Genomic DNA, 72,089 nt, shown 5'->3' with positions numbered 1-72,089 from the left:
AGTCTTGACCTACTCCACTTTTGGCTTCCTCCACCGACGAGGTCACCGACGTCAACTAGAGGCCTTCCTTCAATAGGCGAAGGCCAATTGCCCTTTTACAGATTCACTCCTTTTGATGGGCTCAGGAGACAACCCTTACAGGACCTTTCTCTCCTCTCTTTACAACTCAAGACTTGAAGAACAGAAAGAGGAGAACTTTAGGACTTTTCACAAATTTGAGCTCTTAGAATCACAGAAAAGATCAAGAATTCGGTGTAGGTCTGTATCTTTTCAGTGTTGAATGGGTGGGGTATTTATAGGCCACAACCCAATTCAAATTTGGAGCTCAAAACGATCAAATCCCGGAATTCCGGGATCAGGCGGTTGCACCTCCTGACTAGAGAGGTTGCACCGCCTGGTAGAGCTCGAAGACTGAGCCCAGGCGGTTGCACCTCTGTGTCAGGGGCGGTTGCACCGCCTCAGTTTGGCTCGGGGACTGAGCCCCAGGCGGTGCCACCTCTTGACTGAGGCGGTTGCACCTCTCTGCCAGAGCTCGAAGACCGAGCTCAGGCGGTGCCACCTCTCTGTCAGGGAGGTTGCACCGCCCAGTCTAGCTCGAAGACTGAGCTCAGGCTGTGCCACCTCCTGGCTGGGGCGGTTGCACCGCCCAATCTCGCTGGGAGGCTTAGCCCAGGCGGTGCCACCTCCTGGCCTAGGCGGTTGCACCTCCTGGTGCAATCAGGGTCCGAATGGTTAGCTCCATTCGGCCCAATTTCAGTCTTTCAGGGGCCCAATTGCCCCAAGATTAAGCTAATGGGATCACCTCCCATTTTCCAACTTAATCAATGTGCTAACTGCTAGTCATAAGTGCCCAGCAAGCCAATCACGTGAGTGATGGCACGTGTGACTTGATACAGAATCTTTTTGCTTATTATATTTTGGTGTATATCACTTTATAACTATTGCATAAATGCATATATATTGTGATGTCCTTGGATTTGTGCAATGGGAATCGGATCGTGATGAGATCACGATAATGAGATCGATTCACCTTTAAACACATATCCTAAATAATCCCGGTCATAGGTTACTCGAGAGGGACATCGTGATAACCGGATAGACTGGTGTGCTGTATACCCGTCCATATGATGGATGCAGCTGGTCTCATAGCTGCTCGTGTAGGGACACTAGGGATACAGTACAGGTGCTCATTGGAGAATGAGTTCACTGATTGATCCGCTTACGGAATGCTGGATGGTTGATGATGCCTTATTGTCAGACAACAATTCCGTAGTCCTAGTGGTGTATCTGGTTCTTAGACTTGAGACACCAAGGATGTCCTGTATGAGTGCTCCACTCTTTGATACCAGACTTATAGGTTTGGCTGTTCCCAGATCTAGTACAGCTGGTCATTGGGAGTGGTAGTCGACCTTACGAGGGCTATTAAGTGTCGATAGAGGATCATCCACTCTCGGTATCATGAGAGGAATATCCCATGTGTTCTTGCTCAGACAAATACCTGGCCAGGGTCATTCGGGTTGAGAGAGAAAGAGTTCTCCGGGAGAATCCGATTAGAGCGAGACTCGAGTAGAAACCGTATGGGTCTGACAGCACCATGCTCGATATACGGTCTCTGGGATATTAGATGGATGAGGGACTATAGGTACATGGTAACTGAGGACAGACAGGTCCAATGGATTGGATTCCCCTGTATCGTCTGGGGACTACGGCGTAGTGGCCTAGTACTTCCGTAGTCGATGAGTCGAGTGAATTATTACAGAGATAATAATTCACTTAGTTAGAAGGAGTTCTGACAGGTATGACTCACGGCCAGCTCGATATTGGGCCTAGAGGGTCACACACATATGGTAGGCATTGCGATGAGTAGAGGTTCGGATATGAGATATCCGACGGAGCCCTTGTCTTATTGGATGCAGATCCAATACCCACTAGGGAAAGGACCCATTAGGGTTTTGACACGGGATCTCTATAAATAGGAGGGATTCACAGCCTTATAGGCTAGAGTCTTTGCTTGCCCTTCCTATTCTCCTCTCCCTCTCCACCTCAGAGTAGGCCTGGAGTTTTGAGGAGCGTCGTCGCAACCCTGCTGTGTGGATCACCGCTAGAGAGGAGGACGCTTGACCTCCTTCACCCTCTCCTAAGGATCTGCAAGGAAACAGGGATATACGATCTCCCTAGGTAACACAATCTCTATACGCAGTTTTTGTGTTTTTTTGCGGATTTTGCGCACCAATCTTCGCACGACGATGAACATCTTTTTGGGAATCTGGGATTTTTGTTTTCTTGTTCTTCCGCTGCGCATATGATGTCGCCCCCCCCCTATGATTTCCCAACAGTGGTATCAGAGCCAGGTTGTTCGTGCGAATGATTGGTTTTTGAACTGCGTGTGTTGTGTTTAGGAAGAATATTGACGTCAAAATCGTTGACGCAAAAGCAAGGAAGGGCAGCAACAGTTGCTGCCCTCGATCTGCATGCCTGCAGCCAGCCGCAGCCGCAGCCAGGCAGCACAGCGCCGGCGCATGCGCAAGCGCTGTGCCTGCAGCAGCCGGCCGGCGGTCTGCTTGCAGCAGGCTTGCGGCCGGCGGGGCTGGGAGCCCGCTCGGTAGAAGCGCCTGCGGCCACTGAGCCCGCGGGCAGAGGTACCGAGCGGGGCAGCAGCGCGGGCTGAGGCACCGCAGGGGCGGCCGCCAGCGAGACAGCACCACCTGCGGGCGCTGACTCGCGGGCAGAACCGCCCACGAAGGCGGCGGCGCCCGCGGGGGCGCCCACCTGCAGCGGCAGCGACCCCAACGGGCGTGCCACCTACAGGCGAGGGCAGTGCCCTCGCCCTCGCCGCACAGGCCGCCGCCAGCAGGGTGGCGGCGGCGGCGGCGCAGCAGCGAAAAGGGGAAAGGGTATTAGGGTTTTCTGCGCAAAAGACAGTTTTGCCCCTCGGAATTTGAGAAATTCCAGTTTCTGTCTTTTATCCAAATTACGAAAATACCCTTAGGAATTGAGAAATTCCCTATATATCCCTGATTTCAGAAAATATTAATTAATTAAAAGGTTTAGTTGATTATTATTTTTATTATTATCTAGTAGTCCTACATGATGATGATTATTTATACATGTGATGTATGATGAGTGGACGGATGATCATGGACCGTGTGATGTGTGTACTTGTGATTATTATTATTGAGGTCTGCGAACCTCCATTATATTTCTCGTTTATTGTCGGGCCTGTGTGCCTATGATTAAGTTGTAATCACATGAGGAGGCGCAGCGGGAGCGTGGAAGCCATAGCGGGACCCACGAAACGGACGATCGTGATGCATGAAGATGCATCAAGATGTCGACGGAACCAACGAGGACGAGATGGACGATCACAAGGCATGGAGATGCACCGTTGCACACATAGATCTTGATGTGAGTGATTAGGCCTACTGGCTCGGGCCTAATCATATTAGGTTGTGGTCCATGATCATCTGGTGTGATTGCTTATACACATACTAGATATGTATATATATTTGCATGCGATGTAGATATATATTAAATATGTATATGTGTGACATGTCATATTAGGAGACCAAATCATAGAAACATCTCTCAATAATATTAAGTCGGTAAACGTGAGGCAATTAGATTGACCCACGTAGCCTTCCATCGTTATGAGTAGGAACCGAATCCCGGTGTAGGTTGAGTTGGTCGAGTCCCTCGAGACTCACCTATATCGCGATTCGCTATCTTGCTTACGACATAGAGATGTCACCGGTGACCTGAGGGCATGATATGCTTGGTCGAGTCCCTCGAGGGTATATCATCAAATCAGACTCATCTTGTAACGAAGGTGTTGACTTAACCGAGCATCATGGTTGGTCGAGTCCCTCGAGGCCATGGTGATTCGGAGGCCGAACAGGACGGGAATCACAAGGAGTTGTGATCGGCAAGAGTTGTCTACCTTTTAGGCTTAGTGTGATTGGTCGAGTCCCTCGAGGTTACACTAAGACGCTGATTGGATCCTGATCCCCACTAGAAGTCTGCCGGAGACTTCCGTTTCACGTGCTGAGGGTGTCGCGTGACTCGTTAGTAAAATAGTGGGAGCATATTAAGATAGAAGTCCATATCTTGATAGTTTATTTCTTGCAAAATCTGCATGTTATTCATTTTTGCTACATCTTTATTTTCAGAAAATGTCGCTTTCAAATCCCTTACGTGGCATACTTGATGTCAACCGCCTCACTGGTCCAAATTATACGGATTGTCTCCGTAACTTGAGAATTGTTCTCACAGCGGAGAAAATCGTGTACGTCCTTGATACAGTGATGCCTACGCCCGAAGAAGGGGCAAGCGAGGATGAGATCGCTTGCTACGTGAAGTACATTGATGACTCCACTCTTGCTCAGTGCTATATGTTGGGCTCTATGACTCCAGAGTTACAGAGACAACATGAAAAGATGGATGCCAGATCCATTCTCCTACATGTCCGTAAATTGTTTGAGGAACAGGGAAGGACTCAACGATATGAGATATCCAAGAGCCTTTTCCGCGCTAGGATGACTGAGGGGATACCGGTTCAGAACCATGTCCTAAAGATGATTGAGTGGATAGAGAAACTCACAGGTCTAGGAATGGTCCTAGAGGATAACTTGTGTGTGGACATTGTGCTTCAGTCCCTACCAGATTCCTTTTCACAGTTCATAATGAACTTTAATATGAACAAGCTTGAGGTGACTCTCCCAGAGCTCCTCAATATGTTGAGGGAGGCAGAGAGTACTATTAAGAAAGAGAAGCCAGTTCTCTACACTGGTGAGACCAGAAAGAAAAGGAAAGCAGAAAGGTCCCTTAAGAAGGGAAAGGGCAAGGGCAAACAAGGTAAAGCAAAGGTTGCTAAGAAAGACCCAACAAAGGACAAAGGCCAGTGCTTCCACTGTGGTAAAGATGGGCACTGGAAGAGAAACTGCAAAGAGTACCTTGCAGAAAGGGCGAAACAAAAGCTTGATGAAGCTTCAGGTACATTCATGATTAGTCTCCATTTGTCAGACTCTTATGATAACACATGGGTATTAGATACCGGTAGTGCTTATCATATATGTAATTCGTTGCAGGTTCTGGCAAGGCCTAGGAGACTAGAGAGAGGCGAGATGGACCTCAAGATGGGTAATGGAGCAAAAGTTGCTGTATTAGCTGTTAGCGAGGTCGCCCTACATCTGCCTAGTGGAGCTTTTATTGCATTAGATGCATGTTATTTTGTTCCTTCTATTATCAAAAACATTATCTCCATTTCATGTTTAATAGTTAGTGGATATAAATTTGTTTTTGAGAACAATAGTTGTTCGATATTATTAGATGATAAGATCATCACGAAAGGAACATTGCATAATGGTTTATTTATGTTAGACACCACTCCACATATCATGAATATAAATGTGTCCAAAAGGAAACGAGATGAGTTGAACAGTGCATACCTGTGGCATTGTAGGCTAGGTCACATCCATGAAAGAAGGATTCAAAAGTTGCTAAATGATGGATATCTAGATCCATTCGACTATGTGTCATATGCAACTTGTGAGCCTTGCATTCGTGGAAAACTGACCAACTCTCCATTTAGTGGAACTGGAGAGAGAGCCACTGAGTTGTTGGAACTCATACATAGTGATGTATGTGGACCCATGTCAACTCATGCCATTGGAGGTTACTCCTACTTCATTACATTTACTGATGATTTCTCAAGGTATGGATATGTGTACTTAATGAAGTACAAGTCCGAGGCCTTTGAGAAATTCAGAGAGTATAAGAATGAGGTGGAGAACTAGACTGGAAAGAGTATCAAAACTCTTCGATCAGATCGAGGAGGTGAGTACTTAAGTACAGAGTTTACTCACTTCCTCAAGGACCATGGGATATTATCCCAATGGACACCTCCTTATACACCTCAGCTCAATAGTGTCTCTGAAAGGAGAAATCGTACATTATTAGATATGGTACGGTCCATGATGAGTTTCGCTGACCTACCCATCTCATTCTGGGGATATGCCCTAGAAACCGCAGCTTACCTTCTGAACAGAGTTCCAACTAAGTCGGTGGTGTCTACACCATATGAGATATGGAAAGGGAAGAAGCCTGATCTTAAAGTAGTTAAGATTTGGGGCTGCTCTGCCCATGTTAAAAGACACAACCCCGATAAGTTAGAATCAAGGACAGGGCGATGTAAATTTGTGGGATACCCCAAGGAAACTTGTGGGTATTACTTCTATCATCTCGAGGACCAAAAGGTCTTTGTAGCTAAGAGAGCAGTGTTCCTTGAGAAGGAACACATTCTTGACGGAGACAGTGGGAGAATGATAGAATTGAGCGAGGTTGGAGAACCAAGCTCAAGCACCACTCTACAGCCCGAGTCTGTTCAGGTATCTAATACACAAGTTTCAACTTTACGCAGGTCTGATAGAGTATCCCATCCTCCTGAGAGATATGTGGGACATATTAGAACAGAGGATGTAGAGGATATTGATCCTCAGACCTACGAGGAGGCTATTATGAGTATGCTAGTCATAAGTGCCCAGCAAGCCAATCACGTGAGTGATGGCACGTGTGACTTGATACAGAATCTTTTTGCTTATTATATTTTGGCGTATATCACTTTATAACTATTGCATAAATGCATATATATTGTGATGTCCTTGGATTTGTGCAATGGGAATCGGATCGTGATGAGATCACGATAATGAGATCGATTCACCTTTAAACACATATCCTAAATAATCCCGGTCATAGGTTACTCGAGAGGGACATCGTGATAACCGGATAGACTGGTGTGCTGTATACCCGTCCATATGATGGATGCAGCTGGTCTCATAGCTGCTCGTGTAGGGACACTAGGGATACAGTACAGGTGCTCATTGGAGAATGAGTTCACTGATTGATCCGCTTACGGAATGCTGGATGGTTGATGATGCCTTATTGTCAGACAACAATTCCGTAGTCCTAGTGGTGTATTTGGTTCTTAGACTTGAGACACCAAGGATGTCCTGTATGAGTGCTCCACTCTTTGATACCAGACTTATAGGTTTGGCTGTTCCCAGATCTAGTACAGCTGGTCATTGGGAGTGGTAGTCGACCTTACGAGGGCTATTGAGTGTCGATAGAGAATCATCCACTCTCGGTATCATGAGAGGAATATCCCATGTGTTCTTGCTCAGACAAATCCCTGGCCAGGGTCATTCGGGTTGAGAGAGAAAGAGTTCTCCGGGAGAATCCGATTAGAGCGAGACTCGAGTAGAAACCGTATGGGTCTGACAGCACCATGCTCGATATACGGTCTCTGGGATATTAGATGGATGAGGGACTATAGGTACATGGTAACTGAGGACAGACAGGTCCAATGGATTGGATTCCCCTGTATCGTCTGGGGACTACGGCGTAGTGGCCTAGTACTTCCGTAGTCGATGAGTCGAGTGAATTATTACAGAGATAATAATTCACTTAGTTAGAAGGAGTTCTGACAGGTATGACTCACGGCCAGCTCGATATTGGGCCTAGAGGGTCACACACATATGGTAGGCATTGCGATGAGTAGAGGTTCGGATATGAGATATCCGACGGAGCCCTTGTCTTATTGGATGCAGATCCAATACCCACTAGGGAAAGGACCCATTAGGGTTTTGACACGGGATCTCTATAAATAGGAGGGATTCACAGCCTCATAGGCTAGAGTCTTTGCTTGCCCTTCCTATTCTCCTCTCCCTCTCCACCTCAGAGTAGGCCTGGAGTTTTGAGGAGCGTCGTCGCAACCCTGCTGTGTGGATCACCGCTAGAGAGGAGGACGCTTGACCTCCTTCACCCTCTCCTAAGGATCTGCAAGGAAACAGGGATATACGATCTCCCTAGGTAACACAATCTCTATACGCAGTTTTGTGTTTTTGCGGATTTTGCGCACCAATCTTCGCACGACAATGAACATCTTTTTGGGAATCGGGGATTTTTGTTTTCTTGTTCTTCCGCTGCGCATATGATGTCGCCCCCCTATGATTTCCCAACAGAGTATAGACTCCGGGAAGTGGAAAGAAGCCATGAATTCTGAGATGGATTCTATGTACTCCAATAAGGTTTGGAACCTAGTTGATGCACCCGAAGGTATTGTACCCATCGGTTGCAAGTGGATCTTTAAGAAAAAGATCGGAGTAGATGGAAAGGTAGAGACCTATAAAGCAAGGCTAGTGGCTAAGGGGTATCGTCAAAGGCAAGGTGTTGACTACGACGAAACTTTCTCACCCGTAGCAATGCTAAAATCCATCAGAATTCTATTGGCTATTGCAGCACACTATGATTATGAGATCTGGCAGATGGATGTGAAAACCGCATTCCTCAACGGGAACCTAGAGGAGGAGGTGTATATGATGCAACCTGAGGGATTCGTGTCCAAGAACTGCCCAGATAAGGTGTGTAGGTTGCTTAGATCCATTTATGGACTAAAGCAAGCTTCCCGAAGTTGGAACATAAGATTTGATGAGGCAATCAGATCTTATGACTTCGTTAAGAACGAAGATGAGCCTTGTGTATACAGAAAGGTAAGTGGGAGCGCTATTAGCTTTTTGGTGTTATATGTGGATGACATCCTCATCATTGGGAATGACATAGGAATGCTATCCACAATAAAGGCTTGGTTATCTAGACACTTCTCCATGAAGGACTTAGGAGAAGCATCTTATATCTTGGGGATTAGAATCTATAGAGATAGATCCAAAAGGATGCTTGGCTTGTCCCAGTCCAGGTACATAGAAACTATTGTCAAAAGGTTTGGCATGGAAAATTCCAAAAGAGGTCTCATACCGATGAGACATGGGATATCGCTTTCTACGAGTATGTCCCCAAAGACTCCAGAAGAAAGGGCGAACATAGATATGATACCTTATGCCTCAACAATAGGGTCTATCATGTATGCCATGCTATGTACTAGGCCTGATATAGCGCATGCTCTGAGTGTCACGAGCAGGTATCAGGCGGATCCAGGCTTGGAGCACTGGAAAGCAGTAAAGTGTATCCTTAAGTACTTGAGAAGGACTAAGGATCTTTTACTAGTATATGGAGGTAATAGCCTTAAGGTTGAAGGCTACACTGACTCAAGTTTTCAGTCTGATGTCGATGATAGCAAGTCGAATTCAGGATATGTGTACACCTTGAATGGAGGAGCAGTGTGCTGGAAGAGTTCCAAGCAAGATACCACTGCTGACTCGACCACAGAGGCGGAGTACATTGCTGCATCAGATGCAGCAAAGGAGGGAGTCTGGTTGAAGAAGTTCATCACAGATTTGGGAGTCGTGCCGGATAGTGAGGAGCCGATTTCCCTATATTGCGACAACAACGGGGCAATTGCTCAAGCGAAGGAACCTAGGTCTCATCAGAAATCTAAGCATGTTCTGAGGAGGTTCCACCTTATCAGAGAGATCGTGACCCGAGGAGATGTAGCAGTGGAAAGAGTTCCATCCGAAGATAACATTGCAGATCCACTAACAAAGCCATTGTCTCAGATTGTCTTTGAGCGTCACAGGGGTCTGATGGGGATCAGACACATAGGTGATTGGCTTTAGGTCAAGTGGGAGATTGCTAGTCATAAGTGCCCAGCAAGCCAATCACGTGAGTGATGGCACGTGTGACTTGATACAGAATCTTTTTGCTTATTATATTTTGGCGTATATCACTTTATAACTATTGCATAAATGCATATATATTGTGATGTCCTTGGATTTGTGCAATGGGAATCGGATCGTGATGAGATCACGATAATGAGATCGATTCACCTTTAAACACATATCCTAAATAATCCCGGTCATAGGTTACTCGAGAGGGACATCGTGATAACCGGATAGACTGGTGTGCTGTATACCCGTCCATATGATGGATGCAGCTGGTCTCATAGCTGCTCGTGTAGGGACACTAGGGATACAGTACAGGTGCTCATTGGAGAATGAGTTCACTGATTGATCCGCTTACGGAATGCTGGATGGTTGATGATGCCTTATTGTCAGACAACAATTCCGTAGTCCTAGTGGTGTATCTGGTTCTTAGACTTGAGACACCAAGGATGTCCTGTATGAGTGCTCCACTCTTTGATACCAGACTTATAGGTTTGGCTGTTCCCAGATCTAGTACAGCTGGTCATTGGGAGTGGTAGTCGACCTTACGAGGGCTATTGAGTGTCGATAGAGGATCATCCACTCTCGGTATCATGAGAGGAATATCCCATGTGTTCTTGCTCAGACAAATCCCTGGCCAGGGTCATTCGGGTTGAGAGAGAAAGAGTTCTCCGGGAGAATCCGATTAGAGCGAGACTCGAGTAGAAACCGTATGGGTCTGACAGCACCATGCTCGATATACGGTCTCTGGGATATTAGATGGATGAGGGACTATAGGTACATGGTAACTGAGGACAGACAGGTCCAATGGATTGGATTCCCCTGTATCGTCTGGGGACTACGGCGTAGTGGCCTAGTACTTCCGTAGTCGATGAGTCGAGTGAATTATTACAGAGATAATAATTCACTTAGTTAGAAGGAGTTCTGACAGGTATGACTCACGGCCAGCTCGATATTGGGCCTAGAGGGTCACACACATATGGTAGGCATTGCGATGAGTAGAGGTTCGGATATGAGATATCCGACGGAGCCCTTGTCTTATTGGATGCAGATCCAATACCCACTAGGGAAAGGACCCATTAGGGTTTTGACACGGGATCTCTATAAATAGGAGGGATTCACAGCCTCATAGGCTAGAGTCTTTGCTTGCCCTTCCTATTCTCCTCTCCCTCTCCACCTCAGAGTAGGCCTGGAGTTTTGAGGAGCGTCGTCGCAACCCTGCTGTGTGGATCACCGCTAGAGAGGAGGACACTTGACCTCCTTCACCCTCTCCTAAGGATCTGCAAGGAAACAGGGATATACGATCTCCCTAGGTAACACAATCTCTATACGCAGTTTTTGTGTTTTTTTACGGATTTTGCGCACCAATCTTCGCACGACGATGAACATCTTTTTGGAAATCTGGGATTTTTGTTTTCTTGTTCTTCCGCTGCGCATATGATGTCGCCCCCCCCCTATGATTTCCCAACACTAACTACGATTAGATCTAAGACAATTTCTGCAGCTTTGCTTCGGTGCGTCAATCGCTTCTTCTGGCGAGTTTCCGGCGAACTTCCGTCGATCATCCGATGAACCCTCGGTGATGCTCCTGCGGACTTCCGGCAAACTCCTGGACTTTGCGATGATCCACTTGGTGAGTTTCGACAAGCTTCGCTTGGTAAGCTTCTGGACTTCTCGGATCTGTTCTCGCAGAACCTCCGACGACCGTCCGAACTTCCGTCGAACTCTCGAACTCCCAACGTGATCATGAACTTGACTCCGGCGCAACTCCTGCTGCTTGTCTAACTTTCATCGTAGTTAATCCTGCACACTTATCTCAACACATAGATTAGACAACAAATGACAATTGACTTCATCATCAAAATCCAAGATTCAACAGGACGAGCTCCCCAGCGTGCTGTGGTCGCTGCGCACCACCCCCAAGGCCACTACCGGAGAGTCCCCGTACAGCTTGACATTCGGGACCGAAGCTGTCTTGCCGCCCGAGTTGGCTGTCACCACCCTCCGGACGAGGAGCTACGACGGGGAAGCCTCGGACGAAGGCCTTCGCACCAGCCTCGATATACTCGAGGAGCGACGCGCCGACGCGCACCTAAAGGCCCTCTCTCATCAGAGGGCTGTCATGAGGATATACAACAAAAAGGTGCGACCTTGACCAATCAGGTTAGACGATCTAGTCCTACGAAAGGCCGAGGTCAGTGACCCGACCCGAACGAGGGGGAAGCTGGCCCCCAAGTGGGAGGGACCTTATCGGGTCGCCGGGGTAGTCCGACCGGGAACTTATCGTCTTACGACAATGGACGGCTCCTCTTTGCCGAGGCCATGGAACGTCCAGAACCTTAAAAGGTTTTTTGTCTGAAAGCTCCGCCTAGGCGGAAGTTCTTCGGCCAAGAAAGATGGTTTCTCTTCCGAAGCGGCTTCCAAAACTCGACTAGAATCACGAGGCTCTACTTTGGAGAAGATTTCTTTATTTATGAAGCGCGGAATTACAACTGCGACCAAGACCCAAAGACTACCAAAATTACAGGACGCAAAAGCAGCTCGGCCGAGCCGACCTCAAGATTGCCCTAAACCATCGGGGCCCCCGACGCTGTCGTCGAAAGGAACCTCCTCCGGCATATCTACGTCCAAATCCTCGGGATGCGAGGTAAAAGGATCCACCTCGACCCCCAACCCGGGATGGCTCTTTTGGAACCGGCCTAGGGCAATCCGGTACCCGTACTCGTAGGTAACCTGCCCTGACCGAACCAGCCCGAGCTGGAAGCCAGGGGATTGTTTGTAGGCTTCGATTACTTCCTTCTCTTTCTCTGGCCGCCGCTCCCGCTCAGTCGCCAGGGCTTCCGAAGCCCCCTTCGCGTCAGCCAAGGCCCCCTCCAGCCGCTGGGCCAGGGCGGCCACCTCGTCTCGGGCTCGACAAGCCTCGGACTGCGCCCCCCCCAAGGAGCCCTCGAAGGTTGTCCTTCTCCTCCTCAACCGCCTTCGCCTCGGACTTCAGGCGAAGGACCTCAGCCTCCAGCGCCAACATACGTTGGTCGGTCGCCCCCGCCTCAGTCCGGAGGTGCGTCACCTCTGCTTCGAGCTCCGAGGAGCGCTGCTCGGCTGCCGCGACCGCCTCTGGAGCTGCCCCTGCGCGAACCTCCTCTAGCTGCCTGCGTAGCTCTGCATTGCGGTCGCACAAAATGCCTAGGGCCCGACCTGTGTTGCGAACGCGATCTGCCAACGCCATCGCGTAGTGCTGGCCCTGCGAAAAGAAAGTCAGAACAACCCGCGGACGCGCCATAGGTCGGAAGCCAACAGCGAAAAACTTACCCACAGCAGCGACTTCACGGATCTGCCGAGCAAGGCATCCGATGGCAAGGTATACATTTCGCGAGCCAGGTCAGGGTGCAGCCCCCCTCGGATGAATGCGGTCGCGGTCTCCCCATCGGCCCACACCCGGGTCCCGCGGGTTAGCCCTCCCCAGCGGGCTACCAACCGATCAGAAGGTTGTCCTTCCGAAAGCTCGTCCATCAGGCGCGCTTGGTAGAAATCGTTCGGCGGCCTCGCGGGCAGACGACACAAGTCCCGAGTCGAAGGCTCCTTGGGCGCCTTCCCCGCCGCCTCCTTGCTCGGCCCGGCCTCGCCCCGGCCCCGGTCTCCTCACCGGTCGCGCGAGCCCGACTCCACCGCTCCCACACTCTCCTGAGCCCTCGGGGGAGTTGGCTTCTTCGAAACGACAACCCTGGCCTTCTTCCGAGGACGGTCGTCCTCGAGCTCCACCGGTGCCTCACGTGTGCCAACGCCTGAACCGATCTGACGCTGGGGCGACGCGGCCGACGGAACGCGTCCTCCGCGCACTACAGCAAGGTTCACCATCTCTGCACAAACGCATCGACACTGGTTAGCATTCCGATAGGGAAAAATAAAAAAACAGGAAGACCTACCACCACCCCCTTCTCTCGGCATACCTCGAGGTACCGGGCTCAAGCCCGCCTCGACCAACCACGCCTCGGTCATCTTTCAGATGACACTGGAAGACGGGAGAATCTCCTTCAACCTTCGAAGAGCCCGAAGCTCCCCCTCATCCAAGACCGGGGCGGTATTATCGACCGCGCACGCCGCCCACCGAAGCCCGAAGTTCCAACTCTCCGGATGGCATACGTAGAAAAAACGCTCCTTCCACCCCTTGTTACTAGAAGGAGCCCCGCTGACCCGAAAACCCGATCGAGCAAACAGGTAATAGCCCCCCGACCCTCTGGATAGGCGGAAGCAGGAAAGAAAAAGAGACCGGCTCGGGGTGATTTTTGCATAGTGACATTCCCCAAGGAACGCCACCAGATAGCGCCAGGAGTTCGGCGCCATCTAAGAAGGGGAGATGCGCCACCACGAGACGCAGGAAGTTATGACCAGATGGAATGGAAGGCGTAATTCGGCCTCAAAGGCATCTACGGTTAGGGCAAAGCCCCTAGGTATGGGATCATACGCCCGCTGCCCTGGCTCCGGGGCAATAAGCATGAATTCCGCCGGGATACCGTAACGATCCCGAAGCAGGCCAAGCGACGACTCGCTCACGGTGGAGTCAAGGTCGTGCAGCCACATCAGCGATTCGAGAGCTTTAGTGGCCCTTTCCTCGGACGAGGAGCGGGAGCTCGCCGACACTGCCTCCTCGCCAATGGCACCAGTAAGAGGAGGCGAAGGAGGAGAGAACGAAGGAAGAGAAGCCATTCCTTACCGAGCTTTCAAAAAAGGTAAGACGGCTGAAGAAGTGCGGGGCTAGGTCACCCAAAGAAGGGGTCGAAACTAATGCAGGCACCAGGAGGTGAAAGGGGCCAACGGAGCGCTCCTTATAGCCAGCTTCCCGTCGGAACGGCGACTTTTCCTCTCCTCAGACGCACTACGAAGGCGCAAACGTCGTGTCACCATAACTACGACCGGCGCAGCATTTAATCGCTGCGCAGTGCAAAGCACGGAGTCACCAATCATGTCAACCTTGAAAACCAGCGACTCTCGAAAGGGGGTGGCCCTTTGACCTTCCCCGGGGAAAAAGCGACCCGGCCGCCCGCACCCGCGCACGGTCGAACGACCGATCGCTGGTCAAAGAACCAAGTATCACCCCAGCCGTATCACGCCCGGGGACGCCGCCTTGGACGCCGCCTGCCTGCAACAAGCACCTCGCCCCTCAGCTTTACGTCTCCCGAGATCACACCTGCGCGGTCACCCCGCCTGTGTTGTGCTCCTCGGCCCTCGGCTTTACGCCTCCCAAAGATCACACTTGCGCGGTCACCCCGCCTGCGTTGTGCTCCTCGGCCCTCGGCTTTACGCCTCCCGAGATCACACTTGCGCGGTCACCCCGCCTGTGTTGTGCTCCTCGGCCCTCGGCTTTACGCCTCCCGAGCTCACACCTGCGCGGTCACCCCGCCTGCGTTGTGCTCCTCGGCCCTCGGCTTTACGCCTCCCGAGATCACACCTGCGCGGTCACCCCACCTGCGTTGTGCTCCTCGGCCCTCGGCTTTACGCCTCCCGAGATTACACCTGCGCGGTCACCCCGCCTGCATTGTGCTCCTCGGCCCTCGGCTTTACGCCTCCCAAAGATCACACTTGCGCGGTCACCCCGCCTGCGTTGTGCTCCTCGGCCCTCGGCTTTACGCCTCCCGAGATCACACCTGCGCGGTCACCTCGCCTATGTTGTGCTCCTCGGCCCTCGGCTTTACGCCTCCCGAGCTCACACCTGCGCGATCACCCCGCCTGCGTTGTGCTCCTCGGCCCTCGGCTTTACGCCTCCCGAGATCACACCTGCGCGGTCACCCCGCCTGTGTGTGCTCCTCGGCCCTCGGCTTTACGCCTCCCGAGATCACACTTGCGCGGTCACCACGCTTGCGTTGTGCTCCTCGGCCCTCGGCTTTACGCCTCCCGAGATCACACCTGCGCGGTCACCCCGCCTGCGTTGTGCTCCTCGGCCCTCGGCTTTACGCCTCCCGAGATCACACCTGCGCGGTCACCCCGCCTGCGTTGTGCTCCTCGGCCCTCGGCTTTATGCCTCCCAAAGATCACACTTGCGCGGTCACCCCGCCTGCGTTGTGCTCCTCGGCCCTCGACTTTATGCCTCCCGAGATCACACCTACGCGGTCACCCCGCCTGTGTTGTGCTCCTCGGCCCTCGGCTTTACGCCTCCCGAGCTCACACCTGCGCGGTCACCCCGCCTGCGTTGTGCTCCTCGGCCCTCAGCTTTACGCCTCCCAAAGATCACACTTGCGCGGTCACCCCGCCTGCGTTGTGCTCCTCGGCACTCGGCTTTACATCTCCCAAGATCACACCTGCGCGGTCACCCCGCCTGTGTTGTGCTCCTCGGCCCTCGGCTTTACGCCTCCCGAGCTCACACTTGCGCGGTCACCCCGCCTGCGTTGTGCTCCTCGGCCCTCGGCTTTACGCCTCCTGAGATCACACCTGCGCGGTCACCCCGCCTGTGTTGTGCTCCTCGGCCCTCGACTTTACGCCTCCCGAGCTCACACCTGCGCGGTCACCCCGCCTGCGTTGTGCTCCTCGACCCTCGGCTTTACGCCTCCCGAGATCACACTTGCGCGGTCACCCCGCCTGTGTTGTGCTCCTCGGCCCTCGGCTTTATGCCTCCCGAGCTCACACCTGCGCGGTCACCCCGCCTGCGTTGTGCTCCTCGGCCCTCGGCTTTACGTCTCCTGAGATCACACCTGCGCGGTCACTCCGCCCGTGTTGTGTTCCTCGGCCGTCGGCTTTACGCCTCCCGAGCTCACACCTGCGCGGTCACCCCGCTTGCGTTGTGCTCCTCGGCCCTCAGCTTTACGTCTCCCGAGATCACACCTGCGCAGTCACCCCGCCTGTGTTGTGCTCCTCGGCCCTCGGCTTTACGTCTCCCGAGATCACACCTGCGCGGTCACCCCGCCTGTGTTGTGCTCCTCGGCCCTCGGCTTTACGCCTCCCGAGCTCACACCTGCGCGGTCACCCCGCCTGCGTTGTGCTCCTCGGCACTCGGCTTTACGTCTCCCGAGATCACACCTGCGCGGTCACCCCGCCTGTGTTGTGCTCCTCGGCCCTCGGCTTTACGCCTCCCGAGCTCACACCTGCGCGATCACCCCGCCTGTGTTGCGCTCCTCGGCCCTTGGCTCGACGCCTCCCGAGATCACACCTGCACGGTCACCCCGCCTGCGTGGTGCTCCTCGGCCCTCGGCTCGACACCTCCCGAGAACACATCCGCGCGGTCACCCCGCCTGTGCTGTGCTCCTCCGCCCGCGGCCTTGTGCTGCTCGAGAGGTGTTCGCGCGACCGACCCATCCGCAGCACACCCCTCAGACGCATGAACAACTCGCTTGAGGCAGGAAGCCATGCATCGGACTCCCCACGTGCAAAACCGACGCATAGCTCCTTTCGGGTGGGGCATATGATAGGGGTAAGAAACTGATTTGACATAACACCCCGGATCTGACGTAATACACCCCCACTTCGGACACCCTGCGCGGCACACTGCCCCAGAATGAGTATTAACAACGACGCGACACACACCCACACCCACGGCGTCCGAACGACCTCCAGGGCTGACCCCTCATGGCCGGCCAAGACGGGGGAAGGCGCTGACTGACACCCCCCATACCCTGCGGCAGCTCGGTCTTTCGCGCAACGCTCACGACAACGACAGACGCTATCTGAGGTACGACCCTACCCTACAGACAGCAACGTCAGGTAACATCAAACTTCATCTATAAATACCCCCAAACTCTAAAAAGTAGAGGGGGGGAACTCAAACACAAAACACTCGGAGGTTCTTTCTCTTCCTCATCCACAATCCCCTCCACACCCTTCTCTGACTTGATCGTCGGAGGGGTCGGGCCGAACTACCGACCCGACCTGTGTGCAGGTATTCGGCCGCTATTGGATCCTTCCGGCGTTGCGGAACTTTCCAGCCAGATCTACCACAGCCGCCACAACGCCCCAAGGAGAGCCACATCTGGTCCTCGTCATTCGGAGCCCTGAACCAACCGGGTCGACCCCAAAGTCACGGTTAAAAAAGTTATTTACCATAACAAAGATCATTAAAATCTTTAACAAAGAATCTGATCCCTCTTGAAACTTGATCAATATAGTCCCAAAACATGCAATATATTTTAGACTCCTTCCCAAGAATTATAGTTGGTCGAAGGGAACATATACCCAGCCAATCAACTAAAATTTTTTTCTTATGGAGAGGTCACTGACTGGATCCTCTTTACTTTTTTTTTTTTTTTTTTTTTCACTAGATGTATTCACTCCTTTTAATTAACATATAGTTTTTTGGGGTACGAAAAACAATAGCATATGCTTTTATATCAGTGTTTCATTATAAGCCGTTACAATAGATGGGGGCTTGTCTTATTCTTAACGAAAAACCAATCGCTTCGTTGGAGGCTGTGGCATGCACTTGACAGTCGCTACGATAAGTTATTAAGGAAATCTTGGTCTCATGACGACGACAAAAAAAAATAAAAATCTTGGTCCGATATTTCGTGTCGGTCGTCCATCTGACTCGTTGCGTGCCAAAACTCCGCTCATACGCCTCGATCCCCGTCGTGTTGCGAATTGATCTTCGATTTAGTATGTGGAGAGGCGAAAACACCCATAGGCGCAACGTCGGAACGAACTGCGTTAATTTGCGTTTCAGCTGTTGCGGCTCTCTTTCCGTTTTCGACATCAGATGCGATTTAACCTCCGACGAACACTGTCGGCATAGGGTCCACGGCAACATATCGTGACATTAGTTGTTTCGTAAACACGCTCGTTCAAAATACAATTTCTTTCCCTTTGGGAAAGAGAGGGATGATTGGAAATGGAAAAGGACGGCGACAGCTTCCTGGATTGGGATTGGGACCTTGTTGCTGAGGAAGAGCTCCGAGCCATCGAAGGCGTCTACTACTCCTCCGCCAAGAAGCGACGGATTTCCTCCGATCTTGACGCCGACGACCCTGCCCCCCTCCATTCGCGACCAAGTGGCCGTCGTTTGCCCGACTGGGGCCGGGCCGACGCCACCGAGTCTCAGTGCCATGGCGGGCACGGCGGCGGCGTGGCCACGGCGATCGCCGATCGGCCGCCGTCATCTTGCCCTACAAATGGGGCTTGGAGGGTCTCGCCACTTCGTTGCCCAGGTTGATTTCGTTCGATTAAGTTCATCTTTTCTTCAATTACGAAAGAAGCTTTTGGTGTTTCTTTAAAATCTCGGTTCTTTCTTGGGTATAGAGATTTCGTGTTCTTTTTCTTTTTTCCTTTTCCTTTTGGTTTTTAAGGCAACTTCATTATGCTTTTGGCGTATCCTTTTTGTAGCTTTGGTTTAATAAACGGTGAATCAGCACAGTTGCGAAGCTTATATTTTGCTAAACGTTGAATTCTGAACCCCTGAAAGGTGCATTGTTGTGTATATCTCATATTAATGTTGCAACAAGAAAATGAGATACAATATTGATATTAGCTGATGCATATTTGACTAAGTCTTTTTCTATATTTTGTGTACTTTTCACATATATATATATATGGATGTATGTGCATGATTACCTCTTTGCAAGCAAAATGACATGGGGATATACAACACTCCAAAACTTTATTTCAGAATGACCACTGTGTAATGAAGTGCAGGTTCTTCTCTGCCACCCTAGAGTAAGGTCTTGTTGGAAATTTTTTGTTATTTTCGGATGTATTTTCGCTTCTTTTTTTTAGTGACTATTTCAGATGGAGTTTAGAGTCATATTCTGGGTTGATCTTATCTTTTTGCCTTATTATCGTAATACATAGGTATGAGATATCTTTTGAGTCACTAGGAGTTATATTTGTTCAGTTATGTTTGTGCAAACTCGAGTTACACTTTGGTGAAGTGATGATAACATATTCCCCATGTGCCGATCTGTCACTGATTCATTTTATTTTTCCATGCTGGTCCTTAATGGACTGAACGATATTATGAGGAGGCAAGCCTTTTGCGAGTATGTGTCGTAAGGGTGACGTACAACTTATCATGAGAATAGTTAATGAAAATGATTATCATATATTTATTAGAAAATTATATTAATGTATAATACAAATATAACTATAATAGATAAATATGGTGTGTTATCCACTTGGAATTTTTGAAGATACCGATGGCACCACTGACAAGTCTTTTATAACCATACATGGGAACTGTAGGGTAATGCAAAGACAAATTAAAAACCCTAATTATAATGATGGTCCCTAATAACCATACAAGTGGAGTGCAGGGTGACAAAACAAGATAGAACAAAAAATTATTTTATCATACATAGGATTATTTTTGAATCTTATAATATCCCCTATCTCTTTGAAAGCTTTCCTATTTAAGAGATTAAGGGCTGTCCTCTATCCTCCCTCTTTCTTTCCCTATATTGTTTTCTGTCTGTCTTACATAGTGGAGGATAATAAACAATGATGCTTGATGACACATTGGTTGTAGCAAATATTAAATGGAAGAAAATAGCATGTTGCTCAATTTTATAGTAATGGTCAAAGGTTTCTTGTATTAATCTCAGCTTTCTTCGTCTCCATCCCCTGCTTATGTTATACTCTCTTCTTTCCCTCTTGAAGGTTGTCAAATAGAATTGGCAATTATTAGCCATTATCAGTTGAGTTTGATTGATTCTAGCCAATTCTGGCTGATTATTGGGTTATACCAATATGGAGTGGGCCGATTGTATTAGAATTGGCCAATACCATGAATAAACTCAAAGCCACTTTTTTTAATTAGTAACTTGTATCACTAATTCACTAATCATTTGGGCTATGTGCTTTAGTTCTTGTTTTATTGTCAAGGTCTAATTTTCTTGATTTTGATTACAAAGATTTGAAGAGCTCAAGAGCTATGATTTTAGCTACAATCTCGAATTTTAGAAATAATGTAATTCATCATATGATACCACAATGTAGAAAGTAGACACCAATATAAGCTTGATTTTGTAGCCCTTCACAATATGGTTCGCCTTACCGGTTTGTACCGGTGTACCGACCAATTGTCGGTATGGTATATACCAAGTTGTACCAAGCCATATTGAGCATACTGACACACAGTACATAGGAACATATCGATGTACCATCTGTATCGATCCTCTATGGAACTGGTACATATTGCCCATATTGAGTGGTACATTGTGGTACGATGAACCTTGCTTCACAAATTTTGTCATAAATATCTTATTTGTGTTAGGGTTAAGGTGGTTTAAAAAGCAGGTAAGATGTTAAAAAAATATATTAATTAACATGGCAAATACCATTGACTAAAGAGGTTTGGTTTAGCCTGATCAAAGTGATTCAACCCAAACAACTAAGATTGAAATATTCGCCAAAAGGGATAGGTTATAGTAATTGCTGCTATCCTTGTTTATGTAGATATCCTAGTAGTTAATTTTGTTAGCAACACAAACATAGGGAATCATTCTGGTAAAATTTATCCCTGGTTGAGTCAGATTAGTAAAATATTCTTTAGACATACCTTTTTTCATATCTTTGATTTAGTTCAAAAAGCTATTAGGATTTACCAAACATGTTACAGAAAAAAAGCATAGAGCAGACTAGCGTACAATTTAAAGTAAGAATGGATCACTTTTTTGTTTGTTTCATTTCTTTATAACTATAATTTTCTCTCTGTTGCCACTCTCTTCTTTTTTATCACTGGCTTTGTGTGATTGCATTTTTCTAATTTAGATAACAGCTATGGCAATGAACCAATTTCTTTTTTTAGATTTTTTATATATAAATGAGACCTTAGTTTTATGTTTACCTAATTTTGAAGTTACTTTTCACTAGGTACTTATATTGTGTGCCTTCCTATAATAGGCATGTGGCTTATCTTGCAACTCAAACGTAGTTTCCTATAGACATTGACAATTTAGTGCAACTTGAAATTCAACAAATTTGTTTTAGTTGGAAAACTTATTTTGAAAGAGAGATGTGATAACAGGTATATGATCACTTTACTCCTGGAACTACTCATTTCATCTGTACATGTGCTGGCAGCTTTAAATTAATTATATTTGTTAAAAGTTTGAGGCGGCATTCCATGTGTATTGTAGGTGGCTGTCTGGTTTGTGATAACATGACAATTTTTTTTTCAATGGTATCAAAGATAATTTATTAGAAGCCCTAAATGGACACTTCTTGAGCATATGAGCAGATGAGTTCAAGTTCAGATTTACCTATATATTGCAGTAATGTATACATGGGAACACTTTACTGACTGGATTAATGTTTTTTTAATGGAAGGCATGATTTAGATGATCTTTATTTTGTCTATGTTCTTTTGTTGTAATTTCTGTTTCAACATTATGGAAATTTAATTTCAAATTCAAGTCGTTTTTGGTACCCTAACCTTTTGGTACTTGCATTTGCAATTTCACTTGATTATATTATTCTTATCAACCCTAGTACTGACTCTGCATTTAGGTAAAAAGAAAAAGTTCATCTTTAATCAGGAAATGAAAACATTTTAGTATCTGAAGAACTTGCATATATGCATATTGATAAATCTTGTTGTTTTTTTTAATACTAATGCATTGTAACTCCATCGGGCCTACCAGAATATAAATATCTTTATTAGTCGAACAAGATCCTGGTAAAATTATAAATGGGAGGTCTTGGTACTTTCATTGTGTATCACATCCAGAAAGATCATTATATTGCTAGGTAATGATTGTCCCTTGTTCCTATTCATGGTATGAAGTCATTGGTGTTAAATAAAAAACCTGTTAAATCCATGTTTAACAACTATTAGCATTATTAAAAAGTGTGCCTTTTAATATCTTTTATTTAGTTCCTGTATACACTATACAAAGTTTCATTGTCCTGTTACTCATAATGTTCCAATCATTTTTAACACTCAGATATCACTTTGGCTTCAGGTAATTTCAAAGTGAGATATCCAACAATGGCATATAGGGGGAGCATCATATACTGTAGGACTGCTCCAGAAGTTGAGCAAGCGAGCATGGAACTTTTAAATAAAATTAGATCTATGAAACAATGTATGGATCATGTCTCTCTTGGATTTGACATTGAGTGGAGACCTGTTTTCAAGAGGGGTTGGTTCTTCTACCAGACTGTTTCTTAAGTGACCTTATTTGTTCTCTTAAGCTGTGTTTTCATCCAAAATCTATGGTTGCTTGATTAACTTTCTGTGCTTTCCTAGTCTTAGAAATGAATTTCTTTTGTTTTCTTATTGCTTCTAGCAGGTATCTTTTTTCAACTACATGCCAATTAAGTGTGAATTTGTGGTCTCCAATCTACAGGTGAAGCACCGAGGAAAGCTGCAGTTATGCAAATATGCCTGGAAAATGCCAGGTGTTATGTCATGCATATAATCCATTCTGGAATTCCTCCTGGCTTGAAGTGTCTTTTGGAGGATACTGTATCTGTCAAAGTGAGAATGCTAGTTTGATTTGATAATATATTTTTGAATGACTTTTTTTCTTGAGAAAAATTTCATTTGAATTTCTGAAGGTTGGAGTATGTATAGCCAATGATGCATGGAAGATGACAAATGATTATAATGTTTGTGTTGAACCATTAGAGGACTTATCGAGTCTTGCAAACCTCAAACTTGGTGGAGTGCCTAAGAGATGGAGTTTGGCTTCTCTAACTGAAATGATTACATGCAAGCAGGTTTTGTGAACCACTTGGTTTCTTTATCTACTGGTTTAATAGTTGGTTCATATATGTTCATCTGTTGCTTTTTTAGGTTCATTGCAAGCTAGAGATGTATGATACTATGTTTAATTCTGAGCTATTTGCGACATACAAAACATCACTCCTGCCATCATATAGGCTGAAATGTTCACAATTCTTGCCATCATATAGGTTCATTGCAAGCTAGAGATGTATGATACTATGTTTAATTCTGAGCTATTTGTGACATATAAAACATCACTACTGCCAAAATTTCCTGTCAGAGGTTCAAATCACAGAATGAAATATCGTAGAATAACCAGAGTGCAGCTTGGTATATACCTGTCTGACTAGGTGATAGTATGCCATTTTCCAGTGGCAAAATCCATGTAGAAGATAAACATAACTTTTCCGTCTTCCAAGTGTGGACAAACTGGTAATGATAGTAAGACTGATACACATTGGCACACTTGGGCTCTGATAGAGCTGCCAGTGTTAGTTCTTTGATTTGAATAAGTTGATGAAGTTAAAATAGAATAAGGGAAACCATATGAATACTTATGGTAATTATTAAAAAGAAAGCACATAGTTTACATATTAAGTAGTAGTGTATAGTGATGATTTATACTTTTCTTAAGGAACTTCGTTGAGTGGTGTTAGTGTAAACAACTTTTTAGCCGTGACCTCGGGGCCGACGCGGCTTGGTTCGGGTCCAGATGACGGGTTGCCGGTTCCTTTGCAAGGGGGTTCCTTGCCAACGCGCCCGGAGAGAAGCGCCTCGCCTTCGTTCCTGCACACAGGTTGGGACGGGAGAACTCGACCCGACCCTTCCGACGATCAAGTCAGTCAGCAATCGTAGTGGGGTTGTTTTCTCCCTCTTTTCTTTTGTTCAGAATGCAAGGGTATTTATAAGGGGGGTTCGGTGTTACCTGATGCGCCTGCCCGCAAGGGGTAAGATCGTACCTTCTGATGGCGTCGACATTGCTATCGGCGTAGCGTGTGGAACCGAACCTGAGCGATCGTTAATGGGCCTCGGTTGGCGTTTTGACCCGTGTCAGTTACGCGGTGTCGGACTAACAGGGGAGCGGGACGTCAGCGGGTGTCATGCAAGTCTTATCATAATTATTACCCTCATCAAGTGGGTCCTAGATGATAAAAATCTCTAGTAAAAGTAGTTCAAATCTTTCATTTAAACATTTGAATTTGGACATGCTATGAATCAAGGGACTACAATCTTGTGTCGGTCATAGTCGGACTACAACGTACTGATTGTTACCAGCATATTGTATGTTGGTACATCAGTACGTGTCGACAAATCCAAAAAAATCCCAAAAATACTTAAAAATTAGAAAAAAACCTAAATTAGGGTATTTTAATTAGAACTTAATGTAATATTAGTTTAATTTTAATAAAAAAATCCAAGTAAGGAAGACATAGCGAATTTATCTTTTTTGGACATTGAGTAATAACTTTGCAGTATGTTCCAAATGGTTCTTCTATTGATGGCGAGTCATCTTCAAAGATACGACCTAGATTGTGTGTCAAAACTTTAAGATTTAGACAAATTAAGTAATCATTGGATCGATCGCTAGATATATATATTTCCACCACCAAAATAAATAGTGGTATTCCATAGTTGGTACTGACCGACCGTGTTGGTCTTCAATCCTATGTATTTATATATCGATATGGTATGTCTGTCGGACCTAATCTTGAAATTGCTCCTATGACATAGTATACAAATAAACTATATATCATTAGTGCTTCAATGTGTTGATGGTGGTTGCTTGAGAGTCTTGAACAACACATATCCGAGGAGATTTTTGAGACAAGTATGATTGTGGCATGTATGGGTGGGGAGGTTGGAGAACAGCGAAACTTATGCTATCACCACTAGCCTCCTTATTATAAGAATGATCAACCTTCGAAAAAAAAGACTAACTATCACTAATTAACTATCACCATATTGTTGTTGGCCATAGAATCCTCCACAATATGATGGTTGGGAACAAGGTCCCCAAAACCGTATCGTATCAATGTTTCGAGGCTGGCTCGGTACGGTACGGTACGGTACGGTGTACTGAGAGGTACGCCAAGCGTACCGAGCGGTACACCTAATTTAGGGTGTAAAACCCTCCAAAAATACCTAAAAATAAAAAAAAGTTTGGATAGGGTTTTTAAGTTAGAAATAAATATAGTAATAGTATAAGTTTAGCAAAATCAATGTAAATTAGGTAAGAATAGTTTCACATATCTTTTTTAGGTTTTGAGGAAGTCTTGTTCAAGGTTCGTATTTCAATTCGTTATGGATTGTCCTTCTATAAATATTGAAATATCTACAGAAAAATCATTTAAATTGTTAGACTATTTTGTTACAATATAAACTCTAAAATTCAAATGAATTAAATAATCACATATGTAGATATATCTGATTGTTGATTCTACCACCAAAATGAATGATGGGCCTCCACGGGTGGTGGATCGGGGTCCTCGATCCTATATATCTGCATATCAATATGATATGTTTGTTGGACCCAATCATGAAATTGATCCCATGACAGTGTATTGATACACTGTATGCTATTGATGCATCAATGTGGTGCTGATCGTCATGAATCATATTTGTCCGAGGCAGCTCTTGAGGCATATATTGGTGAATGTCAGAGCTTTTACTTTCGCTACTGATCTGCTGCTCTGTATCATACTATTGCTCAGAGAAGGATGACCAACTATCACCATACTGTTGTTGCCTGTATGATTCTCCATAATACGATGACTGTGAATACGATGAGCTTTTTTCTGTCTATATTATGTAGGCTATGTCGCATCTACTCAAATTCATCTACTTCCTTTCCCTTCCCCTTCTGCGTATAAACTTGACCAGTACCTTGTCGAGTTCCATGATCTGAATCTTAGGTGGCATGTGTAAAATATTGCTCCTCAGTCCATGCACCACCCTCAACTTGTATAGACGAGACCAACGACTGCCTAGCATCACCGCCATCATCTGTCGAGGCACTGCTGTCCGTGTTGCTATCATGTCTTTGGACCGAGCGAGTTGCTGAATGTGATTGTGAAGGTGTCTCGTTGCCCGACTTGATTCTTTCCAACGATGCAACTGATGCTACTGCCTTCCCCTTTGCCTTTGTACGCTGGGCGGACGACTGTGACCGTTGGGTGTCCGTAGTTCCTCGAGCAGTTTGACTCTATGTTGTTCGACTCCTGCCACGTTGTAATTGAGGGGGATTTTTCACCTGTTGGGGTTGTTCTTCTTCTACTTCTATTGCCTCGGTGATAAAACGTGAAGGACGCTGAGGATCTCCCGCCTCATTAAGTAGAGGATCCTCTTGGTTCTCTGCTGCTTCAACCCAATCTAACATTGGCTCTGAATCTTCGTTGTAGAATTGGAGGTCAATGGGATCAATATATGATTCCTCTGGCTCCTTATCCAACTCAGCACATTGCAATCTTAGCCGCATGTTATAATAGACATATACTAGTTTCTCTAATCGTCTATATGAGAGTTTGTTGCGGACCTTCGTATGAATCAATGCAAACGTTGACCAATTACGTTCGCAACCACTAGATGTTGTCTATGAAAGTACACGAACGGTAACCTTCTTTAAATATGGCTTAAATATAGTGCATCCCCTCCAAATTGTAGCCATCACTCGACTGTAAAAAGATATAAATAAGATTTTATTAGGATAACAAATAATTAACATTAAATATAATTGATAATCAATATGTATAACTTTTCCTCATCAGGATCCATAGTGTAACGATATGATACAGCTACAACGTCGGAGAATGAACCAACTGTTTCTCGAAATAATCGACCCTCCATAAGATCATCGGTTGCATTAGTAGTGTTTGGCAAGAGCCAAAATATAACATTTCGTAGTATCGTTAGGAAATCATTTTGCGTTCCGAGAGCATATCGATATTGAATTGCCGGGTTTAGATAATACGCCGCAAGACATAATTTTATTAGTATGATTTTTTTATTATCTAAATAATAATAAATTAAATTATTCTGAATATGAATTTACTTACATTATGGATATCTTGATCCATATGAACTTCGGTTCGACGATCAATGATCCGTACGTATTGGTCGGCCTTAAAATCATCTTTGAATGCTCTCCTGACCTCCTCTCTCGCTGAAATCAGCATATATTTAAGATACGATATCTGTGGACGCTTGTCCATATCGACTTTACGGAGGACAATATAAAGTGGTTCCACACCTTTTATGATTTCTATCGTAGTCTCCCAAAATCTAGAGGAAAGAATGGACTTTTCTATCTTCTTTCCATCGCTCAATTTTGAATATCTAGACTCAGACCACTCTTGTGAGATGACCATTGCCTTCAAGCCATGCCTTTTTTGCTGTAATGACTTTAATATAATAAAATTGGTAGCAAACCGAGTAATTCCAGGTCGAAGTATCTCACCGTTTATATACTTTTGCATTAAAGCGTGGACCCAATGATGATTATATATAAACTTTATAATTGATTGTGCTCGAGCTACATAATTCTTGACTGCATCCAACTCACCAATATCCTTCAGCATTAGATCTATGTAATGAGCTGCACATGGAGTCCAAAACAAAGTTTTTCTTTTTTCCATCAATTGCAAACCGGCTTTTTTGAAATTCGCTCCATTGTCGGTTATTATTTGGACAACATACTATGGTCCAATCTCCTCTACTATAGTGTCCATCAAGCTCTCAATGTAGTTTGCATCTTGGATATTTTCAAAAGCATTACCGGACTTATGAAGCACCACTCTTCTGTTGCAATAAACAAGAAAGTTGATGATACTTAATTCTTGTTGGTCCTATCCAACTGTCACACATAAGTGTCACCCCATATTCGTCTCATTGCCTCTTGAAGGATTTGATCCAATCCTTTAGTTCTGCCACCTCCTCATCTAAGTACACGTCGTAAATCTCCTTCGGTGTTGGAGGTTGGATCCCCGTGCCAGACTTTTGAATAAAAGAGACCATGCTCTGATAATATGGACCTTGGGTTGTATTGGTTGGAATCTTGTGGAAGTTGAACTATTTTGAGATTGCCTTCCCAATATCCCATTTTTTTTCTTTTATGTATGCATCGTCAATCCATGTCTATTTCGCTGTTTGTGGGGGATAGGCTTGCGGATCAATATCAACAATATATGGTGCGGACCTCCTGCCAAGACCTCTCATAAAACCACGGAGTCCACCATATCTAATGCTACTAGTTCGGCCTAACTGAGAAGGAGCAGTTGGTTGCCTTATGCTAGCCGACCTCTGAATTCCACTACCACTCCAATTGTGAGTCAGGTCGTCGATGCCTCATTGCTTCATCAATCGTATACTGATGCTCCAATGATGCACGAATCCCAACTGTGAGATCCGGGTCGATTTGATCGCCGCAATCCTCATATTGATCATAAACTAGTTCCTGTGTAGCCCTATAATATTCTTTCTCAACTCTTGCCTTCTTTTTTAATGTATATTCCTTTGATTGTTGTAGCTTGCTTTGAAATAATTTACGGATCTCCATCGGAACCTTCTTGTATTTTGCAACATCAGGATATTCGCCCGTCAAATACATTTTCACCCAAGTTATTCCTCCACCCTTGCCAATGTAGTCACAATAAATACATTGTCAATGATGATGGTTCCCATCTATCTTTTGGGCATGAACCCATGCATCATCATGTGGCTGTTCCTTTGGTACCATGATCCTACCAAATTTAAATCAAATAAATTATAAAGTATAAATATATTAAATTGACCAAATATCGATAAAAAATGACTAATCGTAGCATTAAATAACTTTAATAAAACCTAATTAAACCTATTTTACCATTATATATATGTTAAACACATAAAAGAAACATTAAATATGTAATTTTGATCCAATATGATTCAAATTATAATAAAATCATCATTAGATATACTAATTACATGATTAACATAGTTAATTTTCTACTAATTACTTCTCTTTCAATACTATAAACATGACAAACACCCTAATAGGTATTAAACACATTGAATTGACATGAAATCGAACAAATTTCGATTAAATCATCATTAAAATGACTAATCGTAGCATTAAATAACTTTAATAAAACCTAATTAAACCTATTTTACCATCATATATATGTCAAACACATAAAAGAAACATTAGATATATAATTTTGATTCAATATGATTCAAATTCTGATAAAATCATCATTAGATACACTAATTACATGATTAACATAGTTAATTTTTCACTAATTACTTCTCTTTGAATACTATAAACATGGCAAACACCCCTATAGGTATTAAACAAATTGAATTGACATAAAATCGAACAAATTTTAATTAATCATCATTAAAATTACTAATTACAGAATTAAATAACTTTAATAAAACCTAATTAAACCTATTTTACCATCATATATATGTTAAACACATAAAAAAAATATTAAATATGTAATTTTGATCTAATATGATTCAAATTATGATAAAATCATCATTAGATACACTAATTACATGATTAACATAGTTAATTTTTCACTAATTACTTCTCTTTCAATACTATAAACATGGCAAACACCCTAATAGGTATTAAACATATTGAATTGACATAAAATCGAATAAATTTTAATTAAATCATCATTAAAATTACTAATCACAGTATTAAATAACTTAAATAAAATCTAATTAAACCTATTTTAGCATCATATATATGTGAAACACATAAAAAAATATTAAATATGTAATTTTGATCCAATATGATTCAAATTATGATAAAATCATCATTAGATATACTAATTACATGATTAATATAATTAATTTTTCACTAATTACTTCTCTTTCAACACTATAAACATAGCAAACATCCTAATAGGTATTAAACACATTGAATTGACAAAAAATCGAACAAATTTCGATTAAATCATCATTAAAATGACTAATTGCAACATCATAAATATTTTTCAATATTTAATATGCATGAAACACAGTAATCATAATATTAAATATTTTAATAACTCTCTAATTAAAGAAAGAGAATACATACCTTTTGATTAGAAAGTTCTTTCTCTTAATCTTCCCAAATTAGTCTCGATTGAATTCACAAATCGTTATTTTATAGAGTTTAGGAGAGAAAAAAGAGTTTAGAAGTGAAATAGGGAAGAATGAGGGTTTAAATACTATGAGAAAGGGCTCCAACGGTCAATTTTACCGTTGGAGCAATGTAGCACTGTTACAGTGCAGTAACGGTTGAAATGGACCGTTACCGAGTTGTGCCGGACGGTAACGGTAGAAATTTCAATAGTTATCGCCCGATATTACCCCGTATCGTCGGATACAGGGCATTTTTAACTGTTCCACCCAGTTGCGGGCAGTCCGCGTACCGGTACGCTGTCGGACCGATACGTACCGCCCGTACCGGGTGGTATCATTCGGTATTGCCTACCTTGGTTGGGAATATGACAAGCTTTGCTCTATGTTTATGTTGTATAGGCTATATTGCATCTACTCGAGTCATCGATTGCCTTCCCCTCCCCTTTCGTATATAAACATTATGACCACCTCCTCAATCTTCATTATATATATCTTGGGTGGCATACGTAAAATGTTGCTCCTTGGTCCATGTATTACCCTAAGGCTGAGTAGACGGAACAATCGACTTCTCGTCATCATTGCCATTATCGGTCGAGACATTATTATTCACATTGCTATCACTACAGACCGAGCGAAGTGCTAAATATGATGGAGGTGTCTCATTGCTCGATTGAAATTATTGCTTCTCAATTCTTTCTAATGGATCGATTGTTGTTATTGTCTTCCCTTTTGCCTTTGTACACTAGGTAGACGATTGTGATTGTTGGGTGTCATGACCTTGACTAGTATGAGTTGAGGTTGTCTGGTTCCTTCCACCATGTATTGACCAATGGGGATCTTCCTCCTAATAGAATGTTGTTCCTTTTCTTTTATCGCTACAATGATAATACGAGAAGGAAGTAGACGATCTCATGCCTCATCAAGTAAAGGATCCTTTTTGTTGCTTCGACCCATTCTAACATCGAATGAGAATCATTATTATTGTATTAGAGGTCTAAGGGATTAATCTCTAGTGCATGTACACAAGGTTCTCTAGCTATCTACATGATTGTTGCGAATCTTTATGTGAAGCGAGGTGAATGTGAGCCAATTACGTTCGTAGCCACTCGATGGAATCAAGGTGAACGTTAGCCAATTACGTTCATAGCCACTCGATGGATTCGTTTATAAAAACACACAAACTACAACATATCTTAAATTGGGTGCGGACCCTCCAAATTATAGCCACCATTCAATTGTAAAAAAAATATACTGGAAAAAATATACTGGAAAAAATATATATAACACTATTAGCATAATAAATCATTAATGTCAATTTCAATTTAAAATTAAAGATGAGTGTGTAACTTTCTTTTAACAGCTACTATACTATAATGACAAGATATGGCTACATTATCGATGAAAGACCCGACATTTTTCTAGAATAGTTGACCATCCATGATAGCCTCGGCTTTATCAACATTTTGTGGCAAGAGTCAGGATATAGCTTTCATTAGTGCTTGCAAGAAATATGGTTCGGTCCAAGATTTTACAAAAATTAAATAGTAGGATTTAGGTAATATGCTACAAGATAAATGATTTTATCAATATTGAATTTTCCATGCAATGAGTATTCATCTTATAAATGACTGAATTTAAATTTACTTGCATTATAAATGTCTTGGTTCATATGGGCTTCAGTCTTGCGTTCGATGATGTGTAAGCAACATATGTCCCAAATAGGTATCTGTGGATGCTTCTTTATATTGACCTTATGAAGGGAAATATATAGTAATTTGACTACTGTTATGATTTCACTTATAGACTCCTAAAATCTAGATGATAGAATTGTCTTCTTTACTTTTTTTCCATCGGATGATTTTGAGTACTAGGAATTCGACCATTCCTATGATGTGACCATTGACTTTAGATCGTGTCTCTTTTGCTGAGTGGACCTTATAAGGTGATGAAGCTTGTTGCGAACTAAGTGATACTAGGTCGGAGTATCTCTCCATTTGTAAACTTTTGCATCAGGGAGTGCACCTAATGATGGTTGTAGATAAACTGTTTATGGCCTATGTGTTTAATCTTGGATTTTAATGATGAAACTAATTAATGAGTTTATCGGACTAAATATATTCTTGAGATAAGTGATGTAGAATATACTTTGATCATGAACTTGGATCACAAAAGGGCCAACTATCGAGGAGGACATTCAGATGTTGCACTGAAAAATTATCGTGTCGAAAATTGGACGTTGAGCTGAAGGATTGGTCGACATATCGAAGATCGGACTTCGTGCTATAGGTTCGGGCATCGTGCTGGAATGATCGAATATTGCGTCGTAAGATTGGATGTCGTAGACAAGTCGACATGTTGGTGGAATAGACGATATACCAAAGGAAAGGACGATGTGCCAGAAGAATGGATGACATACTGGAATAGCGTACAACGTGCCGAAAGCTTTGTTAATGTGCCGTATGCATGTTTGATTTATCATAGTCTTGATCGAGGTCATTATAGGTCAATTTGAGTTGGTTTTCGGTCGAAACTATGCCAACTTATCAAGGAAGCTATTGGGCATAAACTAGGGTTGAATTAGGCCTGTTAGAAGGCCAAATTGGTGGCCTAATCTAGGCCCGGGTGGTGGTACTGTCAGGCCCAGGCGGTAGTATTACTTGAGTCAACTGAAAAGCATTGTTTGTGTTTTTTTGGTGTTTCCGACGATAGTATCGCCCAGGGCAATGGTAGTACTGCCTAGGTCGGTGGTAGTACCGCCAAAGCCAAGATTCGCAGCCTCGTTACGGTGGTAGTATTGTCCGATGCCGGTGGTAGTACCGCTAGTATCCCGAAATTTTGGAGATTTAAATTTTTGACTTCATTTTTAAAGTATTTTGGGGGCTTATAAATACCTCACTCAAGCTTGATTGATGGAGCATCTATTAACGAGCACAAAAGCATTGTAAACTCTAATTTTGAGCATAGCTTGAGTCTCCTCCTCTTGTGTTTGATTATAATTCTAAGTTGTAGGAGGTGAGAGATCTTGTATAAAAAGAGAATGTGAAGGTTATCTTCTCAGCCTTAAAAAGGAGAAAGTTGTAAAAATGATAGTTGATCTTCGCTCATTGAAAAAAAGATTCGTAATAAAAGTTGATAATCTCCAAGGAAGAGGAATTGGGAGTTGTCATAACTCGAGAAGACTAAACCACTACAAATCGGTTCTCATTACTTATACTTGTGATTTAGTTTTATTCTCTTTACTTGAAACTTTAACTTGATCAATCGAGTTTCTAAAATGTATTAATTTATCGATCTAGTTTTAAAATCGATTAAAAATATTATTGCATTAATTCATTCCCCCCCCCCCCCCAACCCAAGATCGTAACAATTGGTATCCGAGCGAGGTTCTTTCATTTAGATTGACACCCGAGAGAATAAATGATATTTTCAAGCAATCAAAAGGGACACTCTATCATACAATCTCCCAAGTTTAATAGGACATATTATACCTATTGGAAAACACGAATAAAAATTTTCTTACTTTCTATGGATTTTGATTTATGGAATATTATTGAGTTTGGTTTTCAAAAATCTTCCAAACCGATGGAAGAATAGAATGACTTTGAAAAGAGAACGTTTTCTTTAAATGCTAAAGCTATAAATGTTTTATTTTGTGTTTTAGATAAAAATGAGCTTAATCGAGTTTTTACTTGTGATCGACACGTGATATATGATATACACTTGAAGTTACTCACGAAGACACGAGTAAAAGAATCCAAAATTAATCTTTTAGTTCATAGTTATGAATTATTAAAATGAAGACATGTGAATCTATTAGTGATATGTACACCCCTTTTATAGATGTTGTCAATGGATTAAAAACTCTTGGTAAAACTTATACTAATCTTGAATTGGTGAGTAAGATCTTAAGATCTTTTCCTAAAAATTGGGATCCAAAGGTAACGGCAATACAAGAAGCTAAAGACTTGAACAATCTTTCTCTTAAAGAACTCATTGGATCTTTAATGACCTATTAAATGATAAATAAAACGAATGATGAAGAAAATGAAAACCTTCAAAGAAAAGGAAGGATATTGCTCTCAAATCTAAAGAAGATTATTTGAGTGAAACCTCAAGTAATAACGATAAAAACATAACACTTCTTACAAAAAGATCAAAAAAGTTAATGAGAAGAAATAGGACAAACCTTGCAAGATGAGAAGGTAAGAATAAAAGCGAGTTCAAGAAAGATACAGTCATATGCTATAAGTGTAAAAAACCGGGACACAAAAAATGAGTGTCCACAATTGAAAAAGAAGTCATCAACCCAAAAAAAGAAGAAAGCACTTAAAGCAATATATGATGAATCAAGTGAGTCGGAAGTAGAAGAGCAAATAAATGATGAAGTGACAAATTATGTCTTAATGGCTTTCAACAATGAGATATTTGACTCTTTCGAAACTTCTTTATCACATGATGAATTACTTGAATCATTTCATAATTTATATGATGAACTTAAAAAAGATTGGTAAAAAATATATTTGGCTAAAAATGGATCATGTTTCACTCGTTAATGAATTTGATGCATTGAAAAATAAATATGACAACTATATATCGACATCTTCTACTTCTTACACTAAATATAAAGATTTAGAATCATCTAGCCTTGAACTTAAAAATGAGTTAGTTCAAAAATTACTAGAATTGCATGCCTTGAAAAATATAAAAAATGACTTACTTGCCATGAATAAAACACTAGAACATTGCTTAAAGGAGTTTATTGATAGTAATGATGTAATAGAATCACTTAAAAAGGAGATGTTACTATAATAAACATTAGAGAAATTTAAAATTAGAAACAAGTCACTTAATATGATTCTTGCTAAATAAGGTTGTGGATTTAGAAAAGAAGGTATTAGTTTCATAAGTAATAGCACACATAAAAAACTACTAAATTTATAAAAGAACCCCACTATATATTCCTTTTAAAGTTAAATGCAACTTCTATGGAAAGTTCGATCACTTTACCTATACATGCCCTCTTAAGAAATATATTCATCACAAATTAGTTTAGGTTCCTACATAAACCATAAATGATTTAAAGCTAAAAGGCAAGAAAGGAAAATCTAACCAAGAAGGACCTAAAGTTAAATGGGTACCTAAAACAAACCTCTCTTCCTTGTAGGTATATATCCAAACAAGAGTTAGGAGTAAAAGATGATATCTTAATAGTGGATGCTCAAGGTATATGATTGGAGATTCTATAAACTTTTCAAAGTTTACTAGCCAAGATGGAGGATATATTACATTCGAAGACAACAATAAAGGAAAAATCATTGGCATTGAAAATATTGGTAATAAATCGAATCTTTTGATTAAATATATGCTTTTGGTGGATGGTTTCAAACACAACTTAATAAGCATTAGCCAACTTTGTGATAAGAGATATAATATTAAATTTGAATCTCATGCTTACATCATAGAAATACCAAATAAGAATAAATCTATGATCGCTTTAAGAATTGATAATTTTCGTGATGCAATTTGTTTTTCGGTTTTGAATAATGATACATAGCTTTGGCATAGGAGACTAGGACATGCTAATATTAAATTAATTTCATAAATTGGAACTAAAGAACTTGTAAGAGGAATCCCTAAAATTAAATTTGTTAAAGATAAAATTTATGATACATGCCAACTAGGAAAATATATAAGGAATAACTTCAAATCCAAAAATCAAGTAAGTACCTCTAGACCATTAGAACTAATTCATATTGATTTCTTTGGATATATTGATATAATAAGTCTAGGAGGTAGCAAATATTAAGGTTTTTAATTTCGAATAATACCGCCCGTACCGTGCGATACATACTGGTCCGTCAGTAGACCGTTCCGCGGATCGTCTACTATCAAGCGGTAGCATCGATTGCGATTGTTTCCGTTCCTAAATCGGTCGGTGACAGAGAAGGAAAAGGTCGATGACGGAGAAGAAAGAAGAGGAAGAAAAAGGAAAACCTAGAGATTCGACGTGGCGACAAAGCCTCGGCGACGTCGTGGGGAGAAGCGACTTCTTCTTCCCAACAGAAGAAACCAAATGAGGTGACACCTTTTTTTTTTTTTCGCCCTGGGAAACCGAGCGATGTCACCTTGGCGACATCGCCTTTCCCTTTTCTTTCTTTTTTGCATGGGGAAACCGAGGCTACGTCGTTTCAGCGATGTCGCCTCTCCCTTTCTTTATTTTTTTGCGTAGGGAAACCAAGCGATGTCGCCTTTCCTCTTTTTTTTTGTTCATGCTGAGAAGGAAGGAACCTCCTTCTCATGCGGGCATTGTCGTTGTTATATATATATATATATATATATATATATATATATATATATATATATATATATATATCGAGCGGTATACCAAAATGTATCGCTTGGTATACTTATACCATACTATACCGAACTGAGCTTGAAACTCTGGTACAATACGAAATTACAAACCTTGGCAAATATGCTTTTATGGTTATTGATGATGATAGTAGATATACTTAGACATACTTCTTGGAACATAAAAATGATTATTTTAAATATTTTATCAAATTTTATAAACAAATTTAAAATAAAAAAGGTTTTATAATTTTTTCTATTCGTAGTGATCATGGTGGTAAATTTAGAAATTATGATTTTAAATAATTTTATGGTTTGAATGAGTATAACTACAATTTCTCGACTCCAAAAAATTCGTAACAAAATGAAGTTGTTGAGAGAAAATAGGAGTTTACAAGAGATGACAAGGGCCATGTATAATGAACATACCCTACCCAAATACTTTTGGGCCGAAGCCGTTAACACGACATGCTATGTTATGAATAAGATTTTTATAAGACCTCATTTATTTAAAACTCCCTATAAATTGTGGAATAATAAAAGACTCAACATCTCGTATTTTAAAATTTTTGGTTATAAATATTTTATTATAAATGACAAGGATACCTTAGGAAAATTTAATACAAAACTCGATAAAGGTATTTTTCTTGAATATTTTTTTATCTCTAAAGCTTATTGAGTTTTCAATAAGAGATCCTTAGTTATTGAAGAATTTATTTATGTTATTTTTGATGAATCTCTCGTAACTAAGAAAAATAATTTTAAATTTGATAAATTGAATTTGAATGAGGATTCTTTTCTTCAAAGCAACTTGGATACATTTACTTTCAAAGAAACCTTATCCAAAGAATAAAAGTACATATATGCATATCCTAAGGAGCTAATTATTTGAGATACATCAAAAGGTGTTTAAACTCGTTCTTTATTAAGAAATATTTATACAAATACAGCTTTTTTTTATCTCAAATTGAACTTAAATGCATTAATGATGTTTTTAAAGATGACTCAGGGGTCTCAGCAATACATGAAGAACTAAATCAATTCAAAAGAAATAAAGTTTGGACGCTTATTCCTAGACCTAGTGATCATCTTGTAATTGACACTAAATGGGTCTTTAGGAATTAAGTAAGATAAACTACATGATATGGTTCGAAATAAGACTAGATTAGGGGCCAAAGGTTTCAACCAAGAAGAAGGTATATACTATGAAGAAACCTTTGCTCCTATAGCTAGACTTGAAGCCATAAGGATACTCCTTGCCTATACATGTTTTTAAAATTTTAAATTATTTTAAATGAATATCAAAACTCAAAAGTGTTTTTCTTAATGGTTTTATTTTTCGAAAAAGTTTATGTTGAGTAATCACTCGGGTTTGAAAATGATTTTTTTTTCAAATCATATTTATAAATCATCTAAGTCTCTCTATGGGTTGAAGCAAGCCCTTAGGGCTTGGTATGAGAATCGTAGCTCTTTTCTTATTCAAAATAATTTTTCAAAATGCAAGGGTTAACACCACATTGTTTATCAAAAATGAATTTCTCACTTTTCAAATTTATGTTGATGATATTATTTTTGATTCTACTAATGAATCTTTATGTGAACCATTCTATAAGAATATAAGCTAAGAATTTGAAATGAGTTTAATGCGTGAATTAATATTTTTCCTATGATTACAAATTAAGCAGCTAAAAGATAATATTTTTATTAGTCAAATCAAGTATACTCTTGATCTATTAAAATGATTTTACATAGATAATGTTAAGGCTATCAACACACCAATAAGTATTTCTACTAAATTAGATATGGATAATAAAAGAGAATGCTTTGATCAAAAAATGTGTAGAGGTATAATAGACAGTTTACTATACCTTACTGCAACTAAACCTGATATAATATTTAGTGTTGGGTTTTGTATAAGATTTTAGTTTAATCCTAAACAATCTCACTTTAAAGAAGTAAAAAGAATTTTTAGGTACTTAAAAAGAACATCATCTCTAGGATTATGGTATCCTAAATCTAATAATTTTGATTTGATTGCTTATGCTGATGTTGACTTTGTAGGATGTAAAATAGATAGAAAAGGTACCTTTGGAACTTACCAATTCCTAGGTTATGAATTGTTTCTTGGTCATCCAAGAAGTAAAACTCTATTGCACTATCTACGGCTGAAGCTAAATATGTTACGACAGGTGTATACTGTGCGCATGTAATTTAGATGAAGAACACTTTAAAAGATTATGAATCTTGCCTGAAAAATATCCATATAAAATATGATAATACTAGTGTAATTTGTTTGACAAAGAATCCTATTCAACACTCTAGGACTAAGCACATTAACATTAGACATTATTTTATTAGGGATCATGATAGCAGATATTTTTACTAAACCATTGAGTGAGGAATAATTCAATTTTATTAGGAGAGAATTAGGCATGTTGAATCTTTTAAATGCATGATTAAAGAGCTTTTGCTATTTGTTCTCATATGATAATTTCTTTTAACTAATGACTAAATAAGAGATTTATCCAAACGAATCATGATCTTTTGCTTGACTTCTTGGTGTTTATAGCTTGAGATTTCTTTTGTATGAACCAAAACCTTTTACTATTTGATCTTCTATGATTCTTTCTTTTTGTTAATGATTAAAGAGGAGATTTATCTAAACGAATCATGATCTTTCACTTGACTTCTCGGTGTTTACGACTTGAGATTTATTTTGTATGAGTCAAGACTTTTTACTATTTATTCTCTTACGATTCCTTCCTTTTGCTAATGAATTCAAAAGACTTTTTACTTTTTACTATTTATTCTCTTACGACTTGAACTTTTGTTAATTACTATTTATCCAAATAAATTATGAGTTTTTGGTATTCACGACTTAAGATTTATTTTGACTCTTTTGAATTCATGACTTTATACTCAATTTTATTGATGACAAAGGAGAAGTAAGTCATATTTTTTGTTGATGATAAAGCGAGAGAAGTAGTGATTCATGCCTAGCTTACGTGTTGAACAAGTAAACTTATAATAACTTTTTATTAGTAGTGACTCATGCTTAACTTTTATTAATTATTTTTCAAAATTTGAAACTTGATTGAATATTTGGGCTTACAATGATAATATCAACAAAATCGAATTTGTCTCAACTTAAATTCAAAAATATCATTAAAAAATTATTATTTTGAATTCAAGTTCATCATATTTTTAAGATGACATATAGATATGGGGAATCTTATTAAGACCCATCATTAATTAACCTCTCGATCTCCATAACTTGAACTTTTCTTCGATGACATAATATTGAGATTCTTCGTATATAATGACACTAAAGTAATTTTTATTTTTACACAATTGGAACATTAATACAAAGGGGGAGAAGTAGTACCATGATATCATTTTATCCAGGGTCTGTCGTACCGAGCCGTATCGCCCGATACGGGCGGTACGTATCGGTCCGACAGGTATGTCGGTACGCGGACTGACTGTTATCGGTCCGAGAACACTATAGCACTGCAGCAGTACACTGTAGCACTGTAGCAGTGCTACAGTACTCGGTATACCCAGGTGTACCGCTCGGTACACCTGGGTGTACCGCTCGGTATACCGTACCATACCGGTACCGAGCCCAGGTCGAAATACCAGTACGGTATGGTATTGCGAACCTTGATTTTATCCCTCTTTTTTTTTTGCTGATAACAAAGGGGGAGAAGTAATAACTTATTTTTTTTTTAACAAAGAGGGAGAAGCATATTTTTTTTGTTAACCAAGGGGGAGAAGGGGTGACTCATGCATGAATTGGAAGAATCATGATGTTGATATTACACATTGATAATTGTTGAAAATTGAAACTTCAAATGATGATAACTTAAAATTTGAAATTTGATTGAATATTGATTTTTGGACTTGAATGATTGAATCATAATATCGATAAGTTAAATTTTTTTTTAAATTGAATTTAGTATTTGCATTTAAAAGGATATATGATCATTTGAGTTCAAGTTTATAATAATATTTTAAAATGATAAATAGACTAGGGAGTCTTATTAAAACCCTATCATTAATTGATTATAATCATCAAAAAGGAAAAGATTGTTGAATCCCAGATTTTGATGATAAAATTAATTGACGAGTTTACTAGACCAAATATATTTTTAAGATAAGTGATGTAGAAAATATTTTGATTATGGACTTGGATCACCAAAGGGTTAATTATCGAGCAAATCAATCGGACGTTGTGTTGAAAAATTATCGTATTGATAATTGGACGTCGTCCGAAGGATTGGTCGACGTGTCGGAGATCGAACTTCGTGCTATAGGTTTAGACATCGTGCTGAAAAGATCAGATATTGCGTCGGAAGATTTGATGTCGTGAGAAAGTCAACATGCCGGTGGAATGGGCGATATGTCGAAAGAAAGGACGATATGTTAAAAGGTTCGGATGAAGTGCTAGAAGAACGAAAGACATGCCAGAATAGTGTACAATGTGTTGAAAGCTTCGTTAATGTGCTATATGCGTGGTTGATTTATCATAATCTTGATCGATGTCATTATGGGTCAATTTAAGTTGATATTGAGCCAAAACCATACCAACCTGTCAAGGAACCCATTAGGCTTGCACAAGGGCCGAATTGGGCCTGTTAGAAGGCCAATCAATGGCCTAAACTAGGTCCAGGCAGTGGTACCGCCAGGCCCAGGCGGTAGTATCGCTTGAGTCAGCCAAAAAGCACTGTTTATGCTATTTCGGCATTTCCAGTGGTAGTACGGTCCATGCCGATGATAGCACCACCCAAGGTGCCGGTAATATCGCTTAGGCTAGTGGTAGTATTGCCAGAGCCAAGATTCACAACCCCGTTACGGTAGTAGTACCCCCCAGTGCCAGTAGTAGTACCACTAGTGCCCCCGAAATTTTGAAGATTTTAATTTTTGACTTCATTCTTGAAGTCTTTAGGGGCCTATAAATACCCCACTCAGGCTTGGTTGATGGGGCATCTATTCCTAAGCACAAAAGTGTTGTAAATTCTCATTTTGAGCATAGTTTGAGTCTCCTCCTTTTGAGTTTGGTTACAATTCTAAGTTGTAGGAGGTGAGAGATCTTATATAAAAAGAGAGTGTGAAGGTTGTCTCCTTAGCCTTAAAAAGGAGAAAGTTGTAACGAGGGTAGTTGATCGTCGCCCATTGGAAAGAAGATCGATAGTGAAAACCGGTAGCCTCGAGGAAAGAGGAATCAGGAGTGGACGTGGGTTGGGAAGACTGAACCACTACAAATTGGTTTCTCTCTTGCATTTTACTTGTGATTTAGTTTTATTCTCTTGTAACTTTAACTTGATCAACCCCCTCCCCCCGTCTTAGTGCCATTAAGATCCTAATACTATGCCCTTCTTTATGTAAGATCTTAGGCTCAAATCCCACTTTCGCTACTTACCTTTTACATTAAAAAAAAGAGATGATATCTAAATTTTTACAACTTAAAACATTGGTCTCGTGGTATACTAGAATCTCTTGTCAAATGTTGATGGTTCTAAACTTCATTCAATATTGCTTGTGCCCTCGCCACACTTCCTTACCATTGTTAACTCATTAATATATTTCATCATTAGGTTCATGCAATGAGTTGCACATGGAGTCCAAAATAGGCTTCCTCTTTGTTCCATTAATCGTAACCTGACCTTCTTAAAATTTGCACCATTATTGGTCATAATCTGTACAAAATACTGTGGCTTGGTCTCCTCTACGAACAATGTTCATGAGGTTCTTTGTGTAGTTTGCATCTTGAATTTTGTCATGAACCAATGGAAGATCACTCTTCTGTTGCCTACTTTAGGGTTGTGCTGACACAGTGAGACGTGTGGTTCAATACTTAGAAAAGGGTTGATGGTTGAAATTGATTTTGATTATTAACAAAAACCTACCAAGACACTACACTCTGAGTTTTGGTCCCCCCCCATTTGACTACTATACTGTAAGATTTGGTGCAAGCAGTACAGGGCGATGATTTATCATGATAGGAGACCTTAGAAGAAAGATGAATATAAATTCTATTCAAAACTGAATGGAATTGGTCTGACTCGCTACTGGGAATAGCTGGTCCAGTGCATAAGGCCATAACATGGGATAAAACCAGCGTTCTGTGTAAATGACAAAACTTATTCCCTTGTCAGATCAAGAATTTTCTTTTAAACAAAGTATTTATTTTGTTTATCTGCCAGATATAACTGATTCTGTTATCTATACATTGAGCATAGTACTTTCTTCAATATACTGAAGTCTCAAAAATTTGTTATGGCCATGCAGTAAATCCATATGTTAGAACTATTGTTATTAGCTACTTTATGAAGTACACTTTTCTCTAGCACATCACTTATTAGGAAAGGTGGAATATGATGCATGTAAAGACAGTTTATTGACTATAAAATACTACTACAAATTGCTTGCACATGTTTATTTTGTTGGATCTTTTGATAGTTTGCTGAGATTTTTTTGTGTTAGCATGTTTATATGCTTTTATAAAAGTTGTTCCACGTACTGAAATGATTGTTTCTTTTATAGCTGGAGAAGCCTAAAAAGATAAGAATGGGAAACTGGGAAGCTGATGTGCTGTCAAAGGAGCAACTGCAGTATGCAGCCACAGATGCATTTGTGTCTTGGCATTTATATCAGGTATTATACAGAACATTATCAATCAATTTTTTGTTTTCATATGGAACGTTTTCCAAAAATAATTTCAAAATTTTAAATATATCGTCAGCAGATCCTAAAGGGATTTCCAGATGCAAAATACGAAACAAAAAATGTGGAGAAAGTAAAAAAAAATTGACATCATGAATGAGCATCCAGAGAAGTAAATTTCTTCCCTGTAACTAATTTTAGTGGAAATGTTTATCTTCTATGTGTTCTACATGATCAGGCCTTTTTCTATCAACATCAAGACTTTCTAGGAGAAACTTGTATCGGCTTTTTTAGAGAATAAATGATCTTTGTTATATGTATATGTCATGTCCTATGCGGTGGGAATTTCTGTTGCCCGCAATAGACCACTGGTGCAACATCTGAAGTTGACGAAAATGTGTAATGATATGGTTTCAGTATTTATTTTATGGATTAATGCTTCCTCTTTGTTCAATTATACCCTTACTTTTAATTTGTCATTTAATTTATTGAACTTCAGTTAGTATTTTGATCAAAGTCTAACCATATTATGCTTCATGCAAAGATGAAAGTTCGATTTGATTGAACAATAGGATTTTGATTTAGTAATTTTACATTATCATCTTTTGAAGAAGTCCTCAAATAGCATATTTTGGCAATAGTTTGGAGTTTTGGTGGAATTGCTAGGTTGATACTTGGAGACCTTTTTCTAGTGACGTCTATGTAAATGCTTTTGTGTAACTAAGTTGTTCGTCAAATTTTCTTGGCTATATAACCATATACCAATAGGTAAAGTTTGCAACTTTTAATAAGAATAAGGGTAATGCCTCAATTATTTAGGATCAACTACATTTAAATATTTCTGTTATGGAACTTTGTATCTCTAATCAAATGAAATTTCAAATCTTTTTAGTTTTTCTTGCAAAGTCTTTTTTGGTATTTTTCTTCATTTTTTTACACAACTAATGTTGATTCATCTCGTCTAATCACAACACCAAAAGGTAAGCTTGTCATTAGATTATATAATTCATAGTGAGCTATTGGGCAAATGCAACATCTATTCTAATATCCTAGTTCAGTTTAAAGTTGCCTTGACTTAACCGATACTATAATAAGATATCATATACTATAATAAATTAACCCACCCACCCCCCCACCCCCCGTGGCAAATTCATCTTCGTCACCGCCACATTTTAGCCACTGTGAGAAGCACTATCCAGACACTGAACTTGATCCATGGGCCTGCACTCACAAAGTTTTTTTTTTTAATTACTAGTTATGGTTGCTAATAAACCTAATTATTCACTATAACGGTGACATTAATCTTATTGGAAGAAAATGATCGATCTTTTCGTTGTCAATAAATCAAGATGTGTGTAATTGAGGAGGATCAAACTGCTATATAGTTGTGTTGGAATACCTTGTCGAAAGAGTTAAATCGGGTTAAAATAACCTACTCTGCTAGGCTAAATCTCTCCCTCTTTTTTTTCTATCTATCACCCGAACAATTCAATTAATTCGCTAAACAAACAGAAGATTAAAGATTTAAGTAGCTGGGTTAAGATAATTTTAACCTGATTATTTTGACCTCGAACCTAATAATATGCTACTAAATGGTGGAGAAAAAGACCAAGCTTACCAACTTTCTTGATCATGATTAAACTGATTTTTCTACCTTACTCTCTATAAAATAAAATAAAATTTGAAGTACTCTAAAATATCAATTTGCCAATGAGGTTGTTGTTGTTTCCTTTTAGTATTAATGGTTGAAAAGTTGACTAAATAAAACCATGAATAAAAGATGATGACGAAACTAGGGCAATTTAAGAAAAAAATCCCCTAGTAACGACCCTTTATCAGAGATGATGCCCCAAATTTGACTTTTACCAAAGGTTTTTATTGAACTTTGACTAAAATATCTTTAATAGAATGATATAAAATTGATAATTATCCTTTGATTAGGTTTGATTCGATTTTTTAAATTATTTTTCAAAGATGAATTGCACCACATCGATTCAACTAAACCCTAACTATCCAATTTGGTTCAATTGATCATTATATTGCTCTTTGATTCTTCCACATTACCCTCCAATTTCACTTCGCATCCTTCTCCTCCTCTCTCTTCACCTTCTACTCCATCTCCTCCTCCTTTCCCCCTATCTCTCTCCTACTCCTCGTCTCCCTCTCCATTTTCACCGTCTCCTACTCCTAGTCTCCCCCTCCACTTTCACCGTCTCCTACTCCCACTCTATCACCTCCTTCCCATCTCCTTTAGCCTCCTCCTCTTGCCTCTTCCTCCTCCTCTCTCTTCTTTTCATACTCCTTTTTTACCTTCAACTCCACCACTACTCCCTCTCTCCACTTCCTTCTCCTCCTTCACCTCCTCATAATTTAACTAAAAAATTTATTACACTTGTATTACACTCATTCACATATTATATTAAAAATTATATTAGTTTCTAGATAAAATATCTTAAATTTCTCATAAGCTAAAAATCTCGAGTTATCATAAAAAATATAATTTTTATATAAAATTATCCTAAATTACCTAGAGAAGTTATTACACTAAAGCGACACTCATTCACATAATATATTAAAAATTATATTAATCTCTATATAAAATTATCCTAAATTCATCATAAAAATTAAAAAACTCAAATGATCCTAAAAAAACATATTAATTTTTATACAAAATTATTCTAAAATTATCAAAAAAAATTGTTATACTCGAGTGACACACATGCATAACATATATTAATATTTATATAAAATTATCCTAAATTCATCATAAACCTAATTATAAAATCTTACATTTCCTTTTTTGTGTTGACCTAATTATATTTAAAATTAAACTAAGTTAAATTTGACCATCTAACCTATTTTAAAATTAATTTTTTTATTTTTAGATGATTTGAGGATTATCAATTATCAAAACTTTCAGAATTATACTAGATTATGATTCAAACAAAAATTATTTTCTTTTCTTTCCCTTTCTCCTTCTTTTGTTCTTTTTCTTTCTTCTTTTCTTCTCTTTTCTTTTTCCTCGTCTCTTCTTCTTCTTCTTCTTCTTCTCCCCCACAGCTGCAGCCGCAACCTCGTCTCTTCCTTCCCTTCTCTTCTCCCCTACAACCGCAGCCGCAGCCTCATCTCTTCCTTCCCTTCTGCCTCTTCTCTTCTTCCTCTACTTCTTCTCCCTTCCTTCTCTTCTCCCCCACAGCCACAGCCGCAGCCGCAGCTTCCTCTCTTCCTTTCCTTCTTCCCCTTCTCTTCTTCTCTTCTTCCTCTCGTTCCCTTCTCCTCCACCAACGCACCTCCTCGTGCAGAAGGTAAAAGAGCGCAGCCCCGTCCTCTTCCTTCTTCCCCTTCACTTCTTCTCTTATTCCTCCCCTTCCTTTCTCCTCCACCGACGCAGTCCCCTTCTCTTCCTTCTCTTCTCTCCTTCTTCCCCTTGTCTTCTTCTCTTCTTCCTCTCCTTCCCTCTTTCTACCCTTTTCTTCTTCTTCTCCTTCTCTTCTTTCGCTTCTTCCTGTCCTCGCCTTCTCCTTCACCGACACTTTGCCCCTCTGTTTTCCTCGTGTGGGAAGCAGGGGTGTGGGTGGCGGTGGGATAAAAATCGCCCTCTTTTTTATTTCTTTTTTTTCAACACCTTTGCAGTTTAGTCCCTGTAAGACTTACATTTACACATAGGTCCTCAGAAACATAAAAATCACCTTCTTTGCAGATTTTAATCCTTTAAAATAATTCACATATCTAATTTGAAAAATACTCAAGATTAATATATCTTCATGACATCAATCATAATATTACATATAATTGAATATTTAAAACATATAAAACTTATGATATTTTTCATCTCAAATATTGATCTTCGAACATAACTATTTTTATTTCATTTTTAAATATTAAGATTATTTAATCACGTATTAAAGTTTATTAGCACAATTTGACTTGTAACACTATACTTAATATAAATGTAAATGTTTACGCATGCTTAATCAATATTTGGTAGAACATAAAAAATAATATATTTTGAAAACAAAACATGCATCATAAATTATATTATAATATGAAGGTAACATATACATATTATTTATGCATTTATTTATTGGTATGCTAGTTGAAACTCAATATATATGTAAGACTCGCTATAATTCTCCCCTTGTGCTTTGGCGTAGTGCCCGTGCGTAGGCGATGTTGAATCTCGGATTTTGATGATGAAACCAATTGATAGTGTTTATGATTTGATCTGCGTTTTGAGTGACGTAGAAAGCTTCGTTCAGGAAGAGTGACAATTAAAAGCAGAAAGAATCATGTTGGGCCGGAATGAAACATGTTAGAAGAATGGACGTCGAGCCAAAGGATCGATCGATGTATCAGTAAAAGGCTTTGGGCCATGGGATCAGGCATCGGGCCAAGAAGAGCAGAAATTGCACTAAGGAAATCAGAGTTATGGAGGTCAACTGGTCGATTGGGTAATAGGCCGTAAGAGAGGATGATGCGCCAAAGATTCGAACGAAGTACCGATGAACCAATGACATACCAGGCAACATTTGATTAGATTTGTAACAATTGTCTAGATCGAAGTAGGTTTTAGGCGAACTTGGGTTAGAATTGGGCTAACTCAATTAGGGGCCAGTTGGTCCCAAGTTTGGGCTATGTTGGGCCAAGTGGTATGCCCAAACAATGACCCAACTGGTAGAACCGTCATAGCATAGTCTCCCAGGCTATGTCAGGCGGTGGTACTATCGGTCTGGGCAGTGGTACCGCCCAGACACAGTCTCCGAGAGATTGTCAAGCAATGGTACTGCCAGATTGGGCATTGGTATCACCTAGGTTAGTGTTGTAGGCGGTGGTATCGCCCAGCATAGGTGGTGGTACCGCTAGGACCCCGAAAATCGGGGATGCGATATTTTTAGGCTCCAAGTTTGAATCCACTTGAGGCATATAAATACCCCTCTCATCCCTAGTTAAAATACACAACAACTGAGTATACAAATAGAGAAAAATGCTGTTGTAATCTTAAGAGTTCTTCTCCTCTAGCCTAAGTGTTTAGAATTATGTTTAGAGAGGAGTAAGTGGGGTTGTAAAGGTTCTCTTCTGAACCTGTCAAAAGGATAATCAAGTTGTAAGGGTGGTTGATCTTTGCTCATTGAAGGAAGATCACTAATGGATGCTGGTGGCCTCGATGGAAGAGGAATCATTGGAGTGGATGTAAGTCACGACGACCGAACCACTATAAAACTCAGTTTGCTTTTCTATTCTTGTAATTTATCTTTACTATAAACTGTCTTCCTCATTACTTTTGCTGCACACCCTTCTGTATGCTTTCAAAGTTAATATCTTTCCGAAATAGTTTTCGTCGATATCGGATTTTTATCGTACGAAGATTTTCAAACCGGTAATTTTATCCACTACACTAATTCACCCCCCCCTCTTACTACTGACTCATTCCTAATAGTTGGTATCAGAGGCAAGGTTTTTCTCATTTGGTTTAACACCCAAGAAAAATGACTCTTTTTTAGATTTCAAGAGGGTTTTTCTATCGTTCGTCCTCCTATGTTCAATGGGATGGACTATATTTATTGAAAAACTCGAATGACAGTTTTCTTGCTTTCTATGGATTTAAGCTTATGAAATATCATTGAAAACAAATTTCAGAAATCTTCTACTCCAATGAATGAATGGAATGAATTGGAGAAGAAAACTTTTTCTTCAAATGCTAGAGCTATGAATGCTCTATTTTATGCTTTAAGTAAAAACGGGTTTCTACTTGTGAAACGACTTTTGATATTTGGCACACCCTTGAAATCACACACGAAGGCACTAGTAGAGTAAAGGATTCTAAGATAAATCTTTTGATGTATGATTTTGAACAATTTCGAATAAAGTCATGCGAAACCATTGTTGACATGTATACCCGTTTTACGGATATCGTCAATGGCTTAAAAGTTTTTGGCAAATGTTTTTCGAATATTAAATTTGTTAATAAAGTTTTACGATCTTTTTCTAAAACTTGGGATCACAAAGTAACGACCATTCAAGAGGCCAAGGATTTAAATACTTTCAACTTGAATAACTTATCAGGTCGTTAATGACCTATGAGATGACTTGCAATGCTCATGAAGAGCTTGAAACAACCTTCCAAAGAACAGGAAGGATTTGACACTTAGAACAAATAAAGACCACTCGAGCGAAAGCTCAAGTGATGATGAACTTGAACTTCTCACTATAAAATTTAAAAGGTTTATTAAACAAGAATTAAAAAATAAAAATGAACTTAAAAATAAGTTGTCAAAAAAGAAGAGAGCACTCAAGACAGCTTGGAACGAAATAAGTTCATCCGAAGATAAAGAACAAATTAATAAAGGCGAGGTGGTAAACTATGCCTTAACGACTTTTAACGACGAGATAACCAAAATCCCCTTAATTTATTTTAAAATTACATGATGCTTTTCATAAGTTATTTTTAATTTAGTTTAGAAAAATTATATATAATTTTTTCTTAAAAATTGCATGTTTAATGATGTAATGAAAATGTTAAAAAAAAATAGGATCATGCCAGTAATTTTGAAAATGATAATGACAATTGCATGTTTTATGAAAATATAACAAAATGTTAGATATAAATCTAATGCTTGAACACCTAATAAGATTAATCCTATGTATGTTTTTAAGAAGTAATAATGTGTAATCATGTTAATTTCCGTATAGCTTTTCGATTTTGAATGAAAATGTCTTATATTCAATGAAACTAAGCTTGATGAAAATGTTAAGAGGATTTGATATCATGCTTAATAAGTTTATAGTTTGAAATTATGCATGATGATTCTTGTAATTTATGGCTTATCGATTTTTGCCGTAATGAAAGTTGTTTTTTGAATTTTAAACATGATACATGTTTTGATTTGGCATAAATAAAAAAGGCATGCTTTTATGAAATAAATCATATGAACTAAAACAACTAAAAAGAGAAAAGTATTTTTCTTGAATTTTTTTCTCTATCTAAGAGATTGATATAGTTGTTTATGTCATTTTGAATCTCTTGAAAGTAATTTTGATGATTTGACGATTTGAATTTGAATGAGCTTTATCTTGATTTTTCGAAATTTATAACTTAAGATTTCTTATGCATGAATCAAGATATTATATCATTTGATCTCTTATGTTTCTTTTTGCCATTTATTAAAAAGGAGATTTGTCAAGATAAATCATGTCAATTAGTATTCATGGCTTAATCCTTCATGATCTTTGATATTTTATCTTTCATGATATAATTTTTATGTATAATTCCTTGTATTCATGAAGTGTTTATCTCACCACCCAATTAATTTTTCTTGATATTTTTCATATGATGATATGAAATTATGCATGAAATACTCATGATATTATGTTGATGTATACAAATAAGAAGTTATGGTCATGCATGGTAGGATGCAATGTAATTTAACATTTTGATATCATTATGATTTGAAATACTTATGATTTGACGCATGCAATACTATGATTTTTTATGAAATGATGTGAAAGTCAACAATTATCATTTTCTAAAATGATACCATATTACAATTAAGAATAATACTTTATCTTTGTCATGATTTAGAAATTGATGTAAAGGAAAAAGAATTACAAAATTGTATTCTTTTCTTCTTTTTGACAATAACAAAGGGGGAGAAAGGTTGCTAGTTTGCACATTATAAAGAGAAGCAAAAAGCTTGCTAATCTCAAAAGATACAAAACTTTGCCAGCTTTCATATGTGTAAAATTTGCTAGCTTGCATGTTCCAAAATTATGTAAAACTTACTAAATTTACTAGCTTGCACAAGTCAAGAAAATGCAAAAACATGCTAGCTTATTCATCTCAAAAGAGAAGCAAAGATTAACTTACATATTTCAAGAAGCAAAATATGCTTTCTTGAACATCTTAAAATTGCTAGCTTGTATGTTCTAAAATGTTATAAAATTCACTAGCTTGCATGATGTAGAACTTCCTATCTTGAACATCACTAAGAATTGCTATCTTGCAATCTCAAGAGAAGCAAAAGTGCTCTCTTGCCTATCTCAAGAAGCAAAACTTGCAATTGCACATTGCAAAAGAAAGCAAGAATTGCTAGCTTGCATACTTCAACAAGAGGAAAAAATGCTCTCTTGCATTCTTTTTCAAAAACTTGCTAGCTTAAACATTGCAAAGAAAAGCAAACATGCTAAACTCTACACATCTCTAAAACTTGCTAACTTGTATGATCATAAAACTTGAGATTATGTTTATTATGCAATGATTTGAAATTATGTCTAAACACTAATTAGTTACACTTCTCCTTTTTGTTGATGACAATCATGTATGGAATGATGTATTGAATGATTTGATTATGCATGCTTTTATGATGACGTGCTGCAAATATTCTTGATTAAATTTGCTTTGATTTGAATTCAATTTGAATTCAAGAGTTCTATCAATAATGCATATTGATAGGGGGAGATTGTTGAATCTCGGATTTTGATGATGAAACCAATTGATAGTGTTTATGATTTGATTTGTGTTTTGAGTGACAGCTCGTGCACGGGCCCAACGACGGAAGGCACAACTTGTGCCCGCGGGTCCAACACCAACAGGCGCCACCCTTGTGCTCGGGCTCAGTGCCCGCGTGCAGGCGATGTTGAATCTCGAATTTTGATAATGAAACCAATTGATAGTGTTTATGATTTGATCTACGTTTTGAGTGACGTAGAAAGCTTCGATTAGGGAGAGATAATTAAAAGCAGGAAGAATCATGTTGGGTAAGAATGGAACATGTCAGAATATTGGACGTCGAGCCAGAGGATTGGTCGACGTATCAGTAGAAGGCTTTGGGTCATGAGATCAGGCATCGATCAGGCATCGGGCTAAGAAGAGCAAAAATTTCACTAAGAAATCAGAGTTGCGGGGTCAATTGGCCGATTAGGCAATAGGCCGCAAGAGAGGATGATGCGCCGAAGATTCGGACAAAGCACCGATGAACCAATGACATGCCGGACAATATTTGATTAGCTTTGTAATAATTATCTAGATCGAAGTAGGTTTTAGGCCAAATTGGGTTGGAATTGGGCTAACTCAATTAGGGGCCAGTTAGGCCCAAGTCTAAGCTATGTTGGGCCAAGTGGAAGGCCCAAAAAATGACCCAACAAGTGAAACCATCGTGGCACAGTCTCCGAGACCGTGTCAAGCGGTGGTACCACCGATCTGGGCAGTGGTACCGCCCAGACTGTCAGGCAGTGGTACTGGCAGACTGGGCATTGGTACTGGCAGACTGGGCATTGGTACTACCTAATGTTTGTGCTGTAGGCGATGGTACGGCCCAACACAAGCGGTGGTACCGCTAGGACCTTGAAAACTGGGGATAAGACATTTTTAGGCTTCAAGTTTAAATCCACTTAAGACCTATAAATACCCCTCTCATCCTTGGTTAATATACACAAAAACTGAGTATACAAATTGGGAAAAACGCTATTGTAATCTTGAGAGTTCTCCTCCTCTAGCCTAAGTGTTTAGAATTATGTTTAGGGAGGAGTAAGTGGGGTTATAAAGGTTCTCTCCTGAACTTGTCAAAAGGAGAATCGAGTTATAAGGGTGATTGATCTTTGCCCATTGAAGAAAGATCATTAGTGGATGTTGATGGCCTTGACATAAGAGGAATCGATGGAGTGGATGTAGGTCACGACGACCGAACCACTATAAAACTTGGTTTGCTTTTTCTATTCTTGCAATTTATCTTTACTACAAACTGCTTTCCTCATTACTTTTGCTACACACCCTTCCATATGCTTTCAAAGTTAATATATTTTTGAAATAGTTTTTGTCGGAATCTGATTTTTATTGTATGAAGATTTTCAAACCGGTAATTTATCTGCTGCACTAATTCACCCCCCCTCTCAGTGCCGACTCATTCCTAACAGGCAGCCATCGTGCCACTATAAGCAAATGTACCTACGCATAGGTGGCTACCGCTGCAGCAACCCTCCGGCCACCGGTTGGGAGCCTACAAGCATATGACAGTGCTGCCATCTACGAGGGCATCAAGGGCAGCAATAGTTGCTACCCTTTCTCGCTTCTGTGTCAATGATTTTGATGTCAAAAGCTTCTCCAAAACACAACATATACTGTTCAAAACCAATCTTTCGCTTGAACAACTAGACTCTGATACCACTATTGGGAAATCTAGGGGCAACATTACATGCGCATCGGAAGAAAATAAAAATAAAATCCATAATTTCCCAAAGATGTGTTTATCATCGTGCGAAGATTGGTGTGCAAAAACTATGAAACTTAAAACTACGTATATGAAAGATTGTATTATCTAGAGAGATCATATATCCCTGAATCATTTCAGATATCTAGGAGAGGGAAATGGAGGTCAAGCACCCTCCTCTCTAGTGGTGATCCACACAATAAGGCTACGACGATGCTCATCAAAACTTAAAGCCTACTAATTGAGGAGGAGAAGGGGTGGAGAATAGGAGAAGCAACTCAAAATGGCTCTAGCCGATGAACCATTGGTTCCCTCCTATTTATAGAGGTCCTCTATCAACTTAACCCTAATGGATCTTGCCCTATTGGGTATTAGATTTTCATCCAACTACCCAAACATCTTAGATTAGTGGATCTCTATCCGATAATATCTCAATGGCCCTTATTGGATCTAACCTATTGGATCCAATAATTCAGGGGCTTATTGGATATCCAATAAAATAGGGGATTCGACGAATATCTCATATTCGAACCTCTACTCATCGCAATCCCTACCATATATGTGTGACTCTCTAGGCCCAATATCGAGCTGGCCGTGAGTCATACCTATCAAAACTCCTTTTAGCTCAGTGAATTATTATCTTCATAATAATTCACTCGATTGATCGACTACGGACGTACTAGACCACTACACTGCAGTCCCTAGACTATCACGGACAAACTTCTAAACAAGATGTTTGATGTAATGCTTATGTATGTCCATGTCTTTTGGTATGTTCATACCTTATACAACATGTAGAGGGACGGTCGAAGGCTTAATAGTCCCATTTTAGTTAGGTTGGTGGCCTCTTTAGGCTTGTAAATAAAAGTTATGTCATGTGGACACGTGTGAGAGATTTTCGATCTATAATAGACCATTTTACCCTTTGTTGTGCAACTGTTTAGAGCTTGTAAAGTCTGTTTATAATTTGCATTGTCTATGAAGTGTTTTCGGAGATGTTTGCTTGTGGATCCTGAATAAGGCGTTTTCTCTAACCCGTTCTCTCTTTTGTGGGTCCTAAGGGACATGGGAGGCTTCGGGGAGGCTAACCTTTGTGGACGGACATGCAAGGGTGCCACACGACTTAGGCAAAACCAGCTAAGTCTGTGACAGATGGTATCAGAGTGGGACAAGCACTTATAGAAACACTTAGCATGCAAATGTGGGGGACCTAGCGGGGCTGCGTTGAGGGCAGTCAGCACACGCGCGACCGTTTGCGGGAAAACAGGCATGGAGATGTGGGGAAAAGGAGTCGCTCGGAGGAGCGGGCATCTGACATTGGCATTCAGAGGAATGGCTAACCCTTCATGCAATAGGCACCATGAGAACAGGCAAGCTTAGAAGAATGCGGAGCGCACAAAGGTTGGGAGGGCTGAGTTTGAGCTACGGCTCAACGTTGACAACTATACTTGATGTTGCTCAAGGCAAGCGAGGCGCTTGGTAAAGATGAGACCATCCAAGGTGGAATGAGTCGCTCAGCGATCGAAGGAGTTGTGCAAAGCTCACAGAGGTGAGGGGAATTGCAAACTCAAAGAATTCGGTACTCATGCATGGGCTTGTATGCGGACGATGGAATGTTCGTGGCCATCCCAAGGCGACCGAAACTCGGCGCCATAGAGCATTGAAACTTTCTCTTCAGCATGTGAAGGATACGTCCGTAGGAGGCTGAAGTGTGCAACGAGTTCAGCATGTTGCTAGGCCTTGAGTGGTGCAGCGGGGGCTGTATTGACGTGGAGTCACAATCTAGTAAGTGTGTTTGCAGGAGGCAGAACAATGCACAGTTTGTTCAGCAGATCGGAGTAGTCCAAGGGGATGGTGGTCTCTGAAACGAAGAGAGATGTTGCTCCAACGGGACAGTTATCCAGGAGGGATAAGTCCCGGCTCTCCAGAGGGAGGAATATGTGGGACGGACCTCACAAGTTGAGGAGGAGTACCTCAACAAACAACAACTCCACGAAGCTCAATGGACTGAGCAAGCGGCGAGGAGTTGTTGCATGATCTCGCTCGAGAGAATGCATTGGTGGATGCATTGCGAGATCAAGTGGGGGAACGACCCAAAGCAACACAAATGAAGGCACACTTGGAGTCGATATGGAGATCAGACTCAAGGGAGAGCTGACCCGTAGAATGGTGGGAGCGAGGGCCACCATCGACTCAATGCAAAAATGAGGAGCGAAGCAACTTGGGTGTAACTTGGCGAAGTACCTAAGCCGCATGAAGGGAGCCAGCATAGAAGTTGGAACATGGAGCGGAGGCACAATGCTTTCCTTAGACAGAGGTCAAGGACATGAACTCTTGTAGAGGCAAGAGTAGAATCATGTTGTTCCATGGGTCCTTCATTCTGACAGAGCGGACTCATCTTGCATGGTGCCAAAGACGAAAGGAGCTTTTGGGCACATACACCTTATCTCGGAGAAGCATTTGATGGAGGAACTAAGGCGACTCAATTTGCAGAGGCGAAATTGGGTTCAAAAGGCCTTAGCACGGGGCAAGAGGACTCAGAGGTGGGTACTCTTGAAGAATATGCCACAGTGTTGTCATTCAAGTTGCCATGAAGGAAGCGGTGCGCAGCGGAGATTGTGCTGGTAGGGGCAGAGGCCCAGGATCTAGACAATAGTGCACAAATTACAATGAAGTCGGTAGACTTTGGGAGCTACTAGGCGATAAACTGTCCTAGAGTGGTGCTTCATCTAGGTATGACCCAAGAGTGGGTGGATGAAGGTCGATTGCCAAAGGAGCGAGCAAAATCGAAGGTGGAAGAGACCTTGCGATGTATTGGCAGAGGCCTCATATGGAGGGTTCACAATTTGAGTTCATCACACAAGGATCAGAATGCAATAGAGATGTCACCAAGAGGCGACATGGTGCAGCGGATCGTGGTGGAACAGTTCGTGGCAAATGCAATACACACGATCTGGTCCCGTGCGGGATTAGATCATATGGAGGTATGATCGGAAGCTCCTGGAAGCTCTACTTCGGTGAACAACATGACGGCAAGAAGGGCTATGGATTCAAGGAGTGAAGGCCATGGTACCGTAGAGGCGGGTCTTCCATGCGTGCATCGAATTTTGTATCGGATGAAAGCCTTGGTCATCAGCATATGGGGGCTATGTTCCACCAAGGGAAAAGTTCGAATGCAAGTACTAGTGAGTTCCATGGGAGGGACTTGATCATGCAGAGGTATGATCGAAGCAGCTAGAGAGTTGGACTGCTCCATAGCTTATATTCGCTTAAGAGAGCCCGGCATGTCAGAGGACAAGGTCGAGTAAGCGAACGTTGCTACCAAGGAAGCTAAGGAGAATAGAATCGGTGCAAACCCTACAATGTGATGGCAGAGGCCATGCATGGGAGTTGCAGTCTGTCTTTCCATCGACTAAAGGGAGCTGCTTGGAGAACATAGAGGTGTTGAAGCAAGGGGTCGAAAGGGGCGAGGAAGCGACGACGAGTCCAGAGGGACTTAGCTACCCAAAATCAAGCATTAGTTAGAATGGAGGTGGACTCAGAGGAGTGCCACGGAGACATATCTACTGATCATGAAGAAAAGGGATGCAGATGCGAGGCGACGGATAGTAGGGCCATGGGCATGGTAGCGCCATGGTACCGCAGAGGCGGGACTTCCGTGAAAGTCATTGATCCCTTGCTCTCATGGAGGGAGAGCACTTGGTCGTGAAAGGGGCCGAGGAGGTGGAACATACAGAGGAAATCTCCAAGTACCTTGACAAGACTGAAGGGCAGAGGCCAAGAAATTTCGTAAGACTGGTGTCAACAAGTTTCTCATCAAGATAGCCTAAAGTGAAGGACTTCGGGTCATGCAAGAGTGCACGACCAAGGAACGAAGTAGGCAGTACGTGGTACTATACCTTCGCTACTCAGGGGAGTAGGCGGCAAGGTTAATGGAGAAGACGGTACAATCCCAGAGGCGACCTCATCTATTAGAGAATTACTCCAAGTTGGGGTGAAAACTTCCCGCATTCCAGAAGTTCGATGGCATTGAGAAGGTGAATCACAGTAGCTAACTCAACGCAAGGAGTGCAAACACTTTAAGAAGTGTGAGCAAAGAGCAGGCGAAGGCCAGAAACCAGCTCGATGCATGAAGTACAACCTCGAGGAGGCGGGCGAAGTCAAGTAACCTTTGCCTTCTCAACTCTTAAGAGAATGGGCGAAACCAAGTACCCCAATTCTCTTATCTATCCAGTAGAGGAGCTTTGCACAAGTTCAAAGACCCTTCGAAGATAATGAAAAACAATAGTTGTCAACTCCTCACCAACGGTGATCAGTGCTACTGAGAGTAGATTATCCGCTTCATTTCCCAACGAAATGCCAATCGAAAGCGGAAGTGATGTGAACCTACTTGGATGTGACAACTAAGTGAAAGAAGAGTCAATGAGCAAATTTTATGGAGGAAGGACCCAAAACTTCAGAAGTTTGCGAGACGATGCTGGTTAAAGCTCCAACAAGCATCCACCCAGTTCAAGCAGCATGAGGAATTTGAGAGACTAGCGCAGTAAGGATGGTCTTTTCCTTTATCTGGGAGATCCGCAGAAATCAACAAGGATCAACACAACTCAGCCAACCCCACACCAGAGTCAGAGTCATTGGTGAGTTGAAGCAGCATGGCGGATCAAAGGTTTGACTCAAAGGTTTGACTACTCAAAAACAGCAGCGGAGAGCAGTTGGGAGCCAAGAGGCGCATTGCAGTTGAAGCGGAAGATTGAAGACTCAGCAAAGGCGAGGAGTTGCAATGTTCACAAAGGCTTCGACGAGGACGTCGAAGGAATAAGTGGGGGAGAATGTCACGGACAAACTTCTAAACAAGATGTTTGATGTAATGCTTATGTATGTCCATGTCTTTTGATATGTTCATACCTTGTACAGCATGTAGAGGGACGGTCGAAGGCTTAAAAGTCCCATTTTAGTTAGGTTGGTGGCCTCTTTAGGCTTGTAAATAAAAGTTATGCTATGTGGACACGTGTGAGAGATTTTTGGTCTATAATGGACCATTTTACCCTTTGTTGTGCAACTGTTCAGAGCTTGTAAAGTCTGTTTGTAATTTGCATTGTCTATGAAGTATTTTCGGAGATATTTGCTTATAGACCCCGAATGAGGCATTTTCTCTAACTCGTTCTCTCTTTTGTGGGTCCTAAGGGACATGGGAGGCTTCGGGGAGGCTGACCTTTGCGGACGGACACGCAAGGGTGCCGTTCGACTTAGGCAAAACCAGCTAAGTCCGTGACAAGACGCTATAGGGGAATCCTATCCATTGGACCTGTCTATCCTCAGTTACCGTATACCTATAGTCCCTCATCCATTTAATATCTTAGAGATCGTATAATAAGCATGGTGCTATCAAACCCATATGGTTTCTACTCGAGTCTCACTCTAATTAGATTCTCCCGGATAACTCTTTCTCTCTCAATCCGAATGACCCTGGTCAGGGATTTGTTTGAGCAAGAATACATGAGATATTTTCTCATGACACTGAGAGTGGATGATCCTCCATCGACACTCAATAGTCATCGACAGATTGACTACCACTCCCGATGACTGGCTGTGCTAGATTTAGAACCCCCAGACCTATAAGTCCAGTATCAAAGAATGGAGTACTCATATAGGATAATAAGGCATCATCAACTATCTAGCATTCCATAAGTGAATCAATTAGTGAACTCATTTTCCAATGAGCACCTGTACTATATCCCTAGTATCCCTACACGTGCAGCTATGAAACCAACTGCATCCATCATATTGATGGGTATACAAGACACCAGTTTGTCTGGTTATCTTGATGCCCCTCTCTAGCGGTGATCCACACAGCAGGGCTGCGACGACGCTCCTTAAAACTCCAAGCCTGCTCTGAGGTGGAGAGGGGAAAGAGAATAGGAGAGGCAAGCAAAGGCTCTAGCCTATGAGGCTCTGAATCCCTCCTATTTATAGAGGTCCCCTATCAAACCCTAATGGATCCTCGCCTAGTGGGTATTGGATCTGCATCCAATAACCCAAGCCTTTTAGATTAGTGGATCTCTATCCAATAATCTCTCATGGGCTCTTATTGGATCTCGTCCATGAGATCCAATAATTCAGGGGCTTATTGGATATCCAATAAGACAAGGGCTCCGTCGGATATCTCATATTCGAACCTCTACTCATCGCAATGCCTACCATATGTGTGTGACCCTCTAGGCCCAATATCGAGTTGGCCGTGAGTCATACTTGTTAGAACTCTTTCTAACTCAGTGAATTATTATCTCTGTAATAATTCACTCGACTCATCGATTACGGACGTACTAGGCCACTACGCCATAGTCCCCAGACGATACAAGGGAATCCAATCCATTGGACTTGTCTATCCTCAGTTACCATATACCTATAGTCCCTCATCCATCTAATATCCCAAAGATCGTATATTGAGCATGGTGCTGTCAGACCCATACGGTTTCTACTCGAGTCTCGCTCTAATCGGATTCTCCTAGAGAAACTGTTCTCTCTCAACCCGAATGACCCTGGCCAGGGATTTGTCTGAGCAAGAACATATGGAATATTTCTCTCATGATGCTGAGAGTTGATGATCCTCTATCGACACTTAATAGCTCTCGTAAGGTCGACTACCACTCCCAATGACCAGCTGTACTAGATCTGGGATAGCCAAACCTATAAGTCTGGTATCAAAGAGTGGAGCACTCATACAGGACATCGTTGGTGTCTCAAGTCTAAGGACCAGATATACCACTAGGACTACGGAATCGTTGTTTGGCAATAAGGCATCATCAACCATCCAGCATTCCGTAAGTGGATCAATAAGTGAACTCATTCTCCAATGAGCACCTGTACTATATCCCTAGTGTCCCTATACGAGCAGCTATGAGACCAACTGCATCCATTATATGGATGGGTATATAGCACATCAGTCTGTCCGGTTATCACGATATCCCTTTCGAGTAACCTATGACCGGGATTATTTAGGATATGTGTTTAATGGTGAATCGATCTCATTATCGTGATCTAATCACGATCCGATTCCCATTCCACAAATCCAAGGACATCACTATATATATATATATATATATATATATATATATATATATATATTATATATATATATATATATATATATATATATATATATATATATATATATATATATATATATATATATATATATATATATATATATATATATATATATATATATATATATATATATATATATATATATATATATATATATATATATATATATATATATATATATATATATATATATATATATATATATATATATATATATATATATATATATATATATATATATATATATATATATATATATATATATATATATATATATATATATATATATATATATATATATATATATATGCAATAGTTATAAAGTGATATATGCCAAAATATAATAAGCAAAAAGATTCTGTATCAAGTCACAAGTGCCATCACTCACGTGATTGGCTTGCTGGGCACATATGACTAGCAATCTCCCACTTGACCGAAAGCCAATCACCTATGTGTCTGATCCCCATCAAACCCTTGTGATGCTCAAAGACAATCTGAGACAACGACTTTGTTAGTGGATCTGCAATGTTATCTTCGGATAAAACTCTTTCCACTACTACATCTCCTCGGGTTACGATCTCTCTGATAAGTTGGAACCTCCTCAGAACACTTCTGATGAGACCCAGGTTCCCTTATTTGAGTAATCGCCCCGTTGTTATCGCAATATAAGGAGATCGGCTCCTCGCTACCTAGCACGACTCCTAAATCTGTGATGAACTTCTTCACCCAGACTCCCTCCTTTGCTGCATCTGATGCAGTAATGTACTCCGCCTCTATGGTCGAGTCAACAGTAGTATCTTGCTTGGAACTCTTTCAGCACACTACTCCTCCATTCAAGGTATACACATACCCTGAATTCGACTTGCTATCATCAACATCAGATTGAAAACTTGAGTCCGTGTAGCCTTCAACCTTAAGGCTATTACCTCCATATACTAGTAAAAGATCCTTGGTCCTTCTCAAGTACTTAAGGATACACTTTACTGCTTTCTAGTGCTCCAAGCCTGGATCCGCTTGATACATAGCATGACATAGTACATAGCATGGCATACATGATAGACCCTATTGTTAAGGCATAAGGTATCATATCCATATTCGCCGATTCTTTTGGAGTCTTTGGGGATATACTTGTAGAAAGCGATATCCCATGTCTCATCGGTATGAGATCTTTCTTGGAATTTTTCATGCCAAACCATTTGACAATAGTTTCTATGTACCTGGATTGGGACAAGCCAAGCATCCTCTTGGATCTATCTCTATAGATTCTAATCCACAAGATATAGGATGCTTCCCTTAAGTCCTTCATGAAGAAGTGTCTAGATAACCAAGCCTTTACTATGGATAGCATTCCTACGTCATTATCAATGATCAGGATGTCATCCACATATAACACCAAAAAGGTGATAGCGCTCCCACTTACCTTCCTGTACACACAAGGCTCATCTTCGTTCTTAACGAAGTCATAAGATCTGATTGCCTCATCAAATCTTATGTTCCAACTTCGGGAAGCTTGCTTTAGTCTATAAATGGATCTAAGCAACCTACACATCTTATCTGGGCAGTTCTTGGACACAAATCCCTCAGGTTGTATTATATACATCTCCTCCTCGAGGTTCCCATTGAGGAATGCGGTTTTTATATCCATCTGTAAGATCTCATAATCATAGTGTACTACAATAGCCAATAGAAGTCTGATGGAATTTAGCATTGCTACGAGTGAGAAGGTTTCGTCGTAGTCAACACCTTGCCTTTGACGATACCCCTTAGCCACTAGCCTTGCTTTATAGGTCTCTACCTTTCCATCTACTCCGATCTTTTTCTTAAAGATCCACTTGCAACCGATGGGTACAATACCTTCGAGCATATCAACTAGGTTCCAAACCCTGTTGGAGTACATAGAATCCATCACAGAATTCATGGCTTCTTGCCACTTCCCGGAGTCTATACTCATAATAGTCTCAGGAGGATGAGATACTCTATCAGACCTACGTAAAGTTGAAACTTGTGTATTAGATACCTGAACAAACTCAAGCTGTAGAGTGGTGCTTGAGCTTGGTTCTCCAACCTCGCTCAACTCTATCATGCTCCCATTATCTCCGCCAAGAATGTGTTCCTTCTCAAGGAACACTGCTCTCTTAGCTATAAAGATCTTTTGGTCCTTGAGATGATAGAAATAATACCCACAAGTTTCTTTGGGGTATCCCACAAATTTGCATCGCTCTGTCCTCGATTCTAACTTATCGGGGTTGTGCTTTTTAACGTGGGCAGGGCAACCCCAAATCTTAATAACCTTAAGATCAGGCTTCTTCCCTTTCCATATCTTATATAGTGTAGACACTACCGACTTAGTTGGAACTCTGTTCAGAAGGTAGCTGCGGTCTCTAGGGCATATTCCTAGAATAAGATGGGTAGGTTAGCGAAACTCATCATGGACCGTACCATATCTAATAGTGTACGATTCCTCCTTCCAGAGACACCATTGAGCTGATGTGTATAAGGAGGTGTCCATTGGGATAATATCCCATGGTCCTTGAGGAACTGAGTAAACTCTGTACTTAAGTACTCACCTCCTCGATCTGATCGAAGAGTTTTGATACTCTTTCCAGTCTGGTTCTCCACCTCATTCTTATACTCTTTGAATTTCTTAAAAGCCTCGGACTTGTACTTCATTAAGTACACATATCCATACCTTGAGAAATCATCAGCAAAAGTAATGAAGTAGGAGTAACCACCAATGGCATGAGTTGACATGGGTCCACATACATCACTATGTATGAGTTCTAACAGCTCAGTGGCTCTCTCTCCAATTCCACTAAATGGAGAGTTGGTCAGTTTTCCACGAAGGCAAGTCTCACAAGTTGCATATGACACATAGTCGAATGGATCTAGATATCCATCATTTAGCAACTTTTGAATCATTTTTTCATGGATGTGACCTAACCTACAATGCCACAGGTATGCACTATTCATCTCATCTCGTTTCCTCTTGGACACATTCATATTCATGATATGTGGAGTAGAGTCTAGCATAAATAAACCTTTATGCAATATTCCTCTCGCCAATCTCCCCTCGGCTTTACTAGAATTTACAATAAATTGTAGATGTGATAAGCAATACTGGTATCCAATACCAATGCACTATCACAAAAATCTGACAATTGGAGATTGATCATGAATGTACCTAAAGTTTCTCCAAGCTTCTATTTCGCCCTCTCTGCAAGGTACTCTTTGCAGTTCCTCTTCCAGTGCCCATCTTTACCACAATAGAAGCACTGGCCTTTGTCCATTATTGGGTCTTTCTTAGCAACCTTTGCTTTACCTGGTCTGCTCTTTCCCTTCTTAAAGGACCTTTCTGCTTTCCTTTTCTTTTTGGTCTCACTAGTGTAGAGAACTGGCTTCTCTTTCTTAATAGTACTCTCTACCTCCCTCAACATATTGAGGAGCTCTAGGAGAGTCACCTCAAGCTTATTCATATTAAAATTCATTATGAACTGTGAAAAGGAATCTGTTAGGGACTGAAGCGCAATGTCCACACACAAGTTATCCTTTAGGACCATTCCTAGACCTGTGAGTTTTTCTATCCACTCAATCATCTTTAGGACATGGTTCTGAACCGGTGTCCCCTCAATCATCCTAGCGCGAAAGAGGCTCTTTGATATCTCATATCGCTGAGTCCTTTCCTGTTCCTTAAACAATTTGCGGACATGTAGGAGAATGGATCTGGCATCCATCTTTTCATGTTGTCTCTGTAACTTAGGAGTCATAGAGCCTAACATATAGCACTGAGCAAGAGTGGAGTCATCAATGTACTTCACGTAGCGAGCGATCTCATCCTCGCTTGCCCCTTCTTCGGGCGCAGGCATCACTGTATCAAGGATGTATACGATTTTCTTCGCTGTGAGAACAATTTTCAAGTTACGGAGCCAATCCGTATAATTTGGACCAGTGAGGCGGTTGACATCAAGTATGCCACATAAGGGATTTGAAAGCGACATTTTCTAAAAATAAAGATGCGGCAGAAATGAATAACATGCAGATTTTACAAGAAATAAACTATCAAGATATGGACTTCTATCTTAATATGCTCCCACTATTTTACTAACGAGTCACGCGACACCCTCAGCACGTGAAACAGAAGTCTCCGGCAGACTTCTAGTAGGGATCAGGATCCAATCAGTGTCTTAGTGTAACCTCGAGGGACTCGACCAATCACACTAAGCCTAAAAGGTAGGCAACTCTTGCCGATCACAACTCTTTGTGATTCCCGTCCTGTTCGACCTCTGAATCACCATGGTCTCGAGGTACTCGACCAACCATGATGCTCGGTTAAGTCAATACCTTCGTTACAAGATGAGTCTGATTTGATAATATACCCTCGAGGGACTCGACCAAGCATACCATGCCCTCAGGCCAACGGTGACATCTCTATGTCATAAGCAAGATAGCGAATCGCGATATAGGTGAGTCTTGAAGGACTTGACCAACTCAACCTACACCAAGAATCGGTTCCTACTTATAACGATGGAAGGCCACGTGGGTAAATCTAATTGCCTCACGTTTACCGACTTAATATTATCGAGAGAGATGTTTCTATGATTTGGTCTCCTAATATAATATGTCACATATATACATATTTAATATATATCTACATTGCATGCAAATATATATACATATCTAGTATGTGTATAAGCAATCACACTAGATAATCATAGACCACAACCTAATGCGATTAGGCCCGAGCCAATAGGCCTAATTACTCACATCAAGATCTATGTGTGCAACGGTGCATCTCCATACCCTGTGATCATCCATCTCATCCTCGTTGGTTCCGTCGACATCTTGATGCATCGCGATCGTCCGTCTCGTGGGTCCCGCTATCGCATCCATGCTCCCGCTATGCCTCCTCATGTGATTACAACTTAATCATAGGCACGCAGGCCCGACAATAAATGAGAAATATAACGGAGGCTCGCAGACCTCAATAATAATAATCACAAGTACATATATCACACGGTCCATGATCATCCGTCCACACATCATACATCACATGTATAAATAATCATCATCATGTAGAACTACTAGATAATGATAAAAAATAATAATCAACAAAATATTTTAATTAATTAGTATTTTATGAAATCAAGGACATATAGGAAATTTTTGAATTCATAGGGGTATTTTCATAATTTGGACAAAAGACATAAAATGGAATTTCTCAAATTCCGAGGGGCAAAACTATCTTTTGCCCAGAAAACCCTAATGCCCTACTCCCCTTTGCTGCTGTCGCCGCCGCCACCCTGCTGGCGGCGGCCTGTGCAGCGGGGCGAGGGCGCTGCCCTCGCCTGCAAGCGGCACGCCCGCTAGCGGCGCTGCCGTTGCGGATGGGTGCTCCCGTGGGCGGTTCTGCTAGCGGGGCAACGCCTGCAGGTGGTGCTGTCCCTACAGGTTGGCGCACCTACGGGCGTCACTGCCTCCGCCTCCACGGGCGGTTTTGCCCGCGGGCAACGCCCGCAGGCGGTGCTGTCCCGCCGGGCGGTCGCCCTTGTGGGGGGGGTTTCGCCCGCGGGAGCAGCGGTGGCAGGCGCCGCTGCCCTGCGGTGCCTCATCCCGTGGGAGAAGCGGCCGCAGGTGCCTTTGCCCGCGGGCTGCCAGCCCCGCCGGACGCAGCCTGCTGCAAGTAGGCCGCCGGCCGGCTGCTGCAGACGCAACCCCTGTGCTACCTGCCTACGGCTGCGCTGCACGCACACATATCAAGGGCAGCAACTGTTGCTGCCCTTTCTCGCTTGTGCGTCAACGATTTTGACGTCAAAAGTTTTTTCTAAACACAACATACGCAGTTCAAAACCAATCATTAGCACGAACAACCTGGCTCTGATACCACTGTTGGGAAGTTTTTGGGGGCACATCACATGCGCAGCGGAAGAACAAGAAAACAAGATTCCCGATTCCCAAAGAGATGTTCGTCGTCGTGCGAAGATTGGTGCGTAAAATCCATGAAACTTAAAACTGCGTATAGAGTAGATTGTGTTACCTAGGGAGATCGTATATCCCTGTTTCCTTGCAGATCCTTAGGAGAGGGTGAAGGAGGTCAAGCGTCCTCCTCTCTAGTGGTGATCCACACAGCAGGGCTGCGACGACGCTCCTCAAAACTCCAAGCCTGCTCTGAGGTGGAGAGGGGAAGGAGAATAGGAGAGGCAAGCAAAGGCTCTAGCCTATGAGGCTCTGAATCCCTCCTATTTATAGAGGTCCCCTGTCAAACCCAAATGGATCCTTGCCTAGTGGGTATTGGATCTGTATCCAATAACCCAAGCCTTGTAGATTAGTAGATCTCTATCCAATAATCTGTCATGGGCTCTTATTGGATCTCGTCCATGGGATCCAATAATTCAGGGGCTTATTGGATATCCAATAAGACAAGGGCTCCGTCGGATATCTCATATCCGAACCTCTACTCATCGCAATGCCTACCATATGTGTGTGACCCTCTAGGCCCAATATCGAGCTGGCCGTGAGTCATACTTGTCAGAACTCTTTCTAACTTAGTGAATTATTATCTCTGTAATAATTCACTCGACTCATCGATTACGGACGTACTAGGCCACTACGCCGTAGTCCCCAGACGATACAAGGGAATCCAATCCATTGGACCTGTCTGTCCTCAGTTATCGTGTACCTATAGTCCCTCATCCATCTAATATCCCAGAGACCATATATCGAGCTTGGTGTTATCAGACCCATACGGTTTCTACTCAAGTCTCACTCTAATCAGATTCTCCCAGAGAAACCGTTCTCTCTCAACCCAAATGACCCTAGCTAGGGATTTGTCTGTGTAAGAACATATGGGATATTTCTCTCATGATGCCGAGAGTGGATGATCCTCTATCGACACTCAATAGCCCTCGTAAGGTCGACTACCACTCCCAATGACCAGGTGTACTAGATCTGGGACAACCAAACCTATAAGTTTGGTATCAAAGAGTGGAGAACTCATACAAGACATCCTTGGTGTCTCAAGTCTAAGGACCAAATATACCACTAGGACTACGTAATCACTGTCTGACAATAAGGCATCATCAACCATCCAGCATTCTGTAAGAGGATCAATCAGTGAACTCATTCTCCAATGAGCACCTGTACTGTATCCCTAGTGTCCCTATACGAGCAGTTGTGAGACCAACTGCATCCATCATATAGATGGGTATACAGCACATCAGTCTGTCCGGTTATCACGATGTCCCTCTCGAGTAACCTATGACCAGGATTATTTAGGATATGTGTTTAATGGTGAATCGATCTCATTATCGTGATCTCATCACGATCCGATTCCCATTGCACAAATCCAAGGACATTACAATATATATATGCATATATGCAATAGTTATAAAGTGATATACGCCAAAATATAATAAGCAAAAAGATTCTGTATCAAGTCATACGTGCCATCACTCACGTGATTGGCTTGCTGGGCACCTATGACTAGCAAAGACACATGTGTCATCACTCACGTGATTGACTTATAGGGCACCTATGACTAGCATGTCTAGGCAGTACCACGCTTGTCTAGGCAGTACCATTGCTTGTCTATGTCACGCCCCTCAAAATAATGACAATATTAAAATTTTCATCACAACTAATCTAGGATCCAAACACACATTTGAGGTCACTAAGAAAACATTCAGATCAAAAATTTCACCTCTATAGTCTACAATTTCATAACCCTATGCAGTTCATAAACATCCCACACCTCACTCGATAATTCAAACAAACTGAACTTAACTCATCAAAATAATAACCACAATATAATTTCACAAGTGGGGAAGTCTATGCAGTCACCAAACCAACGATTACCATAAGTTCGTATCATTACATGAATTTAACTTAGCATTCCAAAATCCTAAACATGAGGGATCCTTTAACTTACACAAAATCCACAGGTTTAGATTCATCGTCAACATTTCATTAGATGTAGAGTGGCTCATACAACAAATACATATATGCTAACACAGATCTGCCCCAAAATCTTCTAACTTTCCACTGCCTCAGCCCAATCTTAACATTTAAGCAAGCGATACGCTATCCTGAAAAATTTATCAACAAACGGGGTGAGCATATAGAGCTCAGCAAGTGACTAACATATCCATATCAAAATAGGACAATTTCCAAAGAGATAAAGTTTCATAATACGAGGCAGAATATACGAATTCGTAGACATTATATCATTAGGTGCAGAATCACAATTGTCCTTTCAATCATACATATTTGGTTCATAACATACTGGGCATAGAGTAATTGGAGCATATCAGAAACGAATGAAACGTTTTGGAGCATAACAATAACAAATGAAACATATCGGAGCTTATCAATGGCATATGAAATGTTCCGGAGCATATCAACAGCGTATGAAACATTTCGAAGCATAACAACAATGAATGAAATATTTCGGAGCTTATCAATATCACATACCAAACAGAAGCTCAAACGTCGTCTTTGACGTTGCATTCATATCATTCTTATCCAAAGCATGTACAAAAACACATAACCAAAGGTCTGGATATCATATCAAACATACAGAAGGTGTAGTGGGACCTCAAACAGAACGTGATACATCCATTTCTGAATGACCACCAGACAAAAGTCTCCCACGTCTAGGAGCTCCATCCACCCACGTCTAGGTGAAGTCAGAAGGGGCCGGCAGAGCAACGCAGGCTCTAAGCACATACCCTTTACCATTTCTGGCAAAGGTCCAGACAGTCCCACAATCACCAGAGTACAAAAGGGCAGTTTAACAATAAGTAGCATATACTGGAAGCACACGCGGAACAACAAAAACATACATGTGCCTTTTCGAGACAATACGATGCAAGGAACAAAGCTCTCACAAATGTATTCAGATTTGGAATGAAATGAAAGCCAGAGTATATAGGGATTTCAAGCAATCATATTTGGCTCAATACAAATAAGAAGAATAGAGGAATTCAATATCCAAAGGAACGAAACAGAATACGCGAAATCGACCAAAGCTTGATTTCTGACAGAATTCCAATGGCACATAGAACAAATATTTCAGATTATCAATTATACTTCAATACCCATAAGAAAACTACTGTCGAAAGATATATCAATCTGTTTTCTGTCGAAACAAGTTTCATACGAATCAGGGTTTCCCACAAGGAGTTACCTTTGATTTGGTAACACAAGGTCAAGGACACAATCACTGTTTTGCAGAATACATAGGGTCGGATTCAACAGATAATAGGGTAGGCATTTGAATTCCAAAATTTTCAAACTATATGTCAAAAGAAAGGTCTGCAAGTCTAGTTTCGGATGAAGTCAGTTTGGTATAAATCAGAATTTTCAATAGAGAGTTATAGGCATTTTAGTATCGAAAGGTCAGAAATCTTGATCCCTGTTTTGCAGCATCTATAGGCTCATTTGAAACAGATGATTGGGTAAGTATTCGGTGTCCAAAATCTACAAAATCAGTGTCAAAAGAAAGTTATAAGAGTCTAATTTCAAACAAAATAGTTTCTGCCTGAATTCACATTTTGTACTAAAAATTATAGCTGAAACAGCGTATCGGGGTCAGTTTACCAAAAAAATTTCAGAATCCATGGTTCTATGTCCAAAGAGAGACATATCAGTTTCTAGATAGAAATCCTTCAGTTTATTTTGAAACAACATAAAAACAGAGACTAATTTTCTGTAAGATGGAGTTAGAAACACTTGCCTTTGGGAATTTTGACCCTAAGTGAAAGGATTTGGGCAAGAACCCTTAAAGCTCCAAAATTTTTTTTTTCTTCTTCTTCTTCTTCTTCTTCTCCTTCTTCTTCTTCTTCTTTCTTTCTTTCCCTGATCATCCATGCAGCTGCCTTCTCTGCTTCCTTAAGAATGAAGGCAGAGAGGCTTAAGCGGTGGAATTTGTCATTTTGTGTGTTTTGCAGTTTAGTCCTTGTTTTTATCATATTCATGATTAGATCCTTAGGGTTTACATATAGGTCCTCAGATTCTTTTTTTTTTTTTTTTGAACAGATCTCCCAAATCTTAAAAATAAGTTACCTCTGATTCATACTCTATTTCTTTTGTCAATTTAAAATAGATGCTTACATTATCACTAGAAATTTATACGAAAATTCGGAAATGAGGGATGTTACACTCTCCCCCCCTTAAAAGAAAAATTTAGTCCTCTAAATTTATCGTACCTCTATCGATGAAAAGACGGGGGTAGACCTTTTTCATTTCCTCCTCTAGCTCCCAAATTGTCTCCTCTCCAGAATAATGTCTCCAAATTACTTGAACTAGTGGGATGACCCGATTCCTTAGGACTTTTTCTTTCTTATCAACAATCTGAATAGGCTCTTCCACATAAGATAAATCCTTATCGATCTCCACCAGCTCATACTTAATGATGTGAGAAGGGTCATATATATACTTCCTAATCATCGAGACATGAAATATTTCATGGACATGGCACAATGCTGGTGGCAAGGCAATCCTGTAAGCGACAGAACCAACCCTCTCAAGAACCTCAAAAGGTCCAATAAATCTTGGGCTTAATTTTCCTTTCTTCCCAAACCTTATAATGCCTTTGGAAGGGGAGACCTTTAAGAATACAAAATCTCCGATTTCAAACTCAATATCTCGTCTTCTATTGTCGGCATAACTCTTTTGACGACTCTGAGCAGTTTTTAACGTTTTCCTTATTACTTGAATTTTCTCGGTAGTTTCTTGTACCTTGTCCGGTGCTAACAGCTTTCTGTCACCAACTTCCTCCCAACATATAGGTGTTATGCACTTTCGCCCATATAAAGCTTCATAAGGAGCCATCTGAATACTTGAATGATAACTATTATTATAAGTGAACTCAACAAGTGAAATATCCTTATCCCATTTACCTTTCCAATCCATAACATAGGCTCTAAGCAGATCCTCAAGTGTTTGAATTGTTCTTTCTGACTGACCATCAGTCTGAGGATGATATGCAGTACTAAACTTAACTTTAGTGCCCATAGATTCTTGTAATCTTCTCCAGAATCTAGAGAGAAATCTGGAGTCTCTATCAGAGATGATCTCCTTTGGAATACCATGAAGTCTTACTATTTCATTAACATATAAATCTGCAAGTCTATCAAGCGAATAAGTCATATTAATCGGTAGGAAGTTTGCAGATTTTGTTAACCTATCGATGATAACCCAAATATCATCATGCTTTCTAGAGGTTCTGGGTAGTCCTGAAACAAAATCCATAGTAATACATTCCCATTTTCCTTCAGGAATATCTAAAGGTTGCAACAACCCTCCAAGTCTTTGGTGTTCTACTTTGATTTGCTGACAAGTCAAACATTTTGAAACATACATTGTAATTTCCTTCTTCATGCCTTCCCACCAATAATGACTTTGAAGATCTCT

At 41.0% G+C, this 72,089-nt stretch overlaps 1 protein-coding gene across 4 annotated transcripts; it reads left to right on the top strand.

Annotated features, from left to right (window-relative positions):
* The first annotated feature begins 18,069 nt into the window (after positions 1-18,069).
* LOC103974534 (3'-5' exonuclease) lies at positions 18,070-43,828 on the top strand. 4 transcript variants are annotated; one of them, XM_065083476.1, is made up of 6 exons: positions 18,073-18,733; positions 22,484-22,663; positions 22,871-23,001; positions 23,082-23,243; positions 43,255-43,365; positions 43,613-43,828. In XM_065083476.1, the coding sequence occupies exons 1-6, from the start codon at positions 18,418-18,420 to the stop codon at positions 43,673-43,675; spliced, it is 963 nt and encodes a 320-aa protein (XP_064939548.1). In that variant the 5' UTR covers positions 18,073-18,417; the 3' UTR covers positions 43,676-43,828. The 4 variants fall into 4 exon arrangements, with proteins under 4 accessions (XP_064939549.1, XP_064939548.1, XP_064939546.1 ...); XM_065083474.1 differs by having other exon boundaries at positions 43,454-43,828; XM_065083475.1 differs by having other exon boundaries at positions 18,074-18,733; positions 43,457-43,828.
* The last annotated feature ends 28,261 nt before the right edge of the window (positions 43,829-72,089 follow it).

This window comes from Musa acuminata, chromosome BXJ1-9 (genome assembly GCF_036884655.1).
Source record: "Musa acuminata AAA Group cultivar baxijiao chromosome BXJ1-9, Cavendish_Baxijiao_AAA, whole genome shotgun sequence".
Taxonomy (NCBI): Eukaryota; Viridiplantae; Streptophyta; class Magnoliopsida; order Zingiberales; family Musaceae; genus Musa; species Musa acuminata.
The sequence above is the reverse complement of the archived record's forward strand: the minus strand, read 5'-3'. Positions and strand labels throughout refer to the sequence as shown.

Excerpts from the sequence above, each read along its gene's own strand:
- LOC103974534 (XM_065083474.1), top strand. The coding sequence starts at position 18,418 with ATGGAAAAGGACGGCGACAGCTTCCTGGATTGGGATTGGGACCTTGTT. Across the intron at positions 22,664-22,870 it reads GAGACCTGTTTTCAAGAGGG|GTGAAGCACCGAGGAAAGCT; the intron begins GTTGGTTCTTCT and ends TCCAATCTACAG. Across the intron at positions 23,002-23,081 it reads AGGATACTGTATCTGTCAAA|GTTGGAGTATGTATAGCCAA; the intron begins GTGAGAATGCTA and ends GAATTTCTGAAG.